We start from the raw sequence: 72,089 nt of genomic DNA, 5'->3' as shown, positions 1-72,089 counted from the left end.
GTATAATATGAAATATTGTCTTGTGAGTGTCCTGGGACACATTTGGTGCCCAGCAGTTCATTAATAAAGCTATTTTCTATATTTTTCTTATATATATACACTTTACACTAATGTCTAGCAATAAGTAAAAAATTGTCCTGATTGATGGACCCAAAAGTATTGAAATACACCGTCTTGCACACTAGGTCTGTTGGTCCTTCTTGAGGTGGACTCGGTCTAGAAAGGCAGTAGTGTCTAAGTTTTGTCATCCTCTCAGTTTCCAAACAGTTACATTGTCATCACTTTCAGAGAGAAGTTGTAGTTTGTCGTTGATGTGGATCAGTTATAGATCGTAGGCTTCCACTGTCAATTCATTCCTTGGGTACGCCCGGGATAAGGTGCATCTCAATGACCGGAGAACTCAGAAATACTTTTTGAAGTATGAAATCTACCATTTTGTTCCAATTTGCACCGACTATAAACACAGAAGTGCAGATATGGTTAGATGCCACGCTATTCCGACCTCTTTTCCAGTTGATGATATGTATACATTTATATTCGTCCACTTCTTCTGTCTTAAAAAGATGATAATGATGATGATCATCAACGTGATCATGATGGTGATGAAGGTTTATTGTCTCCGTGACTTTTCTTGTCTGTAGCTTAAAATAGATGATAATGATGATGATCATGATAGTGTAGAATACAGTATCATAGATATTTCCCACACCTGATGTCACTTCTTTGTGATATGATAGTGTCTTTCTATTAATTAAAATTGAATGATTATGAAATTTAAGTTTGTTGGATATAGAGTATGATCCGTCTCCAGTTATATTAACACAGCAATTTTGTATTTTTATGGTTACATTTTTCTTTCAGTGACATGCATTCTGTTGTACGTGTATTGATGGGCATTTTTCGCATTGATCTTGCCATGTCTTCCAGCCATGCATGCAAGAGTCTTCAAAAATTTTCTTGCTTTAAAAAACTTTTCATTTTTTTATCGAGTATGACCCACCTTCAATTGTATTATGTTGATCATGAGGTACTGATTATGCTTCCTCTTGTATCATTAACACAAGTATGATGGGCCCTCTGATAAAACATGCATTGCTCTATATTAATTCATTGAGTATGACCCACCCTCTTTGTAGAAGTCTGGGGACATACATTCCTTCCCCCCACCCCTCACCCACCCTTGCATATCTACATATGAGTATGATCATTAGTGGTCCAGTGGTGCAATGTTAACACACTAGTCTTTCACCTAGCCACCGGGTTCTATTCCAGAACAGACATTAAAAAAGGTAAGGGATCACCTGCTCTTCCATGTGGGTTTTCCATGTGCACTTCAGTTTCCTCCCACAATAACATCCCTCACAAGGTTACATCCGGGCCAACAAAAGCAATTAGTAGAAGTTGAAATAACTAGTTTCTTAATTGTTGTAAAATAAATAAAGTTTATATTTATTTATTGAGTATGACCTATCCTCATGTTGTTAATATTAAGGGGCTTATATCTTCTTTTATGGTTACAATTAGAGTATGATGGGCCCTCTGATAAATATGAACCATTTTATATTCATTATTATATCATCTTATATTAGTCAGACCTACCCTAATTTTCTATGTCTTGGAACATGCATTTTTCTTCTTACATAGCTATTGAGTGAGTATGATGGGCCCTCAGATGAACATTTAACATCATCTATTTATCAAGTATGACCCACCCTCATTTTATACATGTTTATAAGGAGTATGTAATTTCCTCTCTGCATAGTTACATTGTCCCCTTGCATAGTTAGTTATATTCTGAGTATGATGGGCCCTCAGATAAACAGGAATCACTTTATATTAATTCATTTAATATGAACCACCCTCATTGCATTACTCATTGTCTGAGGGCATACATTTTCTCCTTACATATCTACATATGAGTATGATTAGCCCTCAGGTGTAGATTTGACTCATCCTCATGCTGCACATGTTAAGGGGTTTATATTTCTCCTTGCATAGATACATTCTGAGTATCATTGGCCCTCTGATAAACATGAATTATCATATTTTTATATAGACCTTGACCAACTGTTGTTGTGTATTTTTAGGGGCATAAATTTCCCCCTCAAATTATATACCTACATCAGGAGTATGCTTGACCCTCAGAGAAATATATTTACGATCAATTGAGTTATCAAGTATGATCAACCCATATTTGCTTCTATGTATATTTTTCTCACCATACCTTCACACTGTAGAAAGTCTTGCCCGTTCTATATATTTATATGTACTGGCAAAGGACACTATTGAGCCCACTGGGGCCATTAAGAATTCTTATGTAATTTTTTTCAGGAAGTTACTGCAGAAGATGAAATGTTGGATGGTGAAAATATGGCCACATCATTCGTCTCATAAATGAAACATTTGGTTTTCAAAAGAGCAGTCAGTACTACTCCAACAACCTCTTTTGTAAAAGCGACCACAGAAACAGATTGCCCAAAGGTTTCTACTGGTCATACAGCTCAGAAGGCAAATGTCAACAGCCAGTTATTTGTAAATACAAACACGAATACTATTTGTGTGGAAAAAAGCATGCTGACTCTCAGCCATCGCAAAGCCTGTCAATGCCAGAGCAGCCTCACAGTTTAGCACACTATTTGCTGGTGATTCTCCACTGTCTGAACGATCTTATCATAACTCTGCTTTATGCAATCCTGTTGCAGCTAAAGAAAAACTTGGTAAACAAATTTCGCTTAACAAAATTGCAGGCCCCTTTTCTCTTCTTCCTATATCAGACCTTTCCATATATCCTTTAGGTCTTGTTCCCAAAAAAGATACTGGAAAATTTCAACTAATTTACAACCTTTCATAAGGGACAGTCAGTTAATGATGTTATCCCAAAAAAGGATATCAGCTGTTCAGTATGAATCAATAGAGATTGCTATATCTTTAGTTAAAAAATTTAGCACTTGTTGTTTAACGGCTAAAGCTGGCATTGAAGATTCTTTCCGTTTCGTTCCCATCCATCCCTCCGATTTCAAATATTTAGGCTTCAAGTGGGAAAATCAATATCAATATGACAGATTTTTACCTGTTCATCATCGTGTAAACTGTTTGAAACTTTTAGCTACACAATTCAATGGATAATGACCGAGAATTTCCAGGCTTATTTTTAAGATAAGATCTGATCTATGCAAGAATGATTTACAAAACTTTCTCAAAGCAGTTGTTAATATCGGACTAAACAGAAAAACCCAATGACCATCCACTGAGATAACCCATTTATGGTATACAGTTGACCACCGATACCATGACAGCATCAGTGGTTTATGGAAGAATGGACAGAGCAATTGTAAGCCCTTCATATCAATTTTACCTGTTGAACCAGTTACTTACTGTGTATATTATGCTGATGAGGTCAGAATTTGTCTGCTCATAAACTGATTATTGTAACTGTTATTACTGACTTGTAAACATGTGAGGTCAGTTTTTTGTCTGCTCACATTAACACTATCATAAATAGTCTCTAATTACTTTAGATTAAAAATATCCGCATCAAGTGAGGTCAGAATTTGACAACTGTTGCAACCAAACAATCGTCAGTCTCTGAACATGTTATTATAACGCAAGAAATAATCTGGTGACGTGATGATGTTTTATTATAATGTAGAAACATATCGTTCCAAAGGTGCTGAAAATGACATTAATCACCCAAGTAGGAAAGATACAACGGTTTGCAGGCTTACTTCATCTGGATTATATGATACCATCGTAGCAGTACACAGGTAGATTGTATTCACACGTAAACAGAACAGCTCTAGAACGAATGGTGATAATTTATGATCATTCCCGAGAGAAGACTGTTCCCAGCTCGGAATAAAAAAAGCAAATAAAACAAATATTATAAAGTTACGAACCTGCTTGTGAGAAATGGCGTAACAGCTTCCTTCCGTCCATCTTTCTTACGTGTGCACTTGCAGACGACAATGTCAACACCTAAACACATGTACACTATCGAGGGCGGGTAATGACCTTCACCGTTCAACCGGTGATTGCGCAGTGCGCTTGGGTCACGCGGTGGTGTAGTGTCTGGCTAGGCAGCTTCACATGTTATAGAAGTGCTTAATTTGGTGTTTGTGCACGTGTGTGTAGATTATGAAAAATCACGTGTATGATTAATGAAACAAATACGAGTCTTCAAAATATGAACACTACTTAAAATAGAGGTGATTTAAACAGAATTAGTTCAAAACACCTTGTATACAAACTGAGTATGCGTCCAACGTGTTTTTGTTTACATATTTTTTACCCGGCTGTTTTGAACGTGATGAGTATTTGTCATACTTTGTGATCCTGAATGACCTTCACGTTATATAGGTAAAAAAGATCGTGAAGATATGTTTTTGTATTTGTTGATTTTTAAAAACATGTTTTCAGAGTAACCTGATTTTGAGGAATATCAATTTTGACCGGGCTGGTAAATATGCGTTTTAGTTTTCGTTACAATTGAACTTTAGCGCCCTTTCTTGATTTTTTTCCTCTTTGCATGCGTTTGTAAAGGTAGCAAATACGGCTTCTAGCTGTTACTCAGCTTAATGAAACTGCTTCCTCAGCTCACTGGTAGAGCTGTGAGTAATCACGCCGGAGACCCGCGCGGAGTGTATTTCCTGTTGGGGTTGAGATTTCAGAAATCTAGTAACAAGTGAAGGAGTGTAAGTGTATGTTTAGTCGCAAATATATTTTGACGACTTGTAATCTTGCTTCTAGTTTGAATTTGACTGTGTTCATGAAAAAAAAATAAAAAAAACACCAAGAAAATATATACATAATCATAATCCAAATTCCATAAACTGAGGGCGAAATATCAAGAAAATAAAAAATTACACGGAGATTTCTGAAAAACTACAAGGAGAAAAAGACCATGTGCTCTGGAAGATTGAACGTCTTCTTTTCATCGACGACACCCACCATGTAAACCTTGGATAATCAAAGTAAATAATGTCACGTTCTCAAATGAGAACAAGGTTTACACCGACCGAACCAACAGGCAAACTAACGAGCGTAAAACATTTCCAGCTTCATATGACACAAAGGGAATATCTTACGATGAGATCACTATAACGGTCGTAGAACTTCCCCCATAATTTCCATCAGCCTGCATATATTGAAACCCTGAGAAAATCGTGATAATCATGAGCATGCCTTTGAATACCAAATCAACTGCGACATGTAAACACCATAGCCCATTAGGTTCATATCATTAAACATTTTTTTCTTGATTCTTTAATAACCAAAATGTCCAATGGTGCTGTTATATTATTTTGGGATAAAGCGCTAATAATTTTAATAAAATCATAACCTTCACCCACTTTAAAAATCAGAGGTCAAATTACATTCATGGTATCTTCAAAAATCTTCAAATTACTTCTTTTCAATAATCATATAGCCCTAGGTAATCGGATATTTGGTATGTAGTATCCTGCGATGAAGGACTATCAACTTTGTTTTAATGAAAATGGGTCAAATGTGTTTAGACATTTAAACTTCTTCTTTTCAATAACAAATGACTCATGTGTCATTGTATTTGTGAAGTTTTTCCCTAGGGGAATGGACTTTTAAGTTAACAGAGATTTACATAACGAACCGACGATGTCTACTTTGTAAGATGCAGAACAGGTGAGCGGTTCAGGCACATTGGGCCTATTGTTGTATGTCTGCGGTGTCACAATTACTTGTTCTGTCCGTTTTGGATCATTTTGTCACAGACTCTTCAACTTCATAGATATCTGTAATGTTTTAAATGTTTACCTATATCAACTTACTAGGAAACCAGAGCATCAACGCAAATATCTACGAGGTATATCGGGTCAGATGTGAGCACAATCATCATGATCGTCCTGGAAAACTGAAATTATAAGCTGTGTATCTATTACTGAATTTGTATGAAAATTGCAATTCCCCTAATGTGGCATCGCACTGCTCGCTTGACATTTCAACAAATGCACACACATACCTGATCTCTAAGTACATGTACTTAATTGTTTGTCAACAGATAAAAATTACAGGTACAAGTTGAAAGGAATAACCCATTAAAATAACTTTCATCACATAAATAAAGGTCCTTTAAATTCCTGGTTTATAATCTGTTTTATTCTAGATTTATTCTGCTACATACACTTACAGAGAAAGGTCACCTTGTCAAACGACAATGTGATTAATATTCTGCAGTCGTGTCGTCACATACACCTATATAATTCCAAATCTATATTTGTAGTTTGCTTAACGCTTGGGCGGAATTAAACCAATTGGGTTTGAAATATCAATGTGGGTGGAGAATTATTTCTTAAAATTCGTAAAAGTTGATCCGATCCCTAGGAACCTTGGGAAGAGGTCCCAAATGGGAAAGTAAGTAAATATTTACATCAAAATGATACTCTTCCTGAATGTCTCAATGGATTTCAATTGAATTTAATCAGGAAGTGGATTCGGCCCATATGAGCTTATGGGCGCGGGGCGGGACCACTGAAGTGGAAGTTAGACAATATTTTGCTTCATAACGCTACTTCCTCTTAATGTCTGGGTAGATTTCAACCGTATTTGCCCTGAAACATTATCAGGGAGTGGCAATGATATCAAACGTGCATGACGTGATCCGGAGACTGTCCTGACCAAATCAGATAGTTTTGCTTTGGTCCAAAATCCAACACAGAATAAATAGTCAGAACTACCTCTCGTGTTTCAGTCATTCCATTGAGAAATATATTTGGAGTATGATTTGTTAAGGTAAATAAATCAGCTGATAAATTATTTTTCAGCCTGATACAAACTTAAACAATTGGTAACTACATTAACCATTTTGTAACATGATCGTTCAACTGTTTATCATGAACAAAACCTACCACTTATGAGTTTATGATACTTTCAAGGAATATTCACAATTTGAATTCAGCAGATTTGTCAGACCACAATCAGCGAATTCTGTGGTCTGTCCATCCATTCGTCGATTGTCAGATGACTGTTAAGGGTCATGACCCTATTGTTACATTTTCACAAGTGAAATATAGAGAATTACCAAACTGATCAAACTGGTAATTAAAAAGATGTGTAATTAATTCAATGTAGGATGTATGAAGTGATTTGTTCTCGTATCTCCAAGGGGAAATCAAAGTTAAAAAAACCCTGGTTGTCATAAAACATCAAACTTTTCTGTATAAAATTTGTCAGAATTCTTTCCACAAACACTTGTTTTAGTTAAAAGGAAACTAGCATCTTGCGAATTATGAACCATTTGTTAAAGAGAGTCAGAAACAGAGGAATACATCTTTCCCGAGTGTTACATCACAACTCAGATAATTGAGAAATTTACTATCTGGTATACACTTTATTAAGAACAATACAATTACATATCATTTCGAGATAGTGAGTTTTTCTTTTGAAATCCAAAATTTGAGCCTTGCTTTAATCATTTTATTCTATTGTTAAAACAACATATTTCTTCCTGTTGAATGAAAGAGTGTATACCAAGTTTTGAAATTTGTAAAAAAAAATGTTAATTATAATAATAATTGAAAAGTGTGTGGCCTTGAAAAAGAAAAGTTTAGCTGATCTTCATGGAAAATGGGGATGTTTAGAAGCATTGGACACAAAATATAAAGTTATATACATTGAACATAGACATACGAAATTTAACCACTTACGTGTAATCATATCCCACCTTTTCTGTTTGATAAATGATAATGCAGGACCTATATATTAACAGTGATGACACGTATTCTGTCCATCTAACAATGCCTTAGGGTACCATTTGCACACCAGCTGGTGCTGTGTTTGTTGATGTGGCTTGTCGTTATAGTAAGAATGGTGTGAACAAAAGTTAATAAGAATTTACAATATGGCGGGTGTGAAATAGGTGCAAGATATTGAGCTAATTGTAAAATAGAAAATTGAAAGTTTGAAATAATGTACATGTTTACTTATTATAAAATGTATGTTTAGATGTGGTGGAGGATAAGAGTCTTTCTGTCAAGGAACTGTTTGTTATTAATGAATTATTAGTACATGATAGATTGAAGATTGCCAGGTTGAACGATGTTTGTGTAGTTGTGACAGGAGCAAGAGTACAGTAGTCTTGGTCATTTCAAATGTTTGTTTAAATGTATATGTGCATTTAACATGAAAGCCCTCCTATGAGAGGACAGGTTTTGTAATTTTATATATTTGTCTTGTCAATAAAATGTATTGTCGAAAATAAATAAATAAATGAAAAACTAGTCTTCGTTGTAGCATTTGTTCTGGTCAAATGTGATTTTCATAACTCTTTTTCGGTTTTCCAAACTTTTGATTCCTAGTATCAATGACAAATCCGACAAGGATGGAAAGCAATAGGAATGCCTATGTTGCACGTAGTAAGATATGCTATATATAACACACAATGACTTGCGGCTGGAACATGCGATAAAAATGGTTCTGGTCGAGTTTTGTTTTACTAATTTGATAGTTCGGCACTTACTTTATCATGATACATTGTATTACTTAATTCGACCGAAATGTGTTCTTGACTTGAGTGTCTATCATGCATTCCTATAACAGTTAAAGCAGTAGTCAAATAACCATACAAATGCAAAGCACAAATATGTCGTGACACCCAACTGTATAAATGGGTACCGGTATGGCACAGAAATCGAACCAAGACCCGCTTACAAAGCTACATTTATGTTATAACAATTTGTATTAGGAAAAAGATAAAGTTTGAAAGGTAAATACGTAATATATCGAGGATTTTAGCTCAGAAAATGGATAACAAAGTTTAACACAAAATTTTAACCAAACTTTTAAAATTCTATATCGCACTTATATAAATCGTTTTAATTAGAACTGGATTGGTTAAAACCAATCTTGGTAGTAACAAATGTTTGTAACGTTATGTATCTTCTAAAAGTATCTTTCATATAAACATTTATATCTTACTGGTACATGTATATATCTTTGGAAGTAACATGCTAAGTTTTCTAGTAGAGCTGCAGGTGGAGGATATCCGGACTTCCGTTATAATTCTCCTTCCTACATGTACGTACAATCACTCACACTTGACAATAATACAGTTAACCACAAAAAAAAAAAAAAAAAAAGGGGGGGGGGGGGGAGGCAATTTTAAACTGAATTTGCAAGTTTTGTGACATAACTAACGAAATTTACTATATGTGTATCGTATATATGAATATTAGGTGCGTGTGTATAGAGGATTTCCTTTAATGAAGGATGTTTCCTATGTACATCGACTCACCTTTTGAGGGCTGATCGCTCATCCTACCTCAGAACAGCTACTCTCCGACCAATGTCTCGCGTGAATTTGAATACTATTATGATTTCCTTTGTGGTTCTAACCTTATATAGGCATATACAGTATGGACCATCCCGGTTTGACAGGGTCAATTACGTTACAATCATCAGAAAAATGCTGAATCTGTCAGCTTGAATCCCCTACAGGGTTATACTTTTAAAATAGACGATTTTATTTATAACCAATCAACATCTTCACACAATCGACAACAGACGCCCGTTTCAGATGATAAAAAAAGACATTATTTACCTTTAGCTATCTTAAACAATGTAATATGGAGCACTGAAAATAGCAAGGGTACAAAATGCAATCGGTATATTTCATCATTGCGTTTGCTTTAAGACTCAGATTTGTTCGATTTCTGTATTGTGTGTGTGTGTGTGTGTGTGTGTGTGTGTGTGTGATTTTTCTTTATCTTTTATTTAGTTTTAACGGACGAACTGAACTAAGTTTTACATCCACTTCTGTTCAAACAATGAAACGGTATGTCCATATTATATGTGTAATATTCGGGTGGGTTAACAATGCTTTAATGTTACTGAAATAAAACAGAAATCGACAAGTTTAAAAGACTGATATTAATTTATTGTAAACATCTATACATGCCTGGCTTATGTCAATTCATATACATAGCAGAGATGATATTCAGATAATGGATGACTTTAACAAGTATGATCACAAAAACTTTATAACAACAGGTCACAGGAAATAATAAACAAATATAACTTAGACATAAACAAATTCATCTTTAATGAAAAACAAACAAAACCTAGGAATATCAGTCCCAAAGATGTCTGTTATTACTGTATAAAGCATGTTTACCTGATCAGCTACTAACACCTAGTGTCAGGATGGGTGTACTACCTCTATACCTGGTGATGTTTTCTGTACACAGTGTTATAATGAGTCCATGTATACTGACACATAGGGCTATATGTTGAGATGGAGACCGAGAGACATGCAATAAGTGTAAGTGAAAGTTTGAGTTTGAAGGCGATTTTTATTTCATAGACAAATGAGAAATACATTGATACTGATGATAAAATGTATTGAAATAGATCAAAACACATGATGTGAACTTCCCTACATGACTTATATATCATATCAGAAAAAGGGATAACCCATGTACGTATTTATGACCAATATATTGGCGACCTTGAGGTATTTTTAAGCCTAAGGCCAAGGTCACAAAACCATCCCAACAAAGACCATCCACATACAAGTATGTATGTCATACCAGAGTCCTATTCCATAGACGTTTTGATAAGTTGATGTCTAAGTCATGTCACATGACTTTCATGTCACATGACAGTCAAGCTAGCTTGTATATAACAGCTGAGTCACATGAAAAGAGGCATTATAGACTAATAAGATAACTTGACTATCATGTCAAAAAAATATTCTGTACTGTACTGAATTCATCTCCCGTATAAAATGATCTACCAGCAGGTCGGGTCTTTATTTATTTTCCCATGTGTTGACTGCTGTAGTGACTTATGTTTGCATTATTTATCATCAAGCACATCAGAAAAATAAATTTCAATCAAACATTCAATCTTTACACAAACATGTATGTTTGCTTTTTATCTCTTATAACAGGGATGGTATGGGCATAATATATTACAATAACAGAATTTATCAAAAGGAGACAGAATTTATCATATATCAATATAACAATAGTGTACAATTGTACAGAGGTGTAAATAATGGAATGTTTACACATATAAGGAATATATTTCACTTGATATGCTTTGATATACAAAAGATTTGAAGTATACAATTTATACAAAACATATATTAATGAACATTTGACATTCTTTCTAAATGTTTGAAGCAACACTACCAAATCACTCATACATTTTGTATAACTGTAAAGATATCATACTGGGATGTTTTTATCTGGATTAGCAAAGTGGTCAGTCACAAAGTCGTTACATCACAATTAAAAGCACCTGTTTACAGCTGTTGACCTTATTAATTAAAGCTATTAATTTAAATACCAAACATAATTAAGACCTGCCTCTTTGGTCATTATACACAAACCACCCAATCACTAGACAGCGTGGACCGGCCTGTATAACATAAATCAAATTTACAAAAAAAAAAAAAAAACACCCCAAATATGAAGGTTTGAATGTAGCCTTATTTACAAATAAAATCATTCTCCCATTCAAGCAATTTAAATCTATTTGAAATGCTTTACAGTAATATTAGCACTAGTGTAAATCTGAGATGATATAAACATTAAGTACAAGAAATGTGAAAAAAAAATAACATCAAAGTACATTGTTTTACAAAAAATTAAACAAATGAAAAAAACAAATATGTTAGATGAATTATTATGATAACATGATGATAACTCTGACATCCATTGACCATTATCTAAGAAGGTATCATTTTTGTCTGACAATGTGATTGGTTTATTACTTCAGAAGCTTTGCTTTCTCCAGATACCACAGTAAACTTCAACAAGAAATTAATCTGTAATAACATCAACATTTTATGTCAACATAATCCTTATTGTACTTATAAGTGATTGTGATTATATGATTAAATGATTGTGATCATGCAAACAATGATTGTACATACTGACATATTATGGAATGACATATAAGTAAGTACATGCATCAACAAACAAAAGTGTCTATTTGCCAAGGGAAGAAAGACATACCTGGGTAGGTTGTGTCTAGCTGGGGAAGTAAAGACATAAACTGTGGAATGAAGACATATGATGTGTCTAGCTAGCTGAAGGAATAAACACATACACTGTGTCTAGTTAGCTGAAGGAATAAACACATACACTGTGTCTAGCTAGCTGAAGGAATAAACACATACACTGTGTCTAGCTAGCTGAAGGAATAAACACATACACTGTGTCTAGCTAGCTGAGGGAATAAAGACATACACTGTGTCTAGCTAGTTGAGTGAATAAAGACATACTCTGTGTCTAGTTAATGAATTTGTCAGAAGAAAAAAATTGAACATACTGTACAAAGTTGTTTTTGAACATATCAACATATTTATGTAATTATCATTTCAATTCCCCCTCTCCATCCATCCCTTTCAATTCCCCCTCCCCATCCCAGCCCCTTCAATCCTTCCTCCTCTTCCAATCTTACCAACTTAAATAGTATTACCTGCTATATCTCTCTATTCCAGAGTGACAACAATGTTGGTGGCTGCAAGCTGAGGTCACCCAATACACTATAGTAAATGGTAATAAGCTTTGCTACATTTGTAGTTACAGTTACTAGCTATGCTACATACCCATAGAATTCACTTGTGATACACACACATGAAACACACGTGCACAACACATGACATGCTCATGTAACAAAGGAACAGAGGATAATCCAGATTTCACCCAAATTAACATTTCTTTCATAATTATGTGATAGAACTGTTTCGTATGAAGCTAGCTTTTTAACTCAGTTAAACAAATATTGCACTTGAAATTATTGTTGCCTAACATTATACAACTTTGCACAATTTCAACCAGACTTAAAAAAAATGTATTCTGCATTTCAGTTAAATGAACAAAAAATTATCTAAAATACATCAAATGTTTAGACTTGGAAGTTTTGTTAAATTCAAATGAGATCTTTTCCCTCCTGGTGGAAAATTCAGGCAGATAAGGGTTTTTCTCTCGTTAATTTGACCTTTACTTATCCCTAAAACATACATTTCCGAGTTACATTTTTCTGAGGTTTATTCCATCAGCAATACTGTAGAATGACATCACAGACAATAAGCTTTCTTCATACCCACATTTGTCCACCATTCCCTGTGATCTTGTTAAATATAGTGTCATGACTGTAATGTAGGTAAGTGTTTTTTACTTTCTGTTTTCTGAGGGTCAGCGTTCCATCTATACCATTTACTTTAAAGCAAATTTCTTTAAAAACTCTAATGTAAAACATTATCTACAACATCCTTTCACTGATGTATAGAACAAACCAGATTTCAAAATGCAATGTTATACAAAACAGGTTAAAATGATTTAATTCAAAACAGACTTGTCAAAAATAAACATTTTTGAGGATTGGTCTATTGATAAAAAATATTGATAACAATTAATTTACTTATCACTGAGGGTAGAATTTAACTTTGGTGAAGCCAAGACACAGGCAGATAAACTCAAGATAACAAAAAGTATATTAAAAAAAAGATATTTGTCAACGAAGAAATAATCCAGACTTTTATAACAGGTTCAGTTTACCTATTTCATATGACTATATTCAAGATAATTATCTGATCATACCCTTTTTGTCAGTGGTTTGGCAACTCTTTTTATACAGTTTGTATAATATTTTCTACATAAAGAACTAGATTAAATGTTTCATGCTGATAAAAGTCTTATAGAATCAATACCAGAATTGAAAACTAAATAAATGTATTGAAAAGTATTGTAATTCATATTCTACAATGAAATTGATATTCTGAAAACTGTTGTTGGAACAAATAATATAAATATGACTTGATATAACATGCTAATTCAAATAAAAAATGCAGTCCTGGCAACATCAACAAAATCAACGCTGATATTTCGTAGGATAAATTGTGTTAATTAATTGGAGAGATAACATTCATATATATAGTTTTAATTAAGTTAAAGTTAAAATTTTAATTTGAGAGATGGCCAGCAACAGAAGATATGTAATTCAAAATTTTTGATTTTTTTATATCATTTTTCAACTCTGACACAATAAATGTGACATTTGTCTTTAACTTACTTGACACACATGAAAACAAGAATGATAAACCTGATCACTTGTGGTAACAACAAGAAACCACCTGTATTTCCTCAATAAGCACATCAAATCCTACATACAGTGTTACATGTATGTGTTTAGTAAGAGATCTTTCAGGGACTGAATACATATTGTATATATATACAAGCACATGTACATAAAATTAGTGAGAGTCTATACCTCTCCATCTTATAGATTTAGTCAATAATATTTTGATATCAACATCTTGAATATACAAGCATTTATATTTGAATTTAAATCAACAAACTTAACAATGATTCCTAAACATGTTTTATTATCTAAAAAAACACACAAGTAAACTGAAAATGTTACTTGACACTCAGAGAAAACAATTTTATATATTGCTCACAGAAAGAGAAACACCAGAAGGAATTTAAACTTTTTAACAAAAAAATAAGACCAGTCAGTTGTTTGCGGATTAAAGGAATTAATATTGCCAGTAAATAGGAGAAAACAATCTAAATTACTACATAAATAGTGACAACTGAAATAACTTTCAATATGCAATTTTCATCAATTGAAATTAAGGACAAGCTTGCATTGTTGTTTTTGAGAGAATGAATCCATCCTGAATGGCTACCAAGGAGAAGTTTGAAATTGTTTAATGTATTGGCTTTGTTATGAGGTGTACACATAAAGTTTTCAGAATAAGTCCGATATCAGTTGACGAGGAAAGATTAAGTAAGTAAACCATCAACTGGCCTGGTTCAAATTCCATTCCAAGTGAAGTCATTCTTGGGTGTGTACTCTAGACATTTTCATCACATTTTTTTAGTGATATTTTTAAGATTCCAATTGGAGTAACATCCTACAATTTTAGAGAAAAATTGCTCAAAATCTAAAGAGTTACATATCCATGATCCAGAAAAAATTGAATGAACCAAACTAAATCTGAACTAGACCTGTATATTATTATCATACAACTACGTACCAAATTATAACCCTACATCTGTATCTGTCATACTGTTTATGAGTGAAGACAAAATTTCCACAGAATGAGGTGTAGGAAGCATACCAGCGAAACTACACAACATACGCTTCTTTATTCCATCATTTTTTTTATATAAACTGGACATGTGTTATGCTTAGATTCTGAGTATTAGAAGTAAATATATACTGATATGGTATCAATTATCACAAGATACTCCAGTATCTAATAAGTACATGTAAGTAGAAGGATTTTTATGAAAAGTATATCATGCAGATATTCCCCAGTAGAAATAAGTCTTTCACTTTTCTTTTGATAATTAAGAACTAATGGAAGTAACATATTTATTTTCTATGATTTTTAAATGTTATGATTTTGTGACAGATTCCTGACATGCCTCCCTTGCTGTGTCAGGTGGAACAACCCTCTGACTTTACACTGTCACTCTAATGTTTCACAGAAACCAATATGACTTAGGGCTATTCCAGTAAAACAACTACCTGGTACCTAATCCCAGGATTCCAAAATAATTAATTTAATCCACAGTTCATGTTTTTGGCCTATTACTTCTAAGTAAATCATCAATTAAATTCTAAGGATGGTACCCTTCAAAACCTAGGTTTCTGACATGGGGCAGATATTGTACTTGAATAGCCCTTATATGATATCACATACTTCTCCAACTTACATTCACACCATACACATTGTATTTATAGAAATATATTTACACAATGTACATAATTCATATATTGCCTCTTATATTCTAAAAAAACAACAACATCTCAGTGTTTATACTAGGCTTTGATTGGTATAGCTTTATATTTGTTCAGTAAATGTGATGGTTAATAATTAATAACCATACTTCAATAACAATACTAGTTTACAGTTTTATATGTGTCTGATACCATCCACTACCAAATATGGTAAATGTGGCTGGCCTATAGGAAAAAGTTAGAACAGACTTTCATGGATTAACTTCAGCCTCAGAAAGACAGAAACATTCTTTGTGTTTAGGCTTGTCCTCCGCTTGATGTGAAGCTGAATTAGTATGTTCGATGTCAATTATCCATTATGACTTTGTGGTATACCAGTAATATATGTTATAATCACCAGTAATGTATGTTACACCCACAAGTAATGCATGTAGCACTGTGTTGAATATCACACAGAGAATTAAGGACAGATTATAAGTATGATAAGTCCTGCCCTCCAACACAGAAGAGTGAAATCTGTCACCAGTAATGTATGTAGCACTGTGTTGAATATCACACAGAATTAAGGACAGATTATAAGTACGATAAGTCCTGCCCTCCAACACAGAAGAGTGAAATCTGTCACCAGTAATGTATGTAGCACTGTGTTGAATATCACACAGAGAATTAAGGACAGATTATAAGTACGATAAGTCCTGCCCTCCAACACAGAAGAGTGAAATCTGTCACCAGTATAACCTGATATGCTCAGTAATTATCTTGCTGCAGACTTTTAAACTGGTATTCCATCTTCACAGCTAACTCAGAAAATGATGGCCGTTCTCTTTTCCTGAAATGTAACGAAACAGATTAGAGATTTTCAGTATTGCTGAAACAAATATCCTTTTTCCTTGTACACCCAAACCCATAGTTTCAGTATACATAGAAAGTTCTTTCCTCTTTTATTTTTAATTTTAATCAATGTTTCCAGGATACCTTAAATTTGTAAATTCAGAATTTCCTCATTTTGATTTAAAATAAAATCCATGTAGGTACATATGTTGTATCTAGGGTGTTGTGACGCTGATATACTCTATTCTGAGACCTGCATTAAATAATGTCAAACCAATTTGGTAAAATTTATGCTTCTGTTTTTAAAACAAAATGGGCTTTGGAAAGTAATGTGCCAAAGGAGACAAAACATACTCGTATCTCCAGCATTCCATCATGATACGGTAAATATCATCTGGACATTGCTCTGGTCTGTCCAGCCTTCTACCACTTTCCACAAACTCCAATATTTCTTGACCTTTCATCCTCTACATTAAACATACATAGAACACAGTTTAACAGACATAAACCAAGCAATCACAAGGTAAAAATATTACAGCAAACTACATTTAATATGAAATACATTTAATGTTTATTACCAGTACTCACCATTACTACATACAACAAGTTTGGCCAAAATTCTTTTACAGTTTTGGTAAGAATAAGATGTGATGCTTTTCAGTCCTGTTAGGCCTGAATCAAAGGTATGTGTCTAAAATAATAAAGCAAAACTCATTTGCAACTTCAGAATTTTATCAAATATTAAAGGACACCGTTACTGAAAAGTGTCACTAAAGTTTGATTTAATTTCATGAACAACAAATACTGACCCTGTAAGGTTTTTCACCATAAGACGTTGCCTCCCATAGTGTAACTCCATAGCTCCATACATCAGATTTGGTGTCAAATTTCCAGTAGTATACACATTCAGGGGCATACCACTTCAGAGGCCATCTTCCTGCCTCACTGGCCTGTATGTATACAACATTCAGTTAACACATTCAGAAGCAACATAATGGAATATTTATATTTATTCAGATTTGAATTTCCTGTCAAAATTGTAACTATGTACAATTCGTATCCATGTATATATACATTGAGATCCGGGTTCTCATATAATAGACATAATAGACAATTAGACATGTGATCATGTCAGGAATTTGTGAGTGTGTATCACTGCAGTTTCCAAACCTCCTTTTATGGGGATGGGGTAGTTCATTATGGCATTTGTCTAATTTCTTGGCTAGGCAATTTGGTGATGTAGATTGTGAGTTTGAGGCCTGGATAGGGCACAAGTAAAAAAAATGTCTTCCTTTATCACTTGTGTTTCCATGTTCAAATATACATGTATATATATTGCAATCTAAGCATGGAAGCATGTTTGTGAAAATTCAAACAGTCTCAGGTACTGTTTCTCAAAGCCTCAATACATACTTAAAACATTGGGAGAAATGGTAAGATACACGCTTTAATGATCAACTTCAGAAATCTACTTTGAAAACATTCTTATATATGGGCCATTTCTAAGTTATCTCTGGTACATGTACATATCAGATAGGGAATCATTATTAATTGCCATTCTTTTTGTCCTGAGACAGCCATCTGTCACTGACAACGAGTTAGTAGTATTAACACATACCTCGTAGTAGTTTCCTTCCCTCCCCAATGCTTTTGACATCCCAAAGTCACTGATCTTTGCTGTGTGTGGATTACTGAGTAACACATTTCTGGCTGCAAGATCACGATGAACAAAGTTCTTACTGGATAAAAAGTTCATGCCTTCTGCTACTTGCCACATAAGTTCGCACACATTCCACTGTGGGGTTTCTCTATTGACAATGAAATAAAAGCCCTGTTGAGTAGTTTGACAAATACACAATGGCAAAACACAATACAAAAAACACTTTTAAAATGCCCACTTAAGATATACATATATCTCACAGGAATTTCTATTTCATATGAGATTTATGAATCATGTCTAAGAAATTTATATTTCACAAAGCCTTTGGTGAGGTAAGTGAAAAATTTGTGACAAGTTTCATTTCATCCGTTAATATCATTTAAAAAAAATATGCAAGATTCTATTTATCACAAAAATTTTGATTTTTTAGCAAGAAATCATAAAAACAAAATTTTATAAGACTGATATAGCATCTAAATAGACAACATTCTGAATGTTTACTTATTTCTTTGGTGAAACCACATTGCAAAGACTGACCCTTCAGCCAATCACAGCTACCTAAATTGGCAGTTACTTGTCGATGGCTGTGACCATTACTTACTTGTGACTTTTGAGGTAACTGTTGAGAGGCCCACTTGGCAGAAGTTCAAGGACAAGCATGATATTGTCAGCACTGCACACCCCTGTCCAAAGTAAAGCAGTTTGTGCATTAAACCAATCACTGATATAATCTTATTATAATGATTTAGTACATTTTATACTAATGTTGGAAATTAAAAATATTATTGAAAAATCTGCTGTCAATATTACAAATAGTTTCAAATGTTTGATTGAAATGATAAATACAATGCCATACTGTTGAAAATAAATCTGTCTGATTGACATATAAAAAATGGTAATAATTGACAGAAAATTCTTTAGGTGGTCATGCCGTCCATCTACTTTTATTCCATGCTAAATTTTGATAAGACTATCAAAACATTGCAAAAACATTTCAAATTCCTTCTTGTTCAATTAAGATGACTGATTTTTCTCAACACAAAAAAACATCAGAAATTGTATCATCTTGATATAAAACTGGGGTTTTTTTTGCCAGTGTCTAATTTTTTCACTATTTTCACCACAATATTGCTAGGCAAATACTGAGCTAACAAATTTAACAGTGAAAGCATTACTGTAACATTTCATATCTTATCTTATACTTTTCAATGGTGAAATATAGAATGAAAAGCTTGGTAGGTATAATGTACAAAGGGAGGTAACATCTGGATCATCTTCCATATCACAAAAATTAACAAAAACTAATGTTTTGTATGAAGAGCACAAACCCTACTCCAAATTTTCTAATACTGATGGAAAAACATGCTAGGAATAAATGTCTATGCTCCAAACAAATTGTCATATCGAAAGGAACAAAGGACCATTGTACTGTACATTACCTGAGGCAGAATATCTGAGTTTAACAATTACAAAATCTTTTAAAGATACACCTGGACATATGTGTAGCAAGCATGAAAAAAGTAGGAAATATAAAAAGGGCCATAACTCCACATGTAGATCTATCATATGATACTATGCTTTCAATGTTTCCAGAAGAAGGTGGTATTGTAAGTGAGATCAGAAAATTTGGTACATACAAGGTACTTTCCTTTGTAGTGGAATTAAGCATTTAATATTCTCAGGTATAGAGGGTTTGGTGAAAATACCAGTAAATTAATAAGATACATTTCTTTACCCAAAAATTGTAAGTTTCATGGTATTTAAAAAATGGTCCTAAGATATCACCACCTACTTACCAATCATTCGGACAATGTATGGGTTTACCAGCTGGCTCATTAATTCTGCTTCTCTTTTCATCTGTTAAAATGATAATACTAGTTTCATATTTGGAAACAGTGATTTCCAACATGAGTAATCAACTGACAGTAACCATGGTAGTAAAATATGATATCTGTACCATGTATGCAATTGAATAGTTTCCCAAATTTATGTATCATACTATAAGTGAGTCAATTACAACAACAGAACTATAATAACTACAGTAAAATTGAGGAAACTGTGTCTCTCTGGAATCTATGCAAATTTATCATTTATGATAGGTTCGGAGAAATAAAGCTTCAGTGTATTAAAGGTCTTCCAATAGTGTTCATAAACTTAGATTAGCTAGTGACAAGTTGACAGACCTCTGCTTGACCAGAAATGTCCTCATTTTTCAGTGTTTTCACTGCCACAGGGATCACCTTGCCACTACGTAGTGTACAATTTCCCTTCTTTACTGAACCAAACTGTCCTGAGCCTGTATGAAAATGAAGTCACATTTATTGTTTTACATCTTCAACACCAATAGATCATTTGTATAACTGTACCTTTTAGAGTTGGATTGTTGTTATAGAAAATATCATTTAGTGACACTAAGGAAAATAAAACCAAGTACTTGGTTGCTGATACAAAAGCAGTTATTCAGGCAGTTGTTAGTAAAAAGTAAACAATAAAACTCATCACACGCATGTACATTGTATCCATCACTGGAAGCATTTGAATTTGGAAAAGAAAAATCTGGAAAAATTTTAATTGAATAAAATAAGATTTTTCTTGTTAATTAATATGAAATAACACACATATGTTTTTCATGTAGTCAGGAAGATAAGCCTTCGGATTTTCACAAATTAATCTATACATTTGTTGACCTGTGACCTCCATCCTGTCATTTGCTGACCTATGAGTTCCATTCAGTCCTATGCTTTCTTACAATCTCCATCCTGTCATCTAATAACCGTGGTACCTATAACCTCCACCATGTATTATTTGGTGGTATCTGGTATTTATATCTAATTGTAATCACATATCCACACAATATATTTGTTATCTAACAACATCTGCCAAAACAGGGTCCCTTATGTATCCTGTCAGTTGACAACAGTTCACTTCCTTATCATTATGTTTACTCTTTTCTAAACTTAATTGTTTTAGTACATCTATAATTTTGTTTGAAAGAATGACCATATACATAGGAAAAATGTTTAACATGAGGTTTTCATCAGTGGTCCATCTTACCCAAATCTCCTTCCAGGACGATCTGGTCCCTTGACAGGTTGAATGTCTCTTTGTTTCGAGGCACTGTGTCATAGATCTTAGAATCCACCTCATCCATAGCTATTCTACTTCTTGAATTAGCTACAAAGCAAGAATATTAATCAATATATTATACAGACTTATTTATATTTCAAAATACATTTATATGTCTTGAGTTTAATTTCATTGTTTTTTCATATACCATACAATCAGTTTTCGAAGCATTCATGTTTTTTCCCCAAAAACATGCTTTGTCAAAAAAAAACTTATTAGTAGAAAAAAAAAAACTTAAACTTATAGCCTGGGAATGTTTAATGTCTTAATCAATTTTTCCATTTACAATAAAGTATAGGATAATTATCAAATATTTTATATTTAAAAAAAATCAGGATAGTTGAAATGAAGTTCAAGAAGGCAAAGTATACATGTATATTCTGTATGTCCTTTGTGCTGTAAAATAAGTTTTTGTACGGGATTTTAGTTGAATCAGTGCTTACTCTTTATCCACAAGTTTATGTGTAAATGATTTGATAAGCAGATAAAGATCTACATACATAATAGTAATATTGGGTTTTGTGAGAAAAGATTTATCCACAAAGTTCCAATGAAAATGCATATTTTTGTAAAACCATAAAAATTTTGAGCTTAACAAATATATATAATTTTACAATAGTTGATTTCTTGAGAGAATAAACATGATATGAAATGTATTTTAATTTGCATTAATTTATATAGTATTCATTACACAAATGAAATCCATTTGTGTTAACTTGATAGCTTTAGGTGAATGTTTGTCAGGTAAGTTGTAGCTTACCCTCAGGGGGATCCCACTCGCCCCTGATTAAAACATCTCGCGCTGGTAGTGGAGGTAGACTTGGCCTTCGTGAGGAAGGCAAGGAGGGACGATTAGCAGCACCGTTTTGGTTGACAACTTTGGTGGCCTCTTTCGGGGTAGCAGGTAGCTGTCGTTTTGTACTTGGGGTTCGTGACGTAGGACTTAGTGGTTGCTAAATAAAATGAAGCCAAAAAAAAAAGAGTTTTGTAGAGGTAGATTGAACAAATGATCTACAGATATGAGTCAAGATGAACCGAGAATTATTATTAAATAATTTTCACAGACAGGTTCTTATATTTTCAACCCAATTATTAGTAGCAGAATGCTTACATTACGCTCTCCACTGCTTTGACGCTGTAAAATAGCTGAACTTGTGTAGCTTACATTATTGCTACAACTCTCCAGGTATTCTGTAATCAATCAGAACAAAATCCATATTACAATGATAATTGTTATAACAATGGTGATAAAAAGCAACATGATGCCAGATCTCAGTCTTCATCAATAACTCAAACTCATGTACAGCATTATCACCACAACCATCCCTTATATCTGATATGTATGGAAAGCTGGGTTAAGAACTTTATTATTCCCCTCCCCCCGCCATAATGTTTTCCCTTTCTCATTTGATAATTTCTTTCCTTTCTCTGTCTTTTTTCCTTCACTATCCAGTCTTTCTCACACACAAATGTAGAGTTTATAAGAAATATTAATTTTTATAATTGATTGTTATAGATATTCATTGTTTCCATGTTCTTAGGATCATTTTCCTTTTATCATGTTTCCTTCCTTTCCAACTTTCTTTTCCTTCCTTATTCTTCCTTTAATTTCAGCTTTCTGTGTACTATCCTGTCTGTTTCTTTCCCTAACTCTATTTAGCACTCATTTGATTTTGTCCTTTGATTATACAGAGGCTATAACTACTTATCAGTGTGTAAAGCATAGGCTTGGGCAACTTAAAGTGAAGATCCCAGGTGGGTGGTTTCATCACTCTCTACCCATAGTAGTTATTGTTCTAAAGGTGCATGGAAACAGATCAGTCTGATCTGTTTTAGATATCTCTTTGAGAAAGACACTTTACCACAACTGATCTTGATGACAAGCAACATAACTCCTATATGTTGTTCAGTGAGGAAGTCACCAGTTACTACAAGGAAACTCATCACAAATGAACCTTGGTATTCACAGGACTATGAACCCAGCGTCAAACAAAAGCAAACTTTCATTATGTTGCTTTCCTTTTCATTTCCCTCTCCCAATTTACCCTCCTCCCCGTCACCTCTCACATACTGCCAAGACTTACTAGATAGCTTCTTGGTGTCATATCCTGGAACCACACAGGGACTTGTAAGTTTACATAACAGACCGTCTGACTTGTTATGGTAGTGATCTATCATCTGGAACATAATAATGAGATGAATTATTCAATGGTAGATTTCATCTGAAATATAAATGTTATGTATTGTTTCCTATACAACACTAAAGTAATATTTCTCAAAGAAGATTGAAATAAAATGCAAAAATAATGAAGATATTCTTTATTTACTATTGTCATTGTTTTTTAAATATACAAATGAATATCACAGTGTTGACCAACATGGAATATAATATTTTACTACTATTATTTAAAACCAGAAAATTGAGCTTGTTGATAAACTCAAGACACAGAACATCATCTTTAAGCATGTCAGGACAATAATTATGTCAACTTTTTGTATGTACATACCAAAATGTAGTACATTATGTTAAAACCAACCTCTAGTATGGCACATTGTAGGCTACAGGATGTCATTCTAAAATGTCTTCACTATGAGGAAAGGTTAAAAACAAATCTGCATGTGCAGCAAAATAATAGAATGATGTCCCCTACTACAGGATGCCCATTAATAAATATCATATAGCTGCTGATGCTGAAAGAATCTATTTTCTGTGAGTGATTTTTCACAGACATGTCCTTGTTTTGCACTTTTTGATGAGGCTGCAATATAATAAGAGACTTCAAAACTTACTGTCACCATCTTGAATGTGGCTCTTGTAATAGGGGGTACATAGAGTACTGCCTTGTACCAAGATGACATAATATTGGTGTCAAAAGGTTTAAGAGAAAAACCTTCACCACATTCAGTGAGACTTTCATTCAGGAGATGAGATGAGTTATGCCCCTTATCATAATGAAACAAAATAGCTGCCCAAGATTTACCGAGGATAAGAGATAAACTTTCACTGTGTTTATCAAGATTTTCACTTATGAGTTGTGAAAATTATGTCCCTTACCATAAGCAGACAATCAAACTTGGGGCCTTCTGGAATTCCTAACTTATCGTCTCCTGACTGTTTCTGTATAATGTAGTGTCGTGGCTCATTCATGTACATAAGTGTTAAGGCAAAAGATTTCTTGTCATCACGTAAGCGTACCCTGCAAAGAAAATGATATTAAGTAAATATTTCTTACAACAAAACAATAAAACGTCAAACAGTGTTTAACCAGCTAAACTGATCATCAACTCCAAAGTGAGGACAAATGATGTTTGAAGCAATCAGATTACTAACATGTATCATGACACTAATGTCATGGGTTAACAAGAATGATTAATATAAGCTTAAAGCTAGTTTCTCAATTGTTATTAGAATATGTAGTTTATCTTTATATTTCATGTAGTGATTTAAATTTACATTATTTTATATAACCCTACTAGAACACTTCAAAAAAGCAATGGAAGAATTTAATGATGTAACTAGAAAAACAATTACAGTAAAAGTTTTTTTTGCATGGTTCTTATTTTCTCGATTTTCGCGTTAAAATCTTGTTCTAGTTAAACTTCAGTCCAATGCAGATACTATATTTGCCATATCAAACAATTTTATGAGCCATCTATGTAATGAAAGACTAATGCAGTGGAAATGTGTCATAAAACTATAGGAAACACTGGTAGAAGTGTTTCACCCACATGTGAGGGAAATTTTACTGATATTCAAGTAAAGTCTCTTTTGTAAAAACCTGATATTTCTGCACATCATTAGTGTTAAAAATTGATCCTTGAAAATTTTAAATTCACTTAAATTAGGAAAATTAAGTGAAGTGAAAACTTTAGTAGTATTATCTATTCTGATACTGTTGGATCATTTATCCCTCTAACAGGTTGTGAGCAAAATGCTACATTGAACAAGTAAAATTTCAACTTCAGAAAATTTACAGTTTATGATAAACACTCAATGCAGAGAAATTTTCTTTGAATGTTTTGAGTTAAAAAATTCTGTTGATTAAAAAATGGTGTGATTCATTTGGAATCAAACTATACAGCCAACAGATAACTTACAAGAACTTCCCATTCTGGTGATCTGAGTCCCTCTGCAGACGCTGTAGAGCTTCATCTCGTGAAATTCTATTATGAAACCATGGTTGTTTTTGGTGTAAATCCAGTGCCACCTTTAATATAAGGTGCTGTCTTTGGGCTCCAAAAATAGATTCTGGTTTTATCTGAAAGAAATACACCATTGTACAGTTGTGTGAAATAAGAAGAAATCCACAGTAATACATTGTTTTACATTGTTTTAAAGCCTTGCCTTTATATCATTATAAAATTCACAACAATTTAGCAACACCAGAGAGCTAAAGAGATTAGTTACACAATAATATCTGCTCAATATTTCAAACAAAATGAAAGCAATCATTTATTGATAATGAATTAAAATCTACACACTGCTTGTATAGACTCCTGTATTTACAATTACTATCATAATCAATAGGATTTCTAAAATAGTTGATGTATATTGATACCTCAACTTATTTTGACAAGAAAAAACCCACACCAAAGCTTAGTTATGATCATGAGCATTCTATAACTTAATGTCCTACTTTTTCTTTTTCTGCCTTAGTCAATAAGGCATTTTCAAGGTCAACATAGGTCATTCCACGGAAGGCTATTGGGGACTGGCCTGGGAGTCGATTACAAGGATGGGTAGGAACGGTGATAAAGCCATCAATATCAACACGGTGATGCTGGATCAATTCTACAGGACCAATGCATGGACGGCCTTGACCAATGCGATACTGACCATCATGCTGCTTCTCTATAGCGTAATGGTGAATGCTGCAAAGGGAACAGGGTACACTCATGCAGTTTCATGCCGGGTACACATAACTTTCAGGTCAGGATAACTATCACTTTGTGGTGTAAATCACAATTGTTTTCACGACTTGTAATGTCAATTGACAAAGTGAAAGACAGCTGTTGTAAAACTTATCCATGCCAGTTTGTTAATTATTTAGATACATTTTTAATTATATAAATGGGACTGAATTTCAATAAGTCAACTGCTAAGAGACAAAGCAGTATTACCAGAGGTTTTTCAGTCCAAAAAAGCATAGTATAATACATGAATCAAACTTAAAATCAAACACTTGTCCTAATATATAGCCTTCATGAATTAAACGAAGCACAATCATATGAAAATAAAAAAGGATGAAAGAAATAAAAAAGGAACAAAAAACAATATTGTAACAAACATGAAAAAATTCCATTTTCTGTTTTTTTTTCATTCCTTGCCTGCTATTTGATAGTTTCATGTTTTCAACGTACAATTCATTGAATATTTAACCAGCTATGATATTGTATAAACAGTTAAAGTCAATCAATAGGTGGCATTCATAATATAAACACAATGAAAATGGCCAAGATTTTCGGATAAATCTACTTTTAAATGAGAGCTCATAATTACTTTTGTATAAATATATATATACATATATTTGATAAGCTGCAAGCATATATACAGGTTTTGCATTTCAAATTATTAATTGGAATGATGTTGATAGCATCTTGTTTCATGAATAATTGTCAAAAATGATTTCACTAAAATATTGTTTATTGTCTCCGCAAAGAAAGATATCAAATGCCTGGTTCACATAACCTTAAACTGTAAAAACATTTCAGTTTCATGTTGTGAATAAATCTTACTTGCTATTATGACAGATACTGATGGCAAAGTTTCCAAGAACTCCAATGCTCTCCCGAAGGAGGTAGAGCCCCTCTGTTGCTCCATGTCCTTGCAGAATACACTCTGCCTCTTCTCGTGTGATCCGACCATAAAAATATTTGACAGTGGATGGAAGAATAGGGGGCCAGCTGGTAGCCATGTTGTATGCAGTCAAGTTCTCTCATATATGGGATGTTCAGTCACACATTCCTCTCTATAGAAATGAAAAAAAAACAACAATATATTTGTCATTAATTTCAAGTAATCTGTTTTAGAGGGATAGCCATGATCACATATCTACTTGAAAACCTTTTATATCTTTTTAATCCATCCAGTCAGGAGACAAGAACCATTTCTTCCCAATTTCAATTAGTTATATATACAATATGTAGCCGCAATTCCGATATTTTTCTGCGAAATTTACACTGCACTTGTACTGAGCAGACAAAAAGTCACTGGAACAGTAAGATATATGCTTCAATTATACTGTTTCGATATTACAATCAATTTTACAATAAATCTGGCCTCCTCAGACGCGTTGGATTATACATGCATACATGTATATATGTGCAGCTTACTACTAAGAGTAAAAGCAACTTCCCTGTCTTGACAGTCAGGCTGTCCTTTTGATAAATTTATGATCAATGGTAAATTCCTTGAATCGACAATATCAACATACCTTTGAGTGAAAAGTTAAGCATATGTGTCCCTGTTTTCGATCCGCCTTACTGACACAATCCATTAAACTTAGGTGAATCCTCAATTTTAGAAATTATCTATAAAATCCAGTGAACCAGGAAGTAGGCATTCTAGAAAGCAGTCGGAACACCTCGGTCGATTCCCGCAGATCATCTACCAATGGAAAATCTTGAAGTGTTCCGGATGTGTGGATGGTGTTTACTAAAAGCCAAAACTGTCAACCGGAAATTATATAAATATTTGAAAACAAATTAAAGATTTTCCTGAACTCTTTTGATAATCATTTCTTTTTAATTATTCTGAGAAATTGATAATGTTATGCTCTAGGATGCTTTAATATCTCTGTTTAAATATGCATCGTTGGCGCGGAGTCTTGTTGTTCGGATTTCTCGATGTTAAACGTAACGACTGTCATTAAAGTTCCGAATCGAACTTGGTGATCACATGACAGACGACGCCGCCACCGTCTGGTGACAGTTACGATGTTTCCTGCGTTTACCAGGATCTGTGTATGATATTTCGATATATTTCCTGTTCAACTTTCACCACTTTTCCTCTCCAACTTATCATTCTCTTTATTTACATGTCCAAAATTTTTAAAAAGCCTGACCAGTATCCTTACTTGTTCACTTTCACTTTATGAGGTAATGAGGTTAACTTCCCTTATTACTGTACATTTGTAGCATACTGTACTCCAAAGGGGTTCGGCATGATTCATATATACGTATTTAATGACTAGGATTGTAACTTCCGAGAAGGAAAAATTTAACTTATGTTTAAAAAAATTGTGCCCATGTTACCTTAGGAGAGAAGTTAGATCTTTCCAATGAGTGTTTGATGAACCAGTTAGACCTAAGTTATGACCAGACGAATTCGGAAATATGTGCATAAATGGCTAGTATTTCCCTGTCTAGTTGAAATACACTCTCTTCTCAAATGAGTACATTGTGCCTCCATACATGCAACTAAGCCGAAATTGTGAAATGTATGCTTGTGGCGGAATACCATAAATGCGGACTCTGTAATAAAATTTGAAATAATGTTAGATGAACATTGGAAAAATATCCGTTTCAATACATGATTGTGCATTAATTAACTAATATAAGCCATTAACACTGAAATTACTTACTATGCAATATGTAAATATGTGATATGGACATAGAGGCTTTAAGTCTGCGTCCATTATTTATGCTAATAAATGCTAATAAATAACCATTACTGTGTACACACTGAATGACCTTTAATGTTTTGATGTTTCTTACATTGTTTAAATTCCATATCAGTTAACATACTCACTGTCCTTTTTTTCCTTTGTCGTGGATCACTGTTACATGACATACTTGGTTTCAGTAAAGACTTCAAAACAGTCCAGGATAATTCATCTAGATCTCAAGAATAAAATATCACATAATTTATAGGATTTTCTAAAAAAAATTATTGAACTGTTATAAATATCTTACACTTTGAACGAATTCATCACAATTCAATGTTTGAGTGCTGCATTCAAATATACACTCCCTCAAAAATGTAAATGGCTGATATAAACAGCAACATGTAATGATGACATGACTTGGTTTGGCATATTAGTAACAATTGAGTGTCATTTTTAGTTCTATGTTTCAACAATCTAAGTCAAGAATCTTAAAACAAAATGGCAAAGTCTTGAATTGACTTCTGAAAAAAAGGTTTTACGGTATAGCTTTTCCTATCTCAACCTGGATGATATCATTTAGCGGGTTTTTGATGTGCAAGTACTGTATATTCAATTCCATATGTAGTTTCAAAGGGGCCATCATACATGCATGGCAACAAACATAAGTTTGTACATGTACAATTAAAGGATGGGTGTTTGTTGATGTTTGATTGGTTAGTAGTTCATTGTTACTCCAAGTTCTCTCTAGCCAAGCAATATATTGCAGCTAGTGTTTTACCAGGATTACAATAGGTAATAAGTTAGCCTTTTATCACAAAAAAATGTAAATATATGATTTATATATAGTTCTAAATCATATTATTTTGTTATATTATGTATTTAATTTCTACATGTACTTATTCAGTTCTTTTAGTGATATTCTTAATTAGATGATTCACAGATATTCTCATATTTTTCTTGTTTGTTCCATAGGTGTGTTCAATGCTTCTGTTTGTTTCTACAGCTGGAGCTGTAAAAGGTGAATATACGATAAAAGATACATTAATGTAAAAAGTATATGTTTTCAATGAGTTTCAACACAGCAGTACAGTAACTTATACGTGACAATAATTATTTTTAGAAAATAGCTGACTAAACATTGATTTCTTGTAAAAGTCATCCATTTTCTTATTCATGTGGAAAATATCCGTTCTAAATCAGATAAAATCAGACAAAATTAATTATATCTTTTCTCAGATGACAACCTGAGCTGTTAATGAGAATACTGCATGTATGTAGACAAATAGATATATAGATAAAGATCGGACATCCATTATGTAAGATCAGCAATTAATTGTCATAGATACTCATATGTTTTGCATGTATGTGGTCCAAGCTGTTACAAAATGTAGTATACTTTATCATACCATAAGAATATTGACCATAAACTTTACTGGTAATTATTGTGTAATGACTTATTGAAGTTATTCACAGGTGTTCAGTATCATAGTAGTCCAGAATATCCTTGCAAACAATGTTACACTTAATACCTACAATTTGAAAAATATGTTTGTTGGCAATTTTTCAATCAGGTATACAGTTTACCTTCAATTTACATGTATGTCATATTTTGAAAATATGTGAGGAAAATTCAGTCGTTTGCTGATGGTGAAATCTATGGAGGAAAGTTGGACTTGGACAATAACATGAGTAATGTACCTGTAAATGATCTTTCATAACAGAATTTCAGACATTGGATCACCTTAAACCAAAAGCCACACCAGAGACACAAGCTGCTGCTGCACAGGCTCTAATTGGTCGCATTGTCGGGAAGAGAGCAAGTGAATTCAAAGCAGCCATATCATCTACATTAGGACCAAAAAATAGAGACACTTTTCAGGTAACAAAAAAAACTGCTCTTCATATGGTCCTCTTAAAATCTCTCAAAAATGTACATTATTGGTGATATTGCAGACTGATATTGGTTGTTTTAAAAGCATTTAAGAAATAGCCATTGTATACATATGTATATATATTTTTTAATTCCATGTCTATACAGCTTTTACAATGTAATTAGATGGAACAAGGCTCTCTTAGACTAGAATATTTCATTATAGAATAGGACAGCGACCTTTGATATTGTGAACTTTGATATATTTGCCAGTCTTGTTTTATACCAGAATTGTTTTATCTTTACAGATTACCACATCTGGATCCTATGTCAACATCACTGGGACTACAGGAGTGGCAGTTGCCATGGGCCTGTATTACTACTTAACCAATTACTGTGGGTGTCAGTACACGTGGGCGGGACAACAGATGAACATTCCATCCTCTCTGCCTAAGGTCCCAGCCCCGGGAATAAAAGTGACTACAAATGATAGGTAAACTTTACCTTAGTCACTTCTTGCTAATGAATATCCTAGTTGTCTGCATTGCCTGTAAATTAATATGCACTATCATTTAATATTTAAATTAATACAGGTATTGGATAATGGAATTTTAAGATGTTTTTCAGGGTCAAAATTGGCTCTTCAAATTTTATTTCTAATAGTGCTATATACTTGTATTTCAATTTGTACACCATTTATCAGGTTCCGGTATTATCAGAATGTGTGTACGGTGGATTACTCATTTGTATGGTATAACTGGACAGACTGGCAACAACAGTTAGACTGGATGGCTTTACATGGCATCAACATGCCTTTAGCCTTCACCGGACAGGAGGCTATATTTCAGCGGGTAATTATTCGTTATACATGTACATTATTGTATAAAACTAGATGAAAAATGCTTGGATCAAATCTTATAGGTCAACTGAAGCATATTTCAAATTTTTAAATTGATTCTAATCCAAGACAGGAGATCCTTATTTATTTTATTTAATTTATAATATTTTTGATTTTATGTTTTCATTTTGAAAAAAATTTTATGTATGTGATTGATAGTGAAATCTGTTAAAGAATGGTAATCTTTAAGTTTAAGATATTTTATGTCAGCATGATTCCACAAATATGTTTAACTTCAGATCTACATGAGAATGGGATTCACAATGTACGACATACAGAGACATTTTGGTGGTCCAGCCTTTCTTGCCTGGTGAGTATGTGAGGTTATTAAATATCAAAGTTTACACTATCACATTTACAGTACAAACTGTATAAGCCTTTGCTGAAAATTGGAATTTGGTTTATTCAAATATAATATCCTTGTGAAACAAATCTAAACAAAGTATGGTATCCTGAAATATAATATCCTCGCTACATTAGAAATCATAAACCACTTGTTTATAATTAGCAATGTTTTGCTAATAGAACTGAAGTAGAACAGGGGTTTGTTTTTTAATGTAGAATAACAGATCCTCAGCCTTTTAAATAGTATGTCAGGCTTATAAATTGCATAAAATTTGCAAATACAAATACAGACAGTGAAATGTTTAATGAAATAAAGCTTATCAGAGAGCAAAGTCAGAACAGTAGGTCTACCCCTCTTCATAAATAAGTAACCCTTGTGCCACTTGTCAAACATGATCAAAAACAACCCAGATGTGAGTTGTTCCTGCTTTCATACATTGTATAATTGTATGTGTTATCTCCCCTGAAAGGTCCAGAATGGGTAACATGCATGGATGGGGTGGACCACTACCTCAGTCATGGATTGACCAACAGTTGGTCCTACAACACAAGATTCTTGACCGGGCGAGAGAGCTGGGAATGATTCCAGTATTACCTGGCTTTGCTGGACATGTCCCTGAGGCAATAACATGGTGAATAGAGTTTAAACATTTAATCAATGTATCAAATTTACAAAGATTCAGTATTTCCCTCTCATTTATCCCAAACAAAATCACGATTTAATTGATTACTCAAGGTTTTTTATTTCCATGTAGCGACAGAAAAATTCATTTGACAATATGTGAATAAGCTGGTCATGTTTTTATGCCCCCTGATTGAAGGACAGTTGGCATGTTGTTTTGGTGCTCTCTGTTGTCAACTTTAACCTTCCTCATAACTATTGTACCATAAGAGGTGGGGCTTTTGTATTTTGCATGTGTGTTCCTCGTGACAAGACCTTTCTGATGGTACCTTTTGTTTTTTTATGATTTGACCTTGACCGTGACCTTTGACCTACATTTGAAAGTGAAAAAACAAATCATTCTCACAATGAAGACATAAGCGTTTCACAAAGTCTGCATGCAATTGGCATATGACTTGCACAGTACAGTTCAGAATTCAGAATTTCTTTTGCAACCAGGGGCATAGTATTTCATAAACACATCTTGTTTAAACATGAAGTCATTTTGACATGTTAATATATAATTTTAAGATAGTATGAATCAGTCATTTACATTTAACTTCCTCACTGTAAAACTGTACAATCGTCAAGTGGTGATCAAAATTGAGATAATACTTGCTTCACTGTTTTATTTGTAGGCTATTTCCTGAGTCCAATGTTTCTAGATTGCCAGACTGGGCAGGGTTCAACGGAACCTATTGTTGGTAAGGTTTTTTTATGGTAACTTGAATAACATTTACAAAGAAATCAATGAAATGATATTATCTTTATGCCTTCATAATTTTAGGAAGGAGAGAAAGTTGTACATGTAGGATGGTTCATCTGTTCATGATTATGTTGCATCCAATTTGAATCTATTTGATATCTTCAAAATGCTTAACAGATTTGGTTTATATACAAAGTAACCACTTAATGTTGAGATGAGGGTAAATGTTTTGGTATAAATGTCATGGATGCTACTGAGAATTTTTCAAATTAAAGAAGTTGTACATAACTTTCAGCAGGCTGGAACATACTGTATATCTTATTTATGTCATTGCAGCAACCTTCTGTTGGACTTTGATGACCCACTTTTCAAACAGATTGGTGTGCAGTTCCTTAAAGAGGTAACATTTCCAATTCATTTCCTGTAATACTGAAAACTCTAGATAATCCCCTCTACTTGGCTTTCAGGGTTCCCATAGAATATGTTTGCCCCAAAATAACCCACCCTGCCTAGCTTTGGTTCACATAGAATACATATACCCCAAAATGATCCACCCTTCCTAGCCTTGGTTCACATAGAGTACATATGCCCCAAGATAATCCACCCTTCCTAGCCTGGGTTCACATAGAATACATATGCCCCCAAGATAATCCACCCTGCCTAGCCTTGGTTCACATAGAATACATATACCCCAAGATAATCCACCCTGCCTAGCCTTGATTGTCATAGAATACATCAGACCTAAGATAGTTAACTCTCTCGGCCTAAATTCCCATATTATGCATCAGATGCAAGTTCTGGTACCAGGTACATCATATCAGTCCAAAGATCATTATTACTCCTTTGCTTGCACACTTACACAATACCAGGTACATCAGTGCAAAGATAATCTGTCCCCCTTGACCTTAGTTACCATAGAATACCAGGTACATCAATCGAAAGATAATCCGTCCTCCTTGATCTTTGTTCCTACTAGGTACATCAGTGTGAAGATAATCTGTCCCCCTTGACCTTAGTTACCATAGAATACCAGGTACATCAATCGAAAGATAATCCGTCCTCCTTGATCTTTGTTCCTACTAGGTACATCAGTGTGAAGATAATCTGTCCCCCTTGACCTTAGTTACCATGGAATACCAGGTACATCAGTGTGAAGATGAACTGTTCTCCTTGACCTTGTTCCTACAGAATACCAGGTACATCAGTGCAAAGATAATCCATCCTCCTTGATCTTTGTTCCTACAGAATACTAGGTACATCAGTGCAAAGATAATCTGTCCCCCTTGACCGTAGTTCCTACACAATACCAGGTACATCAGTGTGAAGATAATCTGTATTTGGCTTTGTTAGTTTGTAATACATAAGACCCTAGATAGTTCATTATAGTCCATTAAATCACCAGATGGTTTGTAGGATAGTTGTAGTGATCTTTGCTGATTGATGATATTTGATTGCTCAAATATAGTAAGTGTATAGTTTAGCTTTATAGTTAAAGAATACTGTTCAGCCAGCCCAGTGTTTGTATGATGCTGTAATGAAATATAAACTTCTTGCTAACATCAGAATGTTCTTAATAGTGCAATCAAAAGCATTGCATTCAATAGTATCCAATATTTTGTATTTCGTGAAAGAAATACAATTTTAAAAATACCACACATATTTTCCAACATTATAAGATGATATAGTGAGAATGTCGAAATTTGTTTTTTTCACGTGATGTGTGAATAACTTGATTATTGGAAGAGATGGCTAATTACAGAAGTGCATAATTTTTTTACATTTCTTATTTTGACAAAAATTTAATGTTTTTACTGTTAGGACTTATAATTCCAATTATTTTAGGATGTTTTTACCTCTAGGTATTCTTATTTATAATTCAAATGAATCTGTGGATGAATTTCAGATGATTGATGAGTTTGGGACTGACCACATCTACAATATTGACACCTTCAATGAGATGGACCCTAAATCAAAGTAGGTACACTTAGTACCAGTGTCATTTTTTTTATGAATCTTTGCCCCTTAATACTAGATGAAGTTCATTGCAAATTGCAGCTTTCAGCTGTGATCAGTACATCAACTGGTGATAAGTTAGAAACCCATTAAAATGTAACACCCTTTATTTGTTTGGAGTAACAGTTTCAGGGGATTTTTCTTCATGTTGCTTTTATGTTAATTTAATCAAAATTGTGCTTTCATTACAAAATTTAATTTAGAATTAGATACAGTATATATAGAGCAATGAATTAAGTTGCAACATACAGTTGTTTTGTCCTTCTAGAACTCATCAGTGATAATAATGGTCAAAATTGGTTGAAACAAACTTTAAAAAGAAACAAAAAAAAACCTAGATTTATAGAAAAAAACAGATGGGGATGTGCACTCACCCCAAAATGAAATCAATTTTCTACTGGTGTCTTTCAAACTTGGTAGAGATTAAATACCATGACATGAAGTTATGCTATCCTGAACAGTAGTTTGGTTCAACTGTATATGGAAGAGTTACTGCCCCTTTTTGTTTTCATAAGGTTAGTCTTGCCCAGAGATCTCCTCTGCCAATTTTCAACCGATTTCTTTCTAAATTTGTCAGCTTTATATGAGAAACTATGACATGAAATTGTGTTTTCTTGAAAAGCAGTTTCTCCCATGGCATTTTGACTCAGTATTACCATTTTTGTATTTGTTTTCATTTTGGCATGATATTTTTATAATATAGAATAAGCATAAATTGTTCCATCCCGGCATACTCTGTTTCTGTTGATATATATATAGATTTATTATCTGATACATTTATGGTAAATGATATTGGCAGTTGTTACAATTGACTTGTACAATTCCAGTGCCCCAGAATACTTAGCTAAAGCTTCCCGCACCATTTATGAAGCTGTCACAGAGGCTGATCCACAGGGAATATGGTATGTATGATAAATAGCAGGCTGATGTTTAAACCTCAGGACTTTGTCATTGTTCTAACACAATCAGTAAAATATTAGACTGTGGCCACACAGTCACATTCATCAGAGAAAATGACCTGTGTGAAGCATACTAGCACTAAAGAAAATTTTCTGAAATATCTGTAATGTTACTGTCAACCAAAAAAATTAAAATGTCACTGTAATTTAGTGTACAACAAATTATGAAGGTTTTAAGAAGTTTGAAAAAAAAAAACGACTTAAATTCTTGTACTCGAGATTGTTCATTACTAAATTGTCATTCTAAATTTGGTTATTTTAGGCTAATGCAGGGATGGCTGTTTCAAGCGGAATATTTCTGGAAACCTACCCAAATAAAGGCTTACCTGACAGGTGTTCCAACTGTAAGGAATATTTACCTTCCCCAATCTATTTCGATATAGACAAATGATTTCTCCTCCAATCAGTTTGGACAAGAATTTGAATCTTTTAATGATGGATTTTTCTCATTTTTTTTATGCTTCTTTTATGAAAGTCGGCTATGTATCAAAATGATTACGATGTCTTTAAACTATAAGCCGAGATGTACTTTGATTTATTTTAGGGTAAAATGATTGTCTTGGATCTGTACTCTGAAATTGCTCCAATTTTTTCGAACACGGAATCTTATTATGGCCAGCCGTTTATTTGGTGTATGTTACACAATTTCGGAGGAACGTCAGAGATGTATGGAGCATTTCTAAATATCAATAATGTAAGTAATTGACAACTAGCTGTAGAAATTTCTATAACTATATGATACAAGCTGTGTCATAACATTTTATGATGCTGTTTTATATAATGCATTACCTAGTGGTAATCTGATAAAGGATAGACAAAATCCTTTCCTGACACAAACTTTTGATATATTAATTGAATATCATGATGATGCCAGCTGTAGGACTATTGAAATAAAAGGCAAGTTCACACAAATGTAGGGTCTGCTGAAATGAGTACCATACTGAAACAAACTTTAGATTTTCAATTGTTGAAATGAAAAGCTACTGGAAGATTACACAATTCGTAGTATTTTTAGTACTGCCTTTGTGACACCTACTTTAGATCTGTAGAAATGAGTGTGTCGATGACACAAACTTTAATTGTGGTCTGTCAAAAACAATATCTCAGTGACATACTATTGTTTTTTCCTTTTGGTAAGTTTTATGAGAGTCTGATCTGTACGTTATACTATATACTTAGGGTCCATTTGATGGTCGAGCTTTTCCTAATAGCACCTTGGTTGGTATTGGAATCACCCCAGAGGGCATATATCAGAATGAAGTAATTTACGAATTCTTTGCTGAAAACACATGGAGAACTAAACCTAGAGATGTAGCAAAATGGTAAGGTGTTGATTATAGAATGATATACGGTATATAACTGAAACATATTCCTGAATTTAGCACTAGTCTAAGACATACTAAGATAAAAGAATTATTGATGAGTCGTTTAACAACAGATTGATTTTCTTTCTGATAATTTATACAACAGTCAGCTATCTGGTTTAACTTTTTTCCAAACTTCAATTGTTTGTTGGTCCAACTTCTCTTTAATTTTAGAAATTAAGGATGCTGTTCTATCTCATCTTTTTCTCATCTAGTTTGTCAATATTTCAGGGTGTCAGATTATGCAACCAGAAGATATGGAAAATATGACAAATATGTGGACCTTGCCTGGCACTATCTCAAGGTAAGCTGCCTTATGTAACTGTGGTTTAACTAAGTACATGTAATGATATGTAGATGAGGGGTCAAGATATTCTAAACAAATACCTTCAGTTGACATATTAATCTTAAACTGCCTGGAAAGGTTAAACAAGGTCAAATGAATGAAAGAACAGTCTGAAACCATGTTGCATGAACTAATATGTAGATGTTAAGCCATGTGTTGGATTTGGATACTGAATTCTGAAAAACTTTGTTTTTTCCCCTTAGATGAGTATTTACAACTGCTCTGATGGTCACCATGACAACAATATTGACATTATTCCAACGGTCAGACCACGGCTTACTCCCATGATACATCAGGATGTGAGTTCATTATGTTACTATTATCATAAAGCAACTCTGCTTTAGGTGTGAAGTTATAAACAAATCCTATAGTTCTTCTGTTCTCGATATCTGAAGAAATCAAATTTCCTTTTTTTATGAAATCTGTTAAACTCTAATGTTACATGTATAGTATTGTTTTTGGAAAAAAATTAAAATTATGATATTACATGTTTATCATCTTACTTCATGTGACTCCTCCTTAAACACATTCAAAACACTTATAATAAATACTATGTAATGCATAGCCCCTGTTTGCAAAATGCATGATGTAACAATAGTATAATCACAAATTTTGTTATAATGAGACAGCATATAATAAATGCTTACAGGTTTCTACTTAATATGAGAGTTATTACACTTTTGATGAATTCATGTATTAAAAAATATGATAGAAAAAAAAACTTTTGGGTGAATTTCACAGATATGGTATGAGCCAGAGGATCTTTATGTAGCTTGGGACATCCTGGTAGTGGCAGCTGATCAGTACATAAATAATACCTTGTATATGTAAGTAGATTATAAACATAAACCAATTAGATCAGAGATCAAAGTCCGTGAATAAGAATATCACAGCGAAATTAACTTTGATATTGTTGTTTATAAGCTCACCATCATCTCATGTTCTAATTGCTGTTCATTCATCATCTCCCCGTCTTTCAATAAACATTTTCTGTTATTGCTAATCCTTGAAAACGACTGAATGGCTCATTTTCACCAAATATCATATGTAGACTTATTCCAGTTCATGATTGTACATTGTCTAGTTTTTTAGCTAATAAGAAAAACAAAATAGTCAAGTTACGACCATCTTAGGTTTTTGCTTTTATAGTTTGTTGTCACTATTTCTGCAAAATATGTGATAGATCATTCCCAAATTTCATGTGTAGGTTGCCGTAAATCTGTTAATTTGTAATGACTATATTCTGCGACTGATCAAATGACAGGTGGCCATCTTGCATTTTGATTGTTTTAGTTTGTTATTTCTATTCATATAAAAGTGTGGAATCGTGCCATTCTCAAATTTTATATGTATTTTCCCCATGGTCCCTAGTTAAACATTGCCTTTATATTGGTTGAATGAACAAAATAGTGACCATGTGAAAATTTGACATTTAGATTTTATCTGTACTTCTTCAGAAATAGTAGATGGATCTGTCTAAAATTTTAGAATCCCTCAAGGATCTCTTCTATCTGTTCGAAACTCACATGGTTTAAATGATAAACACTTTCTGCCATATCAAAGCTACTCTGACCTTGATCAGGGTCATTGTGAAGCATCATTGTCATTATGTTCTAAATTTGAGACACTATACCCATCTGTCATGTTTATTGTGCCAAGTTTAGGTCTCTTCATCAATGTACACACTAAATGTACATTAAGTCTTTGCAATGTAATGCAGTCACTTTTTGTGGTCAGTTTTGTCATATTCCAGATATTGTGTGAAAGGTCATTTGTATGAAGATGATATTGGTGCTATTTTGATTGACAGGTATGATTTAGTGGATGTGACACGAAACAGCCTCCAGATTCTCTCCCTAAGTTACTACCAGGATTTGGTGAATGCCTTCAAGGGAAAAGACCTTCCTACTGTCACGTACGTCTTATTATTTCTATGCGAGACAAGATTGGGTTAGAATTTAAAGCATTGCTTTAAGGTTTGTTATTTGTCAGATTGCAATTTCTCAATTAGATATGGATGCTCTTGGATTAATATTGAATGTCAAAAATATGTCAGAGCAAAATTGAGAATTATGGAAACGTGATCCGTTGAAAGCCAAATCCAATTTTCTGAAAAAGGAAAAATCCAGTGTTATTGGCTTCCAAGGGGATTTAATGCAGCTTCAAAGAATTTGTTAGAAAGTTAAACTCAGATGACAATTTATGTTTTTTTACTTCTCATTAGAATAGTTAGTTAGAGGAATCAGCTGTGAGATGAATCTTACCTGTGTAACGTTGATAGGATATCTGAAAGAATAAATTTATAAAGCATGGATTTGTTAGGTTAAGACAGTGAGGGTCCTGATGAGTAAGGATGTGATCCTATTTTGTTTATTCATGTTTATTACAGGACTTTAGGAGATAAATTGTTGGGACTCCTGAAGGATATGGATACAGTCCTTGCCTCTGATCGTCATTTCCTAATGGGGCGCTGGATTGCAGCAGCCCAGGCCAAGTCTACAAATATAAATGAACGCTTTTTATATGAGTACAATGCACGTAACCAGGTGACACTCTGGGGACCACGAGGGGAGGTAAATCTCTTTCATCATCAGTGATAATTTCAGACATCCATCACTTCTACTCCATGGTCTCAACTGATTTCTTCTCTTCCCTTCACCTATTTTGCTTCTCCTGGCTCTATTGGCATATAACAGGTTTTGTCTGATCGAGAACACCATGCTGATGTTAGAGAACAGCTTATAGGTATTGCTAATCCTCTATCCGTTAGATGAAATCTGCTCATCATGGAGTGTTGCAGTGTACTGACAGATTATATGTATGAACCCTACTTTATATACCAATTTCCCTAAATGCTGCCAATATTTCATAATACAGAAACTGTTTGTTAGAAACATATTAAGCAATTTATGTGGTCCTCCAGAACAGGCAAAATGTAACTTCATACTTCCATACGCCCATATTAGGAAAAGAAGTCTTTAGTTCAACCAATTATTGATATGACAGGGGCCTTACTATCATCACATATCTACTAGATTATGATTTAATTTTGTTGTAAAAGTAAGTCCTCCATCAAACGCTCTAGAATTTAATCACTTAAAAATATATTTCAGATCCTTGATTATGCTTGTAAGCAGTGGGCAGGTTTGATTGAAGGGTAAGTGACATCATATACACATGTATGATTTCCATTTACACATATTCTGAGACCTGTACTAAAGAAGTAATGCAGCAACATATTGATTTTTTGCTTTCAATCTACTTTCTAAGATCAAACCTTTCGAAAAAAGTTTGATACTGGAACTTTTTTTCTTCTGAGAGGAGTACATCCTTAACCATAAAATGTAATTAGTGAAGGTTATTTAAGACGACCCATCAGCTAGATATAGTAATATATATAGTATATTCCTTCTGTAGTTTATTTGTACTTAGAATTTCTTCTGTTTCAGATATTACCGTCCTCGCTGGGAACTGTTTATCGATAACCTAAAGGGATGCCTAAATAACGTAAGTTTAAAAAGTCCTCCTTCATAGAACTTTGTCCACCTGGTCATAGGGTCTGGAACCTATTGATCTCTTGCCTACTTGTAGACCTTGTCATGGGGTCTGGAACATATTAATCTCTTGCCCACTGGTAGACCTGGTCATGGGGTCTGAAACATAGTGATCTCTTGCCCACTGGTAGACCTGGTCATGGGGTCTGAAACATATCAATCTCTTGCCTACTGGTAGCTACATTGTCTAGTTAGAAGCTAGTATATCATCTTCATACCTGTATTTACCAAGTGGATCTGAATTTAGGGGAATTGGACAGAATGAATAAATGCTGGATGGCCTAACATAATTTTGCATGCTTTCTTTGGATTTGCAGGTACAATAAAAGTCCAAGGATTAATTCTGGTTTTGTCTGACATTTAAGTTCCCAGTCTGTTTCCTTTTTTGTGTTTTATGCAATGAATGGTCTTGATATAATGTGCAATGTCCAGAGAAAAGTTAATTGGCATATCATTAAGTTTATGTGTGAGTTGTGGTGTGGTTGGTTAATAGAAAATGTGAAGCTTCGATACAAGTCTCATATTGATTTTAGATATAATTGACGGTTCATATTTAATTTGGAATTACTAAATCTTAAATGTATATAATTGGAAATAGTAATATTGTTACCAAAGGTGGATATGAGAGATTTACAGATATATATATTGTGACTCTCCGAGAATGTAAATGTAGTTACTGTAATATAGTGGTCTATTTTCATTGTAGAAAACAGACTTCAATCAAGGTGTATATGATGAAGACGTGCTGAACCAGGTGGAGATACCTTTCACCTTAGACCTTACTCCTATGGCAACAGAACCCAAAGGTCAGTAGAGGAACACTTGTACTTAAGATGACAATCATTTGGTCAGTATGATAGTATAGTGTTGTCTTTCATTACAAACCAGTCTAAATACCACTGAGAAAACAGTTTTATTTGATAATTCAATTCAATAATTTTGGTAACAAAAAGTGATAAGAAGTACAGTTTAATTAGATAATATCAATTTTTGAAAGAAGATTGAAGAACAGCAAAAGCTAAACATTTACTTTGAAGTTCATTTTTTTCTGTTGTAAATCCAGTAGAAACACAGACCTCTAGATTTTGGCATTTTTGGAAAATAGACCACAATGCCTTTTGACCTTAAAATGACAATTATACCAGTTCTCAATTTTTCTGAAATTTTAACCATAGGTAGACAGTATAATGACCCAACTATTTTGTAAAAATTTTTGGTGTGCTAGAATAGGAAGTATGTGCTTCATTTCTGCAAAAAAATTGTCATATCTTTAAAAAAAAATGCTAAGAAAATGATGTACATGTATGATTTGGTTAAATAAATGTACAAAAGAATTTCAGGTTTTTTCATTCCATTTTGAAATATGATTGGAACTTTAATTGATTTTATTGATTAACTAAAGTTTATATAAAAATCGGGAAATAATTCAAATTTGCTTAGAATTATTAACATGGGATAGCAGTGAAATTGTTCATTTCACATTTACATGATATCTCCGTTGTAAGTCAAGTTATCTTACTTTTGTTTACAAGATGATTTCAATGACATACCTTAGTTAAGGCCCTTGGGTCTCTTGTTAATTAAACTAATTTTCAGATGGTGTGTCGTTGAAATTGTGATTCGTGCGATGCCCATCTGTCCTTAAACAATTGTTTTAGTCACAACTTTTTTGAGAAGCACAGGATGGATATTTTTCAATTCAATTCAGTTCAATTTCATATCCACTTTTCCCTTGGTTGTTAGTATTGCATTGTTTCATGCTGGGACTGATCCAAAAAAGAAAATGGCTGACTGACAGCCATCTTGGATTTTGACATTAATAGCTTGTTATTGGTATTTCTTAAGAAGTCCTTAATAGATCATACTTAGATTTCATATGAAGGTTTCTCTTGGTCCCTAGTTGGTTGGGCAATGTTTTTCTTTCAGCATGTACTGTGACTGCATCAATTTCTGTTACAGGTGACTCGCTAGCAATCGTCAAAGACATCCACATGAGGTATCGGCCTGACGCTAGCTTTTCAACTCTAAAGCGCCTTAAAAAGAAATCCTCAAAAGTCGACAAACGTGATTGGATAGAGAGAAAATATGGCCATCAAATTGCACCACAGTACAAAGACTTTAAAAACGATTTTGACTCCAAGTTAAAGAGAAAGAGTGTGTATGGTTAAATTCATCATTTATCGTGGATATGTTAATGATAAAGATATTTGAATTTTTCTCTTTAAAAAAAAGTTCAAATATTCAGAGGTGAATGATGACATTTATAATATTATGAAAAGCATTCTGTGTTACAATCAAGTATTTTAAATCATTGTTAAATCTATGTCTTGAAGCAGATGAAAGATGTTAAATTTCATTTTTAAATGTCTAGTAGTTGGAAATAACATTATGAAGATCAAATGGTATTATGTTAGATTCCCATGATATTGATTGATTGGAGTATGAGATTCTCAAAGACCATTTATTTTTTTCATGGAAAGATTACATAGAAAATATTTATAAAATGCTACATATCAACAGAAAATGTTCGTTTTTAGGGAGGACAAAGTTTTTAATAAGCAATTAGTCCTAAAAAAGGAATTAAAAATCAACATATATCTTGGTTGGTATCCATCAAAATAAAATGTGGCAGGAATCTTTCATAAGAAATCAAAGGATGGAACAGCAACGTCAAGATTGTGTGGTTAATTATGTTTCAATATAACAGCTAGCTAGACTAGTCCTCATTAGAACATTGATATACATTGTATATTTTGTAGAAACTTTTGATATGGATTCTACCAGCATTATTCTCCATTACCCCTAGAGAGGTTACCAAACCCCAAAAAATTCTGAAATTCATGATTTGTACCCCCAGTTTTCAAGCACTCTTCTGTATATAGATACATAGTTAGAGTTACAGTGTACCCCCAGTATCAAACGACAAAGGGGGAATGCTGGCAAGTCAAATATAGCATGTGTAACCATATTTTCTAACTAAACAAGCTTATAGCATTTTCTGAGAAATCAAGAAGGGAATTATTAAGTTAACTTAAATATTAAAATTTTCCAGTAAACTGATGCATGCTTGTTTCATACTAAATTTTGAATTTGTTTGATGAATTAAAAGTACGTGACCTCATGTATAACAACTTCTGGTTCCGTGCTTTATAGTAAATGAAATCATTATGAAACTAATATGGTTTTAGTCTTGAAGGATTTTTTTTTCAAGTTACAAAATCATGTATACTATATACCTAGTCATCAGTTTGTACATAATTAATGTTATTTTCAATTTCACAAACAATAGAATATTAGTACTGAAACTGAACTTTATAATGTATGTGTATCATTGTAAGATGATCATTTGGGACAAAATCTGCTAGCTATTTAATACACTCATGTCTATGTCATGCAAATATTTGGTATTTCCTTAAACAGTGTTCGCACTTGCATTTTGAAACTAGGGGTACACTATATCCCTGGCTATGTATTTACACAGAAGAGTGCTTAAAAACTGAGGGTAAAAGTCCTGAATTTCACCAAATGTTTGGGTTTTGTATCTTCATTGTAGTGGGGAACAATTCCTAAAATAGCAATTTTAGAAATATGTAAAATGTTATATAAATTTTATATTGAAAGATTGAAGAAGTTCCATTTCATCACAAAACGAGGCAGCATTAAAGATATGAACAGATTTTAAAAGTATTTAATAGTTAACACTTCTGCTGTATCATAGTGAAAATATTCCTTAGTGGTAGTTCTATTGTACAACTAGATTGTGGTGTGGTTTATCAATTTTCGACTCTAAAATCTATTTATTGATATGATGTATCTGTAACAGTAAGATGTATCATTCTATTTTCTGACATGTATACAAGTACCATGCATATCTATTTTTTACACTATAAACTGTTTTGTGAGTTTTAGATTAAATATTTTCTATTGTTTTTGTATTTCTAACATTTCTACCTGATACCTCAATATCAAATTTAACTATATTTATAATTTTGAATTGATCATGTTCTAGGTAAACATGTACATCAGACATTTTCTGTCCAAACAAAAAGTATATTGTTAAAGAATATAGCTTAATCATCTTGAGCAATTCTAATAGAAAATGTGTGTGCTACTTTGGTACAAGAACATGAACTATTGTATCAAAATTAAAAGTAGCAGAATCTATTGTTACAGTGCTGGGTCAAACTGGGATAATTTTGCTCATGAAGTATATATTTCTCTTTGGAAAATCAATGATTTCTTTATGTTGGTAGTGAAAATGAATAGGAAAAAATACAATCAAACTGAACAATATGATTAATGTATGTTATTGTCCACTTTGAACATGTTATTATTGAGTGCCTTTCATTTTATATTGTATCATATGTTGTTCATGGTCTCTCAGGTTACGTGGAATTATGTTTATCTTGCTTTTCTCTCTGATGGAAATCCAATGGAATAAGTTTCTTTATGTACATGTACCCAATGCTTGTATTGTGAAAAAGAAGTTTTGGAGATGCAGTTGTGCAGGATAGAACTACAACATGTCTTATCATTTTGTTTACCAAGTACAGTTTAGTTCATTGTGATAAATTAAATTACTCCAGATCTACTTTCCAGGTTTTTGTTGTCAATTGGTATCATCTGATGAAACAAATATAAAAAGTTAATAATGTGCAAAAACAAAAAAAAACAAAAAAACAAAAAACAGGGAAACCATATTCTTGCCGAAAGCAATTACAGGAATCGAACCCCAGTCTCTGGCGTGATAATCCACGGCTGTATCAACTGAATCAGAGAAGTATAATCCACCAGCTGAATGACAGAGACTGTATTTAACACTATGTACAAGCCATACAGACTCCTCCTTGTACAGTTTTGATTCTGTAATTGCTATATGAAACTAACTTGGTTAATTTTTTGTTGTTTTCTTTCTTCAAAATTTAAGGTTTTGCTTGTTCTAATCATTAAAACTACTCCTGTTACTGAACCATAATATCTCTTAACCACGGACCAACAGGGTTTTCCACGAAGCTGAAGTAAGAGCAATCCTAATGATTTTGATTTCCGTACAGTTATTTTTAGCCCACCGTCATCAGATAGAGGGTTGTTCAAATCACCTTTCGACTTTGATCCGCCATTAAATCATTCCCATCTCTTGAGAAGTAAAATCTCAAATTACATTGAAATCGTTTTGGTATCTTCCATAGCATTTTCAGTTTTGGGACAGATAAAAAAGTTTAAGTTTGTTATCAAAATTTCTTGGGAATCGCTGGATGGATGGTTCTGGTTTTATTGCGGTAGTTTCAGCTTCCTTCGTGTCCTAATTGAACATTTCTCAAATTTCATATGATTGAGAGACAAGAATTGACAATATTCAACTTACGATAAAGATCGTATAACGGCGAGCGCCAAGATCCGTCCGGGGGATGCTTGTCCATTGATATGAAGTAACATTCGTGTGTTTCCAACAAACGGAGTTTTTATTTTGCTGTTTATTCGGTATTCAAGTCCAGGACTTGATTTCACTATCACGATATCCATGAATGATGTCAACACCGAACAGGAACATACAATACAGTTTTTAGAGATACATGTTGAAAAGATATAAAGGTTTTTGGTTGTCATCATATAATCACACTGGGAAGTTATCTACTTCGTTGTGAGGTACACGGTAGGAAGCTGGACACGTTCAATGCTCGTTAGTAATCCTGGTGCATTCTTTGTTACAAGTATATAAGTCCGTAATCAAACCTAGAAAGAAATTGAGGAAAATTAAAGACTGGTCGCAAGAAATGTCAAAACCAGAAGATGCGTTTTCACCGAAATTCATAGATTCCATAGATTTCATTAGTGCATAGTTCCAAAGAATGACGATGATTGCACAAAAGACACGCGCGTCCTTCTATGACTGCTTCGGGCCTAAATTGCCTGTGAGGAGACAGAGGGAAATTAAAATTGGCCGAAAGAAACTATAAGGAACTATTTGGGGAGTTGTTCTAAACTAAAATCAATTGTGTCACAATTAACCCAATCTTATTAATATTGCAGAATATCAAAAGAACGTGAAGTTCTGTACTTGTGTATATTCCGAACCGTGCACGCACTACCGTAATGATTTAAAGCGTGACATGCGGGTTACGACAAACCTCGAGGACTGAAAGTCCACCAGCAGTGTCTACCACCTGCAATCTCAATAACTGTACAAAGGACACACACAAGACAAACAGCAAGAAATATGATGATAGAATGAAGCCGTCAGACCGACAAGCGTTCTCTTCCTGTTAGCATTTTCATATGTAGAAGCTAACGACATATACAACTGTACTTGGTTTAAATAATATTTTATTTTCAGATTTACATTTACAACATACACAATCACAAATTATAAAATTGAAAATGGATCTGGCAACAAGATTATAAAACTTATATTAAGCCATCTCCAACTGTACTTACAACTTAACATCCCTTTTTGATGAAATTGGATCTGGGAATGTTGGATTGACCGCATTTCTTACTTGGATTTAACAAGAACTGATACTATGACGGTGTCGTCGCTGAAACGAATGCCATTTTTACCGGACCACCTCGGCGTATTCTCTCTTTGATATCAAATCAACATACTTGACAGCTCCCACTGTACTACGAGTGGTGTAATGACTGAAAGTGAAACTACTGACGTATTCAATCGGACACCCAAATAACACGCATACCTCTCAATAACAATGGTACTGTATGATCGGATAATGAAACACCGTGTATATTAATTGCCTGGTGCGCGTTGATGAATGAGAATTGTCCTATTCATCAACATGCGTGGTATAATAATGGAACTTGGGGATATGGAAGAACTATAAACATATCTACAATCTGTCTTAATATTAAAAGAATGCTATATTTCCTATATAAGCGAACCAATTGAGGACAGGACCAATCCCAACGATACCATAGAAATTCTATCTGGACAACCAGACAAGACAAGATGGGTTTTGCACGTTATTGATAAAAAGCGATCACAGAAGAACGTAGCGCACATAACAAGTTCATCTCAGAGTTTTTAAGCTGTCGGGATAAAAGTGACTTGAACCTTTTCCTTAACGGAAGTTTAGACATCCGTCTGGAGGGGTGTTTATCATAGCCAGTGCTAGCATATTATTTCTAGCCCAGACAACAGATTGCAGGATTTGAGCATGCTGTGTTTGGAATATAGCGTATACAGTTCAAGTTATCGAGGCTGCGGCATTCAAAGGCGTGCGGCATTCAAAGGCGTTTACACATACATACTTAATATCGTCTGGAAAAGAATGGAAATCATATATTCCCAATGCTTGCTGCTGACGCGTGTGGATCGCGGTTTAATTTGAAATAAAATGAAATATTTATTATCAACCATGTAGTTCGTCGAGTGGAATAGACGGCAATCCGACGGGATTTCTTCACACATTTCATGTATATGCCAACAATAGTGCCGTCAAAATATTCACACGCTGGATGTCATTAAACCGCACTGCTCTCTGGCCAAACAGGTACATTACTGTCGGTTTTACTGATATTCAAGAATCATATATATCACGAGCTTTTAAGCGTTTAAATTTCACATTACATTAAGTATTTCTGGAAAAAAAGGGAGGAAAAAAATAAAATTTTCCCCGCAACAGTCTTCTTTCGACGAGTACGATGTGTTTTCCAATGCCTAGACGTCATAATAGTGTTATTACACGTGTCTTTAAGATTATTTTATGATTTACCAATATGAAAGGAAATAAAACCAAGTCAGTTATATGATGAAAGAAAGATCAATTAAGAAATAAATGAGTTAGGTAAGTGTGCCCTGTTCGGAGCCGATAAAGACTAACTTCATAAGTATCATTTACACATGTTCTTATAATTTTTTATATCATTTAGAAACCACAGCAGTAACAAAGATGTACCCAAGTAACCATTGAGTAATACCATGAATGCTGTATAAACAGGAGTTATTTCCCTTGTACCAAAGTTATGCCATTGACAACAAACGACTCATTTTTGTACAAAGAAATGTATTGTTTACAACGCAGATCATTTCATACACACAACTGTCGTTGTACACTGACAGGAGATATTGCTAGATCACGAGTGAGGCTCCCTGTGTATAGAGTATTCATAAGTGATTCCGAACGAACATGGAACCACTGGTATCGCTTCAAAGCATGTAGTATTTTAAAAATTCCGTATGCTTTTGTCAATATATGTATAGTTATAATTTTATATAAGAAAATTGCAATTTATAAATAACGTCATGATACATCAAACCAACAGCAATGCACAGGTATGTGTTATTTTCACTTTTCACTCTGGCCTTGTGGTACGAGTAATATTCTGAAACAAAATTGCGTGTACGAAATACACTTGTAGATATGTTTCATGATATATATTTGCTATAGCGATCATGTTGTTCATGACGACCATTGATAAAGTATGGCTGCCATTAAGATAAATGAACACACGGAGTTGTGATTCTATCATATATCTAAATATATCACACATTGGATACAATGAACTCGTTCCATAACTTCGCCTCCTTATTTATCCTTGAGTACACCACCCACTTTTGTTTAATGTTCGATACCGTGTCATGAGTATGATAGTTACGAATCACACCGGAACATGTTTATTTTAGTATTTTCTGAGAATAACCTCGATTCGTCATTATAATAATGGTACAGATTTCTCGGCATGGTTAAAATTCGTTGTTGTTAACCATTCTTTGACAGCAGCGTACTTTGATTTCCGAACCGAACTTGGACAGAGAAATTTGGGTAAGAAGGAGGGACCTTCATCAGCACCTTCTACATCAGAGTCCACTGGTGCGGCAGTATCCCCCTGTATTTGCTGCTGTCCGGCACTATTTGCCGGGTCTATTATGTCCGTTGTACGCTTGTCAGAGATTGTGAGGGATTTAGCTGCAGAAACTGGACGGTTTCCTTCCGATGTTGTTTGCTCATTTTCGGCCTTATCCTCACACTCACTAGTAACAGTTGCGTCATCCACCCAACACTTTGGTCCTCTCAATGGTTTCTTGACCTCTGGTGCCTTGACTACTACTGGTTCTGGCGGTGGTGGTGGTGGCGGTTCCGATTCCTTCTTCTTTTTGGCACTTGACCTAACAAAACATAAATATTTCAAGGATGTAAATACCGGTCAAAAATATTGGCAAATGAATTAGTGTTACCTTCAGAATATGGTTGCTTCATCTTCAGTTGCTTGTGTTAAGTAAGACACTATCAAAGTGCCCTGTGCAATGGTATGGAAAAAGTTTATTTGCTTCAATGAAACATTGTTTATCAACTAAACCGGTCAACGCAGTTGAGCTGTTAAGCATTGGATTGTCAACACATTGTATTATGTCGAAAGGATAGCGGAGGACTGCCATCATTGTCTATCCACACTCACTAGTGCCATGGTTCCCGTGTAAACATCCGGTTCATATCAATATTGGGTTTTGTAAAACATTTATGATTGTAATATCTATGTAGACCTTTATGTAAAGTACCACGACATAACAATGTCCTCCATTATAGAGTGGTGTATCTATACAATAACATAACTACAAATCGATGGCATTGATAAACTGCTTTGGTGTAGAAAAAAATTGATGACAGAAACCGTCCACAGATAACTTATAAACAGTTCCTGATAACATACGCTATTGTGAAACCAGATGGCTATTGTGAAACCAGATTTTCCTTGAACATCAATAAATGCGGATGCAATTACTTCCGTAGAAAGCGGTATTTTTTCCTATATCTTTTTTGTTACTGTGTAAATGTCGGACTATCGTTAAAATTTCGGATATATTCAAACTGGTGTTTGTGCTTCTTGACGCTCAAAGTGAATGAGACCTACCCAGTATAAATGTGTATCTGGAAATAGATACTAGGCTTAACTAATGGACAGTTGATATATGATTAGATAGGCGTGTACACATGTTTAGATTTCAATAAAAAGTTGGGAAGATTTATTCGCCCTTTCTGGCTCCCTGTAACCTTTTTGTTGTGGCTGTACACTGTCAAATATTTTTCTGGTATATCCTACAGCCTGATATAGTTGTAATATCATGTTTCCTGGTATACTATACAGACTGTTAAGATATAGCTGTAAATTATAATATCATTTTTCTGGTATATCCTACAGCCTGTATGATATAGTTGCGCATTTTAATACCATTTTCCCTGGTATACTACAAGGACTGTTATGATTTGGCTGTACATTGTAATATCATTTTCCCTGGTATACTACAAGGACTGTTATGATTTGGCTGTACATTGTAATATCATTTTCCCTGGTATGCTACAAGGACTGTTAAGATATGGCTGTACATTGTAATACCATTTTCCCTGGTATACTACAAGGACTGTTATGATTTGGCTGTACATTGTAATATCATTTTCCCTGGTATACTACAAGGACTGTTATGATTTGGCTGTACATTGTAATATCATTTTCCCTGGTATACTACAAGGACTGTTATGATTTGGCTGTACATTGTAATATCATTTTCCCTGGTATACTACAAGGACTGTTATGATTTGGCTGTACATTGTAATATCATTTTCCCTGGTATACTACAAGGACTGTTAAGATATGGCTGTACATTGTAATATAATTTTATCCTGGTATACTACAAGGACTGTTAGGATATGGCTGTACATCGTAATATAATTTTCCCTGGTATACTACAAGGACTGTTATGATATGGCTGTACATTACAATGTAATTTTTTTCTGGTATACTATACTCCATGTATGATAGCCGTACATTTTATATTTTTTCTTGTATACTCTACTAGCTGTAGGATGTTGCGGTATATTTTAATATCATTTTCTGGTTTATAATTGCCTGTGTGTAGTGGCGCTTTAGTGATGAGATCTATGTACAGGTACGTTGTATATTGATGTTTGTTCTGGATAATGGTTGTTGAGAACCATTCTGATCTGTAACATTCACAAACAGGTGTGAAGGCCAATATCAATGGCAGGTACAATACAATCTGCTGGTTACGTCGTCTGAACTGTTGTAATCGACGTGGATTGAATTATTGTATTGAAACCATTAACTGTCAAAGTGGATATGTTCATGTGATATTAGATAAAAGGAGATATGACTTTACCGGAAAAACGTTTTAACGCTTAAACAAACAGTTATACGAGACTCGCAATAAAAAAAGTAATTAACATTATTCATTCACTGAAAAACATGTAACATGTCTTGCTACGTTTCTCAACTAATCATAAAATCGTTGTATGATATTTAAAGTCAATTTTAAAATACAACGACAGTTTTTTACCTTTTCAGAAAATGTTTTTGATAGAACAAATTTTAAAGTCTATATTCTTACCTGTTAATGTTCTCAAAAAAAGATATTCTGCACATAGAAAATGATTTTTGTTCACTAAGAATAAAATCCAGTTCACACATGACATTAAATACATGATTAAGGGTGACATGATTAAATTTGCACGTTTAAAACCACTGCAATACGGTGCATAGTACGACACAGGTTCGGTACGACAAGTAATTTGTGTGACAGCACTTTTTCTTGACAAATATTTGTTATCATGAAAACAGAGGTAATCTTTGTGTGGACAACGCGTATGTGTTCTAAAGGCTTAACTAGGGATTCATTGGTCCGGCCGTGTAAAACAAGGACTGAAATTCAGGTTCCTGTGGAATTCTTATTTGACAAAGTGCTTTCAATCAACATAAACTCAATACTTACATGGCTTTAGCAAGGAATTTTAACCTGAGGAAGAGTAATACATACAAGAAACCGAACACATTTACCTGTAAGTGTTTAACTCGAACGCTTAACCAGTAATACATCAGGAACGAAAACAATCGAAGCAAAATGACAACACATTTTGACTAATTCTAGAAGCCAACAGCTTAGTATTAACCATGTGTACATTGCATTAATCCACAGGTGTGATCGGAAGTTTTATTTTCCGATGCTATCTCCTCTACCGTTTTTATGCCCGTTCGTGTAATCGAACCCCGGACGCCTCAGTGAAAGGCGAAGTTAAACAGCACTGCGCCACTCGTCCACATTATCTCGTTTATTTAAAAGAAAACATGCCAGCTTGTATACACCTAATGATATATAACGTCTGAACTACCCTTCCATACAGCTATGTCATGAACCATGGTTTAGACCAGTGAATAAATAATGTTCCCTTTAAAGTACCGTAGTTCTAGTCTCTGATTTTTTATATAGTTACCTTTGATTCCTTTAATCCCTTGAGAAGAGTTAATCAATGGATTTAGACAGAAAATGCAACTTTGCCATAGACAGATATTGATCCAACATTGAATAATACATGACTTTTATCTTTCATTATTCGGTTCTGTTGCATCTTATTCTAAATAAGTATTAAAAGGTCCTATTCACCTGCATGCCTTTTGTACAACTTCATTGATGACAAACAAATATTCAGCAATGTCATGATTCATTTAACATGTTTCACTGTCCGTTTATTCGGATTATATCGTCCCCTTAAAAGGCAATGATACATTAAGATACTCTTTTGTATATATGTATATACATCTATCAAAATACCAAACTGTATTTGGTTAAAGGTTACTGTAAGAGCAGATTAACGTATAATGATATTATAAAACACCCCACCAATGTTCTTACTTAGGATAAGACGAATGTGTGTTATGTAATTCATAAAACATTTTCTGAAGGAGAAAATCCGTCTGATTGTAGCTGTATACATGTATGTAAGTTTATGTCGGTTGATTTTAATAAGCCAACGATAGCTTATTTATTTTCTAGCACCTAACCACCGACAGCAAAGGTTCAACCACGACTGTCTAGCTAAATATGGCATTATTCTGTGATTGCACGGTTAACCACGTCTGTCTAGTTAGATATAACGTAATTCTGTTGATGTAGGTTTAAACACGGCTGTTTAGTTAAATATGACGTAATTATGTGAATGTAGGTTTAACCACGGCTGTTTAGTTAAATATGGCGTAATTCTGTGAATGTAGGTTTAACCAGGACTGTTTAGTTAAATATGGCGTTATTATGTGAATTTAGGTTTAACTGCCACTGTCTAGTTAAATATGGCGTTATTCTATGGATGTAGGTTTAACCACGGCTGTCTAGTTAAATATGACATTAGTCTGTGAATGTAGGTTTAACAACCACTGATTTTACAGAGATATTTTCATTCAAGTAAGCGTTCAATACATTTGAAATATAACTACGTACAACTCTTGTTTGATTGTGTTATGTCTATATTAATACGGTACTCTTTAAATATACATGCATTATACAGCTTATATTTACTTAATGACATGGTATTTATGTTATATACATTTGCTGTTTGATGCTTTTTTCTGTTTTGTGACTGAACCATTTACTGTTCCTGTCTGTGTGTGACACGAGAGTTCAATACCAAAGTCTACGAAACACCATGACAAAACCTGTATACATACATGAAGGAATTATACAAATTAATTGTCAGGAGCCTATTCTACATTCGTGTTGGAGGAGATTAGCCCATGCTAAATATTGTAAATTCATTATCTGGTGAATATAATTTCAATGTACAGAACCAATATTTAACCTAACACAATAGCTGGGCCCGATATCCACCCTGAAAGAATTCTATTTAGGTATTGCCACAGGTGGCGTTTTTCCTGTCAGTGCCTTATCATGTTGTTGTGAAAAAAATGTCTTATTTTGATCTTTGAGATACCGATTCACGTTTATGGCTAGTTTGAATTTCTATTTTGTCAGAATGCAAGCAATGATAATTTATTTTGTTTTCCATTTGGTATCAATATCAAATCTACATTTTGTATATTCTAGGTGACTGCAGACTGCAGTGAGTTATAATGAACACTGTAAGTTCTTACCTTCGGCAAATATTTAATTATCGTTTGTGTAGAACCAATTAAAATCTGTCACTGATTAAAGATAAGTATGCAGGACACCTATACGTAATCAATCGCGCATTGCCAATTAGTTATTAAGACCTAATTATTTTAAATAGATATATAAAAATTCCTCGGTTAATGTTTTAATATTATGAGATAAAATCGGCTATTAGCATATGACTGCTAACGCATTACCAGAGCATTCATTGTTGATTATTCTGACCTCGACAGGCTATCGAGGTAAACAATCACTGCCAAACCATGGCGATTATAGAACTATCGATTCAAAATGTCAGCTGGTATTTTCGAGGTTAATTGTTTAACAAATTACGATGAACACGAAGAATAAAGGCATATTGATGAAAACTGCAACCTTCATACGTGTATACTTCCCATCAAATTTAAAGATAAATGATAATTTTTCCATTAGTTATATGTTACATACTATAAATACTTGCTCCTGTGTTAATTTTCTTATCTTGGTATTTATAAAGCATCAATTCCAATACAGTCCTGATTTCGTTTCATGGACTTCATCATCAATAAAGTTTTTATGTTATAAAGTTTTTATGTTATTGATCGATTGGAATGTGAATATAATTATTTGAGATAGACAACTGATTACAGCGACACATTATAGTATGTTGTTGATATTTTTGACCATGTTATTATCGTTGAGAAAACACTAAAACATTAAGCATTACAACTGTCAACTGTAATGTAACATATATTTGTGTCTTTGTTCCAAGCTTTAAACTACTTGAAAAATAATATCAAATCAATCATTTATATTGTTTTGTCGGAAAACATGTTATAAAAAACAAGGTGTTATGTGCATAAACATGCATTTATTATTGCCAACATGTATTGAACAAAGGATACCTACTAATTTACCTGTCTATAGCTGGCCACACCTGGAGATACACGTATACGATATCATTGTTGTAAGTCATAAACAGGTCCTTTAGACGTACTAATAGTCCGATAAAAAATCTATTTCGGACGACAAATCGTTAACACATGCCAAATTTAGACAATTCAATAGAGCCATTCTTGATCGCATTCTTTGATTGTGAAGTACAATACATTTCAAATCCTTGTTGTTCTAACGTAAAATTATATTTATGATTTTAATAGAAATATTAAATTTCATCACAAGCATGAACATTCGATATAAAAAGGGCAAAGATATTTCATTCATATTTTGTACATTTATATATATATAGATATATGTACAAAATATGAATTGAAATTGTGTATCGATACATATAGTATTGATACACATATTTATTATGTGAAGGTAATGAAATATTTTAATTAAATAGATGTACTCTTAAAATGTTTTGCCTCGATTTCAGACTGTTTATATTTGCGCATGGAAAAAACAAATGATACAGATAGCTTTATTTTGCATGTCAATACTTGTTTTAAAATGACATAGCATATAAATGTTCAGCCTTATTCTTCCTTTGATGTAATGACAGATTACAACTACACGTGTTTAATATTTCCTTACAATGTTATCAATAAACTAAATCCGAAGTTATGAAATGATTACCTAACCGCCTGCTGTTGTCGTCTTATAAGTAAGTGTTATGCGCGGACTGTGTCTATGGAAATAGGACCACATATTCACATATGTTTTATCTCCGTAAACGTGATAAGCGGGGATTTAATCCAGTATATATATTTATAGTATAGACAGAGGTACATTTCTAATTTAGCAAAACATACAACTTTTTGTGATCAGTTACCACCCCATTCTTGCACCTCTCAATCGCCATATTTTTCATATACCATCAACAATAGAAAGGAGACCTATTGCCGCTCTGTTAAGAGATTTACCTCTTGTATCTTATATTTCAGCCAGTGAGAATCTAATGTTAACAACATTGGCCTGCATTAATCGATATTTTGAAACAGATATCAAGTTTCATTATATGTTTTGTTTAGTATCAGTAGTCGTTAAATAACGACGATAATTTAGCTTAATGGTATTTAAATACCACCAACCAATAGTACTGTAGTTTTCTCGATTAAATTAACTTGATCGGGATTAGATTTCTAAAAGCCTCATTTTAACGAGAATTTAAAATGTTTTTATTGTTTGTTTTAAAATTAGCATTTATTATCAGTATTTCAGAGAGAACAAATTAAATACCCGTGACATGTTGTACTTCGGCTGAACTGACCGCGGTTATAGGTACTGAATGCTCCCACGGATCATGACTCAACTGCTTAACTACTAATGTAATAATTATCACATGTAATGTGACTATGCTGTGTGAGACACATCTTATCAATCGGAACTATGGTCTACATGTTTTCATCTAACAGAATTGATTGAACTCATAATTTAGGTTCACACATTAGAAAATTCCAGCCCCTGTTTCACCATTTAAGGTAATATATCTTAATCAAGATAATTAATTAAAACTTGGTCTATATTGAGTTAATGTCACCAATCTTACTATCAATGTACCGCGCCCTGTGATTGAATGTTGGTTTTAATTTGAAGTACATTTGATCCCTACTTGTCCCCGATTAGTTTTAATGTCTAGCCTTCACACTGGTTGACACTGAAACATTCATTATAGTCATGGCTAAACCTTCAACATTGGGTCAAATGACGAAAATGAAACACGCGTGGTTCAGAATTAAAAGCATGCGTCATTTAAGAACACATGTGGCGTATTCCTTTATGTCTAAGATTAACTTGAAATAGATACGCATCAAAATACCAAAGAGAAACAAAATGTGCTATACGACACAAAATTTATAAAAAGTAAGGTGTTCTTGTAAAGTTGACAGTTTGCCTTTTTAACAGTGACATGTTATTAATTGAAGGTTATTTATTATGAAATTTTAAATTAACTTGGTTTGAAAAATGTCAGACTGTATATAGGCGTAGCTCAGCAATCAATACTAAATATTTCAATGGGGTCTAACCAGGCATGTTTTTTAAACATTATCCTCCACTCATTTCCGCCCTGGACCAACTCAGGACGAGCCTAAATATGATCAAACAAATGAGATAAGCGTTTTTATCCTTTTCAAAATATCTCGACCAAGTCATTTCATTTTCTAAACATCGTTCATCGATTAGTTACTGCCAAAATGATGAAGTCATCATTTAAGTACGATATTTTCGTATCGATCATCTTGCAATTTTCGCATTCAAAGGCAAATCTAATTAAAGCTTGTTATTTGTTTAAAAATGATCACCCGAAATTGAGAAAGTATTCAATTCTAATTCCTATCCAAATTCATTAAGATAACAAATATTATGCAAAACTTGATCTCACATGTTTTCAGGTCATATACCTGTCCTCCGTTTAGAAAACCTTGGCACTTTTTATTTTCATTTAACACGGATTTTCTCATTGTTGAAATATTAATCACATTTCGTATAGCAATACAATGAATATGTATTCAGTATACTTGAATTCAATACGACAGTACTGTGCATTACTGTCTATTGAAATGCTGTGATCTATTCTATATCATGATATTTTCATTTTTTATAAGAAATTGAATTGCCTTCAATAATGACAGATCATAATGATACTTTTTAAATACTGATTATTACGGGTATTTAAACTATTTACAGATATTCAATTTCAAACTCATCACCCTGTATGAATACACCGACCTACTTCTAATATGTATGCACGTAATGGTCGTCTCCAGTAGATATAATTGATATCAAGACCTTATCGTTTATCCATGGTTTAGTAACGGAAACTGACTTTTAAAAGATTGTCACGATACTGATTGTCAGAAGTGGTATTTTATTACAAAACTTATATCCACAGAATAACACTGCGTGGAAGGTCGTCTTTATTTATTTTAATAACACATTCCGAGATATGGTTACGAATCAGTATTACTCGTACTACTCAATCGATAGACAGTGTATTTCTTATCCTCTGTTTGCAAAAGTTAACGTTTGTCGTCAAATCATAAAGATAATAGAAAAAAAAATAGATGTGTTAGCCAGAGTAGAGTTACACTAAAGCTGAAAGAGTCAAGGAAATCTCAAAGTTTAAACCGATGTATATTTCGGTAATGAAATGTAAGAAACCCATACCAACTTTCGATCATGTAATGACAATTAAATTGAATTGAAGAGTGAATGAAAATATAAGTCAGGTGACTGGACATCAAATGCACATGTTTATACGGCATTGCAATGAAATAACCGTTTTATATAAACTATATGACTTTCACCAAATAGATTGAAATGATCAGACTTGCATAAAATGCGTATATTTTTATGAGTTAAACATGCATCTATGTAATAAACTCATTATAAACGGAAGATCATGATAACTTACCTTTGTTTGCCCTTCTTTGCCTTGGCCTTCGGTTCTTCTGGTGGAGGAGGAGGTGGCTTAACCTCAGCTGGTGGTGGTACATCCGGGATGGATTCCTCAATTGAACTTTCGTATTCTAGTGAGTAAAAGTGGACAGTGCCTGACGGCATATTCCTCGTTCTGAATGCAATGTCATTGGATATCTGGGAGGAAGTTCTGGAGGTTTCCAACTCGTCCAATTCAACAAATCCATTCTCACTGTTCAGTTCAACACGTACAGCCCCATCAGTGTTAAAGTCATGGACTGAAGAAATTTCTGAAATACTTCCAGTTCCATTTAATGGCACCAGCTTAAAATCACTTATTGATGATGACCTTGACCTTGGAGATGGAGGATGTATGGGCATAGGAGAGGTCAGCACACGGAACTCGTTGTTGCTCTGACATAGTGTCTTCTGTATCTCTGGAGGTACAATCTTTCCTTTCACGTGGTTATACCTGCCTACAGGCTCAGACTGTGGCCTTAGCCTAATGGAATTCAAGACCTTTCCTCTTTTGTTATAAAGAAGACTGCCATCATATGAGGGTCCATTGTGACCTGCCGTTTGTGGCCGGATGGGTTTTTTGTCTTTTTCCTCGTTAGCATGATACAAAGTACTTGTTTGCTGTTTTGGCTTGTAATTAGAATCGTTTTTGTTCAGATTCTGCACAACACTGTCAAACAGACCAAGGCTGTATTGTCTTAAACTGCCACTGTCTATCCTAGCATTGTGTACTCGTTGTTCCAACTGTTTACGGAGTGCTTGATGTTGCTTTCCTGCTCTCGTCGAGTCTTCGCGAGAGTATTCCATGGGATACCGGCGTGGTTCACGTCCCTGTGAAGTAGAAGCAGATGATACAAACCTCTTGTTTTGGGGTTTGCCCGTTAAAGCCCTTTGTTTTAGCTTCATGTTCAATAATCTACGATCAGATTGTTGTTTGCTCATCAAAGCTTCTTTCATGCTTGGAATATTTCCGAAATTTGTCAAATTAGCCCAACGCTGCGGCTGGTCCAACATTTTGAAAGAGTTTCACATAAAAAGATAAAATACGGTGTATCGTTTCAAAATATATTATCCAGAACACTAGTATATACGTTTGATATCATTTGGTTTCATGCTGTTCGATATATGTCACAAGAAAATAATTTGAATGTTTCTGGAGTCACCACAATACCATCACAGACAGTAAATATAGTTCCGAAATATCGAACGTCCAAATGTTTGAACTGATCCTAAACCATGACACTATGTCATGTGTTTGGTGTCAGAGTACTATCATGTCTTCAATATAAATGTATCAACACCGTGTCAGACTTCACAGCTGCCACAAATACTTAACACACAGCACTAGTCTGCCCTCACGATACCCGGTTTTGTTATGGGAGCCTCGTACACCAAACACAGTCGATATATAGAAACACAGAGCGCTGGTCTATTGTGACAGCTTCGGGCATTTAAGCTATACTATTTTCTACCTAATCTGATAGACTCGGATCAATGTATATAGATATATACCATACGGTGGGTTTACGTATACAAATCGAGGTAAGTGCATTATAACGGGATCTCAGAAAGCACTCGAGGAGAACCCCACCAAACTAGGCGTAATGTCGATAGGTTTATGAGGCAAACTTAAGTTCTTAGTACACACACGGTACGTAGGGTATATAGAAATAATTTGTTCTTAAAACCATTATCGTGCGTAAGACTTGATATAATATGTAAATAAATCCCCTTTAAAGGCGTGTGGTTGTTAATCCTATCCAATCCCGCTATCGAGTTATCCTGGTTCACGAGATCTGACAGTTGTACACAGCTCAGCGGCGCCAGAAGTCAAATTTTCGAATTGGTTTCCTTCCAAAAATTAATAAGCATCATGTAATGTTGTGTATATGATACGGAGAAATTGTGAATCATATACCGTTTATATCTAACATTCAAATTCGATTTTAATGAAGACACCAATGGCTCATGGATGACTTTTATGTTTCACTATAAGGAGATGAAACTTGATGATACAGGATTCATAATATCAGAAATACATTGACATGTTATGTCTACCGTACACACATCTGTTTTTTCCAAAAGAATATTTATATCCAGTAACTTGCGCTAATGAATAAGAATTATACAAGTATTTTAACGTTTCATAAACATTTAATAAAATAAGAAATACAACTTTAGGATTCCATTCCATTATTATTTATAGTGTTTCAGAAACTAAAACGTTAGATAATAAAGGACCACCACTACAATTACCTTATTTGTATATGGTATATAAGACTAGTATGTCCGTCAATATTATTTAATAACTAATCATCATGAATTTAGAAATTATTTCACATATTCCATACGACATTTTATCTATTCAATTATTGAAAGACCTATAAATACGGCACAAATAGATGACGTATCTCATTTTATATTTAACTATGTAAAACAGTTTGAACCCACCCACCCCACCCCTTTAAGCATAATTACACATTAATGAAAACAGAGAGTATCGACTAACGTTATCTCTAAACAATGAAACATTCGCCTTCAGAATAAAAACTGAAAATTGATTAACCTAAAAACAATAGGAAGTCAAGCCTGTTTAATTTTGAGGTCGATAAGTAATGATATAAAACCTGACAGCTGAAAAACTAGCGCCTTTAATCAAGACGTGTTTTACACATAGACGGTCGAATGTGTATGTCTATTAGGATCAAGGTAGGGTGTTAGAGGTAAAATGTTTGATGTAACTAAGGAAGCATTATACCTGTCTGTACCTTCGCTTAGCATACAACACCTGACGGATGTCTGCACTTAAGGATCGATATAAGACAATACCTACATCGTGTGAACATGTATACGACAGTAGTGAAGTATCAATAGTCGGCCAGTTGCTACGAAGATTTCGGACATTGACCAGCTACACTGTGATGATTGACGGCCAATAAGTTCGATAAGCCAGAGGGAGTTTTATTCGAATCGTTTGACCCAGGCTGACTAAGCACTGTTATTTGATAAGGAATTTTTCGATGCCTGGTGTATTGTGACACCAAAGCAGTTGATAAACGTGTTGAATAAATATTGACAGTCAGTATCGATATTCTGAATTGTCGGTGTTGTATTTTGGCTGTGGCTCGATACAATAAGTCCGAACGACCGGACTATCAATATGAAATGCAATACATTGTAAACTTTAAAAAAGTTGCTTAATAAATATCTATATCCAGTCAGTGTTCAACAGCCTGTAATTGGTGTGTTAACAGAAAAATTGATGACCAATATATTGTATATACAAATTTCAAGAACATATTATGCAAATTTAGAAAACAAAAATGATATAAAACTACATTATAAATTGTTTGTACGAATTTTCTACCAGGCGCATGTCATGAGCTTGTTACAACATAATCTAATACAGGCATCGGATACGAATATCTGTATACCTTATAGACACAAACAATAATAACGACACCATTGACAGTTGTCCATTTCTCAGTGCAATATATTCCTTATCAAAGAATTAGTTTATAATCAGCATAGTTGTAGTGACATAATGATCCAGGGAATATTTTGACTGTATGTTCCGAAGTTACTGAACATTTAATACCTGATTATAGATACCATGCAACCATTCGATAGAATTAAAACGAGACATGCAGGTTATTACAAACCTCGAGGACTAAACGCCCACCAGCAGCGTCTTCCACCTGCTGTCCATTCACTATTCTGTCACTTTGGGTTGTTCTCATCTGTATCAACTTATTGTGTTTATCGCTGTTTTTTTTATCGAATTAAAAAAATCCCGAGAATAAGAAATTACAAAGTGAAGTATTGATGCAACGTGTAGCGTAGACTGTAGCACTTAACATTACACATCTAAAACAGAAATGATGATGATAATGATGATGATGATGATAATGATAATGATGATGATGATATCTTCGTAATTTTGAAGTGATTTTAGTAAAGCATTTATGATTTAGTTCAATTAGATGTGACATTGTTTTTGAAGGAATAGGTGAATCATAAATGTTGCATAAAAGTCACCCGATTAGAAAATAGTGTTTGAAATATTCAATGCTTGTTTCACAAGTACTACATATACTTTAAAAGTTTAAAAGTAAGCAATTCTTGTGTAAATCTTACTATGTTTCTATCTATGCGGAAACTGATACAACTGGAAGTAAGATACGAGAGGAAGATGTGAGTTTTAAGGACCATAATCAAATCTAAGATAACGGTTAGTGGCAACAGAACAAAACTGATCAACGGGTGAATGTGTTCATTCTTAAGTATCAGAGGGTTGAACAAAAGTCTCTCGAATAATTAGCAGCATTCAATGGTCAATTGGATGAATCATGAAATAGTATATTAACCTTTCAGGACGAATCCGTGATGTTAGATGCCTTTAATCCTTTAGTGTTGAATCCTAGGAAGTGGCTACAGAAAATGACAACTGTATAGTTGGAAAGAAGCTGCTTTAACCCAATAATTCAATGAATATTGTCATTCATTATCGAATTTCAACATGACGTCACTGACAACTACTTGTATATATTCTGTGTCATGTGTCACTATTCAAATGAATGTAAAATTCTCGCTATCAACAGTTAATGTCTGGCGACACATAGTCTAATATAATTTTACATCTTTGTTAAAATAGTACCAAATAAAAATGGTTAAAGCGTTGATATATAGTGTTGTCTGTGCAGGCTGTCCGTTTTAATTATCTATATCTATTGCAGCTTGTCATGTGAAGGTCTTTCTGACATGATATATTAAACGTTCGCGGTACCGTTTGATCATATTGTGGGGTTTGGTTTGTTTGGAAGAAATGATTTCTTTGATGGCACTGTTTGGATATGCAATCGATTTTCTTTGTTTGTTTGACAGAATAATTTTTTTGTCCGGATTAATTTTACATTTTTTTACAGTGACGACAGAAAGATGATTATATACATTTAAAAAAGGTTTGTTTTGTAATTTATACTGTTATGATTATGGTCGTTGATAATGTACGTTGGTATAGTCAGGTATGTATACAGATACAGAACATAACATACAGTTTGACATTGTGTATGTATATCAACATGCTATCATTATAGGTTTGAACAAACAATTCTGTTTCATCAAATAATGTTTTGTAGTTGTAAATGATACAACACCGAAAACACTATCTATCTTGTGATGTTTGCTGGTCGTTCAGGTGACCTACTACCTTCTATTTATGTCAAATGGGAGATTCGAAGCCACGGTCGTATAAGGGAAAACGAGGGCGCCATCAGACCATTTCTATTGATAATGTCAATTATACACTAACATTTTACTAACGTGCGTTTTGAAGAAACATCATAGCACCAAAAGAAAATCTTTCATTGATAATATTCGCTGTAGCGCCCATCAAAAGAATGACATGTTACGATAAATCTGGAATGCTCAAATATTCAACTAATTCGACTCCACATCGCAGCAGTGCATAAAGAATGGTTAGTGAATGATGGATGACAATTACGTATGTAAACAAAATCCTATGGTTAAACACAGCTGTGAAGAGATTGAAATTACAATATTACATTTGCTTTTCCATTAAGTTGTACTTCCATTAAGCTGTACACGAAATATTTACTTACACTCATATTTGCTTCCCTTTTACCACAGTTTATTTATAAATATGCCATAATTACCTAACAAAACAAATCTATTCTATTTAAAGTCATCATAAGAGACAGCCGTCTCCTTTCCAAAAAAATCATAAAAAACACCTTTGTTCCGTTCTTCAGTAAAGTATATTTACCTTCTTCAAACTAAATAGAAAACAATGAAAAAATATTTATAACTCTTAAACACATAAATAAGTGTAAACATAACCGATCTAGGTCAAAGTAGCAATGTTACTGCTGAAAATATCAGCGTTACTAGAACAAATGTATATTATCTTAGTCGTACAATCTGATTAAATACAAAACTTGATCTTGAACTCAGAAACTCATTTCATCATGAGTAATAGGCTAAATGATATAGCCTGGCTAGATTGGACTGAGTTTAACTAATATAACTAAAAGATTTGAATTAAAATCCAGTTTGCCTTTCACTTTGATAATTGAATACAAGAAAAGGATGTATTTTCAAATTAAGTTATATTTCCAAATAATTGTAAATATGACGAGTGAAAAAACTATGAGTAATATATTCGAACACGATCAGTTTGATTGTTGATAGAAAACACTGTGTATATAGACCAAGGTTATATATTATCTACGCGTAAAATTTTTACAGGTCATTGCTAATCCTAAGCATAATATAAAGTCATTGGGATAATCTTAATCGACGACACCATCTGATATATACATAGTACAATAACATAACGACATTATCTTATCAGCATAAACACAATAGAAAGTTAGTAATCAAGACCATTGTGTGTCACAAATTGCCATTACACTGCGCCATTGATTTGGACTTGTACCAAGATTGTGTTTTTATATATCAATATGTATTCTTTTATCGACAAGTGCTCATTTCATCACCAGTGCCTTCAGATGAAACATTATTAAAATCAAATTATCAACATAACTGAAAAAATGTAATCATTTGATTTTTTGTGTGTATTTCTTTTTTTTACGAAACTCCATTAGAGAAAGGGTATTATTAGGGAAGCCATGAAAAGTACGACGACTGACTCTATTAATTTTTCAAAGCATTTAGTTTTCGTGCTTTTTTATTTTATATTTATACGATCTAAATTAATGGATTTTACAGGAGTCTTCAATCAAACCTTTGAAGGTACATTGTAGAAGCTGACGATAATTCGAATTTGTATGTTGCTTCTTTACGACTGTTCAATTTTGTTCTTTGTTCTTTTTCACAGCTGTTGACTCTTTCACTACTGTTCAATGTTGCTGGTGTCTTTTTTGCTACTGTCATAATTACTCAAGAATACAGCTTAAGTTAACAAGATAATTTATTTTCCTGACATAACGCAGTGGTAATTTTAATACCATTTTACTCCTACTTAACACACCACAAAAGAACAAATCATTAAGAGAATATCACCTACATATATAATCAGTAATTTAAATAATTGTATTGTTATGCAAATGAAGTAAATTATGAATAACATTAAATAAAAGAAAATATATATCAAAGTTAAACCTACACCATAGTTAAAGGTAAAATAAGTTAAAAAGTAATTCAATATCACATATATTGCAAATTTTTACAAGTTAAATAGGGTAACTCAGAAACGTGACTTAAATCTAGGTAATTCAACAGTCATATAATAAATACATTCGAAGTGAAATGTGTTGTACACTAACTTGAAAGTCTGCTCTTGTCAACCAAACTGACGAATCTCGTCCCAAACATCTGTTCTTGTCTGGGTTTTTTTCTGTAGGCATTTGGATGTCCTATGTTAATTACAGAACTTCAAGAATCTGTCACTTTTGACATATCAAAGACAGCAAACACGTAATGACATTTAGAAGTTTAACATCATCGAAATAATCTGTTTTGAAATGTCCACTTACCGAAGGCCATGAGCCGCTCTGTTTATATAAACTGACCCTTAGTCCAAGTCACTCCAGATATGACCTTTACATTTAGGTCGACAGGAAGCTTCCATCAAGGACTATGCTAATCGGATTATATTCCATTATTGGAATACCAAAGTCGTCCTTAAAAGGAACATATGCTCTATTGAAAACATGGAAAAACGCTCACTATTTTGAATACATTAATTGTACGATGTTTGGTGTTTGAAGTGTTAAAAGACATATACAAAAATAATTACTTTTCTACTCATTCTGTGTTCGCAAACACATTCGCTTCATGCTCAAATCACTAACACTTCTTGATTTACTAAAGTGGGAGTGTTGAAACTCAGACATATTTCTATGGCAGGCTTCAAATACGTGTATGCTGTGGTACTTATATATAAGAAAAATAAACCGATATGAGATTGGCATACCAATTACAGCGTATGCTTTGATTTCTTTGTTTAGCGGCAATGCTGTTTGCTTTGTCTCCCTGCATTGTTTCCTTTGAGAAAACATTACTAGATTTAATATTGCCTTTGGATTCCAAATATTAATATATATATAAATAAAAACTCAAGAAACTATGGATAATATTCTTTAAACATGTATTCTTTAGTATTCAGCCTTCTGTATTTGGATATCTAGTTCTGTGTAGTTAATCATTATGTCAATTAACAGATTCTCAATTAAAAACATAAAGTTTTTTTTCAGAAACTGACAATAATTACACGATGTCGCTTGGCATCAATGTTTCCCTAATTCCGTTTTCACTATGACATCATTTTGTGAAGCAAGATCCTTGCAAAGAAGTAAGAAGACAACAATACGTTCGTTGATATGGTAATTTATATCGTAACAACTAACTGAATTTAATTCAAAAACCTTTTATGACTAAAATCATCTAAAATTCATTTTAAAAACCTGCATCGCTCTCATTACTACGATCACCTCTAAAACTATACTAGAATCAACAGAAGTTGAAAATGGTAAATGTTGTATTGCTGACAATGTTAAAAGATACATCCTCTTGGTGTCTTTGTTTTACAATTTCTTGCTGTTTGTTTTCATACATTTCGTTTCTCGAAACTCAAGATTTCTTGTTATTGATTTCCAGTATATTTTGTTAATGTATACAAGTGTGCTCGTCATGTCAAGAGTATTCGGGTTATAATAAAACGTCCATGTTTAACTTTATAAAATAACGACAATGAGAATTGTTTTTCTTGCTGTGTTCCAAGAACAAGCACGTTTTGTACCTCACAAACATTAAAAGACAAATATGAAAAATTGAATCAGATCAGTCCTTGTTATGAATTACTTTCGTTCTACAAGAACCAATTCAGATTCGTCAAAGCTAAATGAACAACGACAAAGACAACCTTATGCTGATAAGACCTCCCTTTTTAGCAGCACTTACCTTCATAGTTTGCCCTTAATGTAGACGAATCTTTCCTACAACGGTGTTCATGTCATAACCAACGTTCCTGTATTTCGACATATGCTGTCGACATGGCAGACACAGAACGATTCAAATACCATATGTGTCATCTGGCGGTGATATGCACATGCAAACGTTTTAGTAGGAGATTACGATTCAACGTTAAATATCACAAGTTCATCGCCACCGTGCTGTTACAAGATATAACAGTATTTAATTTCGGGTTTTAATTTGGCGGTGTCGGATTAAGCAAACACCATCTCTAATCGCCAGTGATCGGAAGGATATGCATGCTGTAGTATTCAGTCATTTTGATCTGGTTTCAACAAGCGCTATTCGCTTGATTTGAATCAAAGTGATTACATTACATAATTTCGCAGTCTTTGTAAGGAATTCCTATAAAACAACATTGACCGAAATAAATACGTACCACCAACAGATGCAAGAATTAAACACACATCATAAATCATGTGAATATTTCAACGAATAATAATTATGTAGAATTTCGACTATATCATTAAGGGAACAAGGCTTTTTGTATTAAAGTCCTGATCGATAGCACCTGCGCTTTTACCCTGTGCGCGGTACAAACACTGGAGTGGGTCTCTCAATTATTTGTATGTTTTGTGTAAACTATTTACAAAGTTAGTACTAATATCCCTTTATGTATTGTAGCAGGTCTTCTTTTTTAAATGATTCGTGACTATTGTGTACTTGAGGACATTATAACAAATCGTATTATGAGAACTGAATTATTAAATTCCATCTTCATGGAGGTCATTAATAAGTATAATCTTTATTTATTTTTCAATAAGTGCGAAACCAGCTTTAAGCTTTAATTAATCATTCTTGTTAGTCCGGATGGAAGCTACAGTCCCCAGGGAAAATCCACTTGGTTGGGCAGTTGACCCCAATGCTTTTACATGTCCTTTCCAGGAATCGAATCCCGGATACATAGGTAAAACCTGGTCATTTTGTAGTAAACATTTATTCTTATTTATAGTAAAATATCATTCAAATAAAGCTCAGCCAGAAAGGACGTGTTCTTCACAGACGACATGTAACACATTACTTTATCAATTTGTAAACACGGATACATAATTGCGTACAGACATGACAGTATCAGAAGTGACACAGTCAGTTAAATCACATTTTTCAGTATCGGAGTTTGTTATGGGCGTGGCAAGATGATTTGAAAACTCTAGGTCAATTCAGAGTTACGAAGTAAGTAACATTAATCGCCAGCAGATTCAGGCGGAAAGCCATTTTGGTTTGAAGGAGACGATGTTTTGTGCCCATGCGTTATTATATATTACACAAAATTTTACTTATCTAGACTGTTGTGCAACAGATAAGTATACCCTTTTTATAATAAACGATAAATATTAATATCTGCAGTTTCAGCAAAACAAATGGTTCCCCGTGAGCAGTATAGCATTTTCTCTAGTTTTATGTATCGTGAATCTTTTTTCAAGATTGTATTGCACATGTTTCTTCTAAAACAAGGAAAATAGAATAGAGTTTACAGTAGAAATAGAATAGTACTTACAGTAGAAATAGAATAGAGTTACAGTAGAAATAGAATAGGTTTACAGTAGAAATAGGATAGAGTTTACAGTAGAAATAGGATAGAGTTTACAGTAGAAATAGAATAGAGTTTACAGTAGAAATAGAATAGAGTTTACAGTAGAAATAGGATAGAGTTTACAGTAGAAATAGGATAGAGTTTACAGTAGAAATAGAACAGAGTTTACAGTAGAAATAGAATAGAGTTTACAGTAGAAATAGGATAGAGTTTACAGTAGAAATAGAACAGAGTTTACAGTAGAAATAGAACAGAGTTTACAGTAGAAATAGGATAGAGTTTACAGTAGAAATAGGATAGAGTTTACAGTAGAAATAGGATTAACAGTAGAAATAGAATAGAATTTACAGTAGAAATAGAATAGAGTTTACAGTAGAAATAGAATAGAGTTTACAGTAGAAATAGAACAGAGTTTACAGTAGAAATAGAATAGAGTTTACAGTAGAAATAGAACAGAGTTTACAGTAGAAATAGAATAGAATTGACAGTAGAAATAGAATAAAGTTTACAGTAGAAATAGAATATAATTGACAGTAGAAATAGAACAGAGTTTACAGTAGAAATAGAATAGAATTGACAGTAGAAATAGAATAGGTTTACAGTAGAAATAGAATAGAGTTTACAGTAGAAATAGGATAGAGTTTACAGTATAAATAGAACAGAGTTTACAGTAGAAATAGAATAGGTTTACAGTAGAAATAGGATAGAGTTTACAGTAGAAATAGAACAGAGTTTACAGTAGAAATAGAACAGAGTTTACAGTAGAAATAGAATAGAATTGACAGTAGAAATAGAATAGGTTTACAGTAGAAATAGAATAGGTTTACAGTAGAAATAGAATAGGTTTACAGTAGAAATAGAATATAATTGACAGTAGAAATAGAACAGAGTTTACAGAAGAAATAGAATAGGTTTACAGTAGAAATAGAATAGTATTTACTGTAGATCCATGTGATGAAAAATAAGGAATCAAAAAGTGGTGGTGTATATAAGTTATGCACTCGTGTTAGACGGTTGTATTCATGCCGTAGCGGGAAGATTGCCTGTTGATTAACATAACGTACCAAAGGACATTTCCATCGTGACAATATCTACAACAGTGATCCGTAATATTTCTTCATACGTCACAAAATAACAAAAAAGGTTAGGTACATGGTATCATATGAACTGTTCTATTACTACAGATATTGATTTATTTATTGTTAGAGACGTGATAAATTTTACCATATTTTGTGAAACATCAATACTACATTGGAATTAAATGGTTTTATATATCATTTTGTTTCGTATGTCGTGGTTTTGGTAGTGTTATACGCGAACCAAGTGTCGTGGTAATATTAAAAAATTTGCTATCAGTTATCACGGAATTCGAGTTCTTGTAAAATAGGCACATGGTTATCGTAAAAAATCGCTTTACTTATGCCATGTAAATGTTCTTTGATCCATACGCTTGAGTAATTATTTTTCTAGATCAGCGTCATGGTTACGATATAGATGTTTCACCAATTTACTGTCCTGATCATGGCGCAAATGTTTAATGTACTTTGTATATGATCGCTATTGTAAACATTTTTATAATGAAAATGCTAATGATAGTGAA

The 72,089-nt window shown here is 33.5% G+C and overlaps 4 protein-coding genes across 4 annotated transcripts in view; 1 reads left to right on the top strand and 3 right to left on the bottom strand.

Moving 5' to 3' along the window:
- The window catches only part of LOC132565358 (opine dehydrogenase-like), an 18,004-nt gene extending 14,013 nt beyond the window's left edge, over positions 1–3,991 (bottom strand). Inside the window, exon 1 of the mRNA XM_060230003.1 lies at positions 3,897–3,991. Coding sequence (XP_060085986.1) covers positions 3,897–3,936 — 40 coding nt within the window. The 5' untranslated portion in view covers positions 3,937–3,991. The remainder of the gene's footprint in view (positions 1–3,896) is intronic.
- An 11,229-nt stretch (positions 3,992–15,220) lies between these two features.
- On the bottom strand, positions 15,221–27,832 carry LOC132565337 (tyrosine-protein kinase SYK-like). Its single transcript, XM_060229985.1, has 16 exons — positions 27,784–27,832; positions 27,086–27,318; positions 25,987–26,221; positions 25,448–25,608; positions 24,405–24,546; positions 23,434–23,527; positions 22,461–22,540; positions 22,110–22,302; positions 21,278–21,397; positions 20,407–20,519; positions 20,020–20,080; positions 18,825–18,906; positions 18,182–18,371; positions 17,373–17,513; positions 16,918–17,030; positions 15,221–16,561 (listed from the first exon to the last, which is right to left on the bottom strand). The coding sequence occupies exons 2-16, from the start codon at positions 27,262–27,264 to the stop codon at positions 16,480–16,482; spliced, it is 1,986 nt and encodes a 661-aa protein (XP_060085968.1). The 5' UTR covers positions 27,265–27,318; positions 27,784–27,832; the 3' UTR covers positions 15,221–16,479.
- Positions 27,833–28,251: 419 nt separating this feature from the next.
- Positions 28,252–45,686, top strand: LOC132565330 (alpha-N-acetylglucosaminidase-like). Its single transcript, XM_060229971.1, has 23 exons — positions 28,252–28,312; positions 29,929–29,974; positions 30,678–30,835; positions 31,135–31,319; positions 31,530–31,677; positions 31,964–32,034; positions 32,540–32,701; positions 33,369–33,434; positions 33,773–33,836; positions 35,340–35,410; positions 36,277–36,351; positions 36,671–36,752; positions 36,953–37,102; positions 37,588–37,730; positions 38,004–38,076; positions 38,322–38,417; positions 38,860–38,945; positions 39,929–40,033; positions 40,508–40,691; positions 41,232–41,275; positions 41,568–41,625; positions 42,379–42,478; positions 43,632–45,686. The coding sequence occupies exons 1-23, from the start codon at positions 28,286–28,288 to the stop codon at positions 43,838–43,840; spliced, it is 2,403 nt and encodes an 800-aa protein (XP_060085954.1). The 5' UTR covers positions 28,252–28,285; the 3' UTR covers positions 43,841–45,686.
- Positions 45,687–50,339: 4,653 nt separating this feature from the next.
- LOC132565326 (uncharacterized) lies at positions 50,340–60,954 on the bottom strand. The gene is made up of 3 exons (XM_060229966.1): positions 59,918–60,954; positions 53,410–53,433; positions 50,340–50,793 (listed from the first exon to the last, which is right to left on the bottom strand). The coding sequence occupies exons 1-3, from the start codon at positions 60,952–60,954 to the stop codon at positions 50,340–50,342; spliced, it is 1,515 nt and encodes a 504-aa protein (XP_060085949.1).
- Positions 60,955–72,089: the final 11,135 nt, after the last annotated feature.

Source organism: Ylistrum balloti, unplaced genomic scaffold, assembly GCF_031769215.1.
Source record: "Ylistrum balloti isolate Yb309-2 unplaced genomic scaffold, AGI_CSIRO_Ybal_v1 Utg369716, whole genome shotgun sequence".
NCBI classification, from domain to species: domain Eukaryota; kingdom Metazoa; phylum Mollusca; class Bivalvia; order Pectinida; family Pectinidae; genus Ylistrum; species Ylistrum balloti.
Note: the sequence above shows the minus strand (reverse complement) of the source record. Positions and strands in the feature narration are given on the sequence as shown.

Coding starts and splice junctions, on each gene's coding strand:
- LOC132565326 (XM_060229966.1), bottom strand. CDS start 60,954: ATGTTGGACCAGCCGCAGCGTTGGGCTAATTTGACAAATTTCGGAAAT. Junction 53,434..59,917: donor GCAAAGAAGGGCAAACAAAG/GTAAGTTATCAT, acceptor ACTCTTCCTCAG/GTTAAAATTCCTTGCTAAAG. Junction 50,794..53,409: donor AAATTCCTTGCTAAAGCCAT/GTAAGTATTGAG, acceptor ATGTTTTGTTAG/GTCAAGTGCCAAAAAGAAGA.
- LOC132565337 (XM_060229985.1), bottom strand. CDS start 27,264: ATGGCTACCAGCTGGCCCCCTATTCTTCCATCCACTGTCAAATATTTT. Junction 20,520..21,277: donor CGTCCTGGAAGGAGATTTGG/GTAAGATGGACC, acceptor ATTTTCATACAG/GCTCAGGACAGTTTGGTTCA. Junction 17,514..18,181: donor GGGAAGGAAACTACTACGAG/GTATGTGTTAAT, acceptor GTATACATACAG/GCCAGTGAGGCAGGAAGATG.
- LOC132565330 (XM_060229971.1), top strand. CDS start 28,286: ATGTTTCCTGCGTTTACCAGGATCTGT. Junction 32,035..32,539: donor GGTCCAGCCTTTCTTGCCTG/GTGAGTATGTGA, acceptor CTCCCCTGAAAG/GTCCAGAATGGGTAACATGC. Junction 38,077..38,321: donor TTGCCTGGCACTATCTCAAG/GTAAGCTGCCTT, acceptor TTTTCCCCTTAG/ATGAGTATTTACAACTGCTC.